This window comes from Trichoplusia ni, chromosome 6, assembly GCF_003590095.1.
Source record: "Trichoplusia ni isolate ovarian cell line Hi5 chromosome 6, tn1, whole genome shotgun sequence".
NCBI classification, from domain to species: domain Eukaryota; kingdom Metazoa; phylum Arthropoda; class Insecta; order Lepidoptera; family Noctuidae; genus Trichoplusia; species Trichoplusia ni.
In genome coordinates this window covers 17,493,091-17,565,179 of record NC_039483.1, presented here as the reverse complement: position 1 = coordinate 17,565,179, position 72,089 = coordinate 17,493,091, and the positions used below count along the sequence as shown (strand labels likewise).

At 37.0% G+C, this 72,089-nt stretch overlaps 1 long non-coding RNA gene and 1 other non-coding gene across 2 annotated transcripts; one reads left to right on the top strand and one right to left on the bottom strand.

Moving 5' to 3' along the window:
• The first annotated feature begins 15,826 nt into the window (after positions 1 to 15,826).
• LOC113495354 lies at positions 15,827 to 51,617 on the top strand. The gene is made up of 3 exons (XR_003400711.1): positions 15,827 to 16,985; positions 31,441 to 31,568; positions 51,396 to 51,617. It is a non-coding gene; the product is annotated as an uncharacterized LOC113495354 (long non-coding RNA).
• Trnam-cau lies at positions 19,092 to 19,163 on the bottom strand. The gene has a single exon. It is a non-coding gene; the product is annotated as a tRNA-Met (tRNA).
• Positions 51,618 to 72,089: the final 20,472 nt, after the last annotated feature.

Genomic DNA, 72,089 nt, shown 5'->3' with positions numbered 1-72,089 from the left:
ATTGAAAAAGTGTTCGTCTGTGAGGACTGCACCAGCACACACCCACACCTGACGCCGAACTATCTCTCCATCTGCGACTATCTCAAAATGACTTCGGTAATTGAGTCCAATTTGGCAAAGTGAGCGGCGGACGTCGACGCGTCCGTTATTAGCGTCATATCTAGTAATGGAGTTGTCAGTGCATCGGCAATCATTTCCAACATTTTATTAGCAACCTTTACAGTTTTTATCGTAATGGTATTTTAGAATATGACAGCTCATTCCGATGGTATTTTTATTGCGTACCACAGTTCGGAGACGGTCCGTTGAACAAATACTTAAGTACGGATTGAATATCGATGCTTGTTTGAAGAGCTACTTAGAGGTATTTATAGGGGTCATCGGGTATCGTAAAAGACACTGATTGTATCGATATCATTTCAATTTTCTAATAAAATAAAAGGGACTTTCTCGTGTTTACTCGGAGCTCATTACGCGTCGAGACGGTTCACACGGCGCGCGCGCACATGCCCCGAAAACATTCAATAACATAACTTATAAGTCGAAAACGAGCCTTCAAATTACACAAAACTGACAGCTTTAATATTTGCCCTGAGCCGTGTATCGTGGGGCAGGACGCCTCATGCTGAGCTTTTAATTTGTTCCATACATCGTTTCACGTGGTTTTTTCTGTGTTTTGTTTGAGAGGAACGGTGATCGATCGTTTGTTCGCTTTTTTACCTTGTTTAATTTTGGAAGGAGCTGGTTGGTTTCGCTAAGTCATTAGTGGTGTGGTGCGGCCGCGCCCGTGCCCGGACGCTCGACGCGTGTTTCTCGCTTTTCAATCTTATTGTTCCTATTTGACAGCCCTTGTTATTGTATAGACAATGTTGTGTGTTACAAACATCATGATGCTGTGTCAGCAAATGTTAACCCTATTGAAACATTTTTTTTAAATATTACAGTGTACTGGTTCTGGTAAGAGTTTCACAAAGCAGTAATCAACGTCAGTAAAACTGCCAGATAAAATTGTTGATAATAAATATATGGATGTAAAATGAGAGAAGCAGTTTATCATTTTTCACTGGGCACACATTGATTGCAAAACTTCCAGACATTGCAGAAAGTGCAGTTATCAATAAGCCCTGCTGACGACTCCCAGCGTTACCGCATGCAACCGTTAACGAAATTGTATTGAAGGGAAAATTGGCATTCATAAATCAAAAATTAATTTGAGCTTAACCTTTTCTCAATCTCCTGCAAAATTTCGACCGATTATCTGATATAATTCATGTTGCTTTCTCGTTCCGATGAATACGTCATCTTTTTACTTGTACATCATGGGGAAATGTCAATGATTTCTGTATTAAAACAATGATTGATTCGCGCTGAAAGTGGGTTGTGGATAAATAGCCTTCTCGGTAATGCGCAGGACGCGTACAAATTGTCGCTGCCGCGGGCGCGCGATGATTTAAGCCGACGAAAGTGCCCCCAACTAAGTGTTTTACTACATAACATGCAATAGCCATCGCTGTTTTGATGTTACTTCTTGATAAATACGGTTTCTTGTCAAAATCCGTGCTCAAGAGACCGCAAAAAGTTGCTTGCACAGTACTGCTTCAATGCTTCCTATACCAATAGAGAAGTCAAATTAAAAGAGGTTTTCCTTCTTCTACTTACTCTTATTTCTTCTTACTTTCAGATCGTTAATAGAGATTTAAGGGAAATGTGTCACAAGCTACAAAACTCAAATGAATTTAATAACCGACAGATAATTGAGTCTTAAGATAAAAATATCTTAAGGATTTGGGTCTCGTTTATCAATATCGCCATTTAACGAGCGATCAATACGCAGGATAACAGTGTTCGATCAAAATAAATACACTTTAACACAAGCAAATTAATACCAGTGAGGAATCCCTTTCGCCTGATTGACTCTGTGACTGCGAATCAATCTTCGAGACAATTTAGGTACTATCAGGTGTTGTGGAGATCAGGGAGTCCACCATGACCTGTTGAAGTGATTTTATTGCAGAAGATGAAGTTAGACAGCGCATTACATGCCGTAAGGCGTGCCTTTCTTTCTCAACACAACATATATTGTATTGCTTCGTGATATGGTAAGTATTCAGGTGAGATTTCGCCCGCGTTGATGTTATTGATAACTAACTGTCCTAACCGTAAAAAACGAGGGTATGAAAATTTTCAAACGTACAGTTATGCTCACAAAATGTCATGTGTATCGGTTGAGCCGTTTTGGAGGAGTTCAATTACGTGCACCGTGAAAAAAAAAATATGGAGGAAGATACATATGTGATTTCTTGTATTGGTGACGTTTGAATATCAGCTATTGATATAAACTTCAGTCACTCAATTTTGAGTTAAGTGCGTGAAAAACATGTACGGGTTTTAAATGGATAGTTCCTATCTAGGTATTACTTTGAACATTTATTATTTTCAACCTTAATAATAAAATGGATTGGGTGTATGTCAATTTGATGCAATATATAAAAGGCAACTCGCACTTTGCTTTACCATGAAATTATCTCAAATTTCCTAGCTATTTAGTTAACCTACTATTTACCTATAGTTACACCTATACCTGTGGGAAAGAGTCATATCACAAATTAAACTATTTAGCCGTAACTTCGTAAATTAAAAAAAGGTCTGGAACATAGTATTAAGTTGGTTACATAAAGGCAGTGTTGCCGAGGTCGGCACTAAGTGTATTAACTTTTAACCACCATGTCAGGCCGTCATCCGTGATGAACTGCCCATAATTGCTGCCTTCCCTCAATGTTAATACGTTAAAACAATAATTTTACGGCTCACTTAACTGCTCTTTGTTTAATACGTGTAAGCTTATAAATATGTCAGTGCATTATGGTATGTTATAGTTTATGTAGCTACCTAACAAAAGCTAACTGTGTATGTTGTCTGCATGCAATATAAAATAATGTGAAGATAATTTTTTATAATATACATATAAAGCTGCTCCAATCGCTAGAATGTATACTACTACTGTAACTACAGGTAAAGTTCGTGGAACGTATTGAAAAGTATTACTATTTCCACAGATTCAATCGTTACATGTGTGGGGAATATGATGTTGTATAACTTGGATAACCCTTTGTCCCTTCCTTAAGATGACATGATAAGGAATCAAATAATTTTGTAACTAATCTTTGGTACATGGAAAATATTATCATAAATATGTGCATTCACTGCCATGCTGCTATCAAAAGGTGTAACATCAGGGAGAGAAAGCAAAAGACAACTGTTTTCTAATACATATCTCCTCAGAAGAGTCAAAACCATTTCTTAAACTTCAATGCAATATTGAGTTCCAAATCTTCTACTCCATAGCCACCTAAATATGATGTTCAGAAATAGTGTTTATTTAGCAAGAGCGATCGATAAGATAGGATAAGGTATAAACGGAGCTCGCCGCGTATAACACGGTAGGCACTAGACACATAAACGGTACAGTCGTGAACAGAGGTGCATATTGCGCGCACTACATCATCGTGACGCGCAAATACTGCTGACAGATATCGTTGTGCGATGGACCGGTGACGAGGGGTTATCGATAGATTTGATATTTATTATAATTTTTGATGGATTCGTTATAGAATTTGGTACTGAAATGTTAACTGTAAGTAAGAATGACAAAAGGAAATGGTGATGCATGGCATGATGATAATACTAAGGTATGAAGTTGTATAAATTTTTCGATTAATTTTGATCTTTAAATTGTTTGAATTTCGACCTAGTATTGCAACCGGAAAAGCTCTGCAAAACCATATTTTATTTTAGTGACAGGCACTCATGTCATTTAACAGTCTTCGATAGTGATATTCACGTTGAGTATAAAATCATCAACTGAATCATGCGTTTAAGAACAAGTAATACAAGAAGAAAATTTGCAGAAATATTTAAATAAATCAACAAAAATATTCTCATAAAATATAATATTGAACATTTGAGTCATTTTCAATTGAACACCACAGTTGCGGCTCAATGATTTATCAATATCAAACAATTATAACAGGCTCGATTCTATTTATAAGTGCGTCCCTTACACGCGAGGTCCGCGCCCGGATTTATCGAGTGTCGACACAACGGCGCAGCACTAGGGGGCCTCACGCGTCGTGATACGTCGCTTGTACCTCGTAATTTAAAATCTCTGATTTATAGTCCAACAGTAGCATTAAATTTGTAATCATATATTGATTTACAGCCGCGATAAGGCGCGCCTGCTGTCTTCGGAGAATACTCGACAGTTCTATCGCTGGACCCTTTGTACGCAATTCGTTTTGTGCTGAAATTGCTTTTCAAACGTGGGCTGCGAAGATATTGCACTGTGACGTACGCAATAATGTTTTGATGATGTTGTATAATCGAATTTGTTTACGACTAGATAAATGTTATTGCCTGCTACATATTTGAAATTCATTGTTTTATTTACAGGCTGATTTGCTGTACGATACGAGGCTCATATGTCGTATTATAAGGAGGAATTGAAGAATAGAATAGAAAATAGCATAGCTAATCAAATTTGAAGACAAAAATTACTTGTAATATTTTATGAGGAGACCTGGCTTTAGATAAATGGCTTTAGTTAGTCCCTCAGAGCGACGAGCGTGATGATACCCATGCAGGCGCATTATACAGTCCGAGACCTTTATGTACCAACAAAGCAATAAAACTGTTCATGTCGCTGGAACAATGGTAAGGGAGGGTATAAATAATAAAATTAGTGGTATGTCCGCGCGTGTGATTCGGTTTGGTCGACACTTCCTGTGCATTGTCGACGTCTCCCACTGCGTGCTGACTTGCGCCGGCGCAACGCACTGATTAATATACGCAGAAATGACAATACATTTATAGTATCGATAAATGACGATGCAGTATAATAAAATGTAGCGTTATTTCTTTTAAGATAAATTCCTCTTTATTTAATCGTCATTAGGTATGATGTAGATGTTTACAACTTTCAAGCACAAATTTAATGTTGTGTCGAAAGTAGCAGTAGTGAAGAACGCCTTTTCCCAGCAAAATATAAATATACTTGGCACCTTGCCTGTTCATCTATTAGCAATTCAACCTTTAGCTACCATCTAGACATATGTGTATGTAAGTACGTTATTTACGCATACTACATAATTATGAGGCTTGCTGCCACTTTCTGCCTACTCTCCCGTTTGCGCCGCCCGCGCCGGGATGTGGGTGTCAGAGTGACGCGCCAACACTATGATTTGCTCCTCGCTCCGCTTGCGCCCAACAAACGATTGACGCCGAATGATTGATGCTAATCTTCTCCATCAAAAACCGCGTGTAATGCCCAAATTAAACGTTTAAAGTTTAACTTTTTGTTGGAAGTTTGTCGCGTCGTTACGGCCATTGTGGGAGACAATTACTGTGGTGCTGCATTATAGAATATTGTACACGTGCTTAGTAATATTGACAATGATTAAATTCAGAAGCTTAAAATAAAATAATTTCTGTTCCCAAAATAACATACATTATGTTCGACTCCTGGTCTTACCCTGTCCATCCGCAGCAAATTTCTACCATGTACAGTTTCTTAAGGCGCGTAGCTTTTGTAGCATTGGATACGTGACTTTCTAGTTCCGAGTCTAGGATTTCAGCGACATAAAAGTGGGAATAAAATCAGAATTTGTAATACAAGAGTAAGCAATTAGTAGACACGTATGTAGGCAGTAAACACGCTTGCGACACCGCGACGTGTTTACGCGACTATTTCAATGCAACGTTTATCGTCTGTAAAGTTGCGGACAAATGAAACTGCACACACGGTGCCAACGCAGATAACTGCTTCTCGGAACAAATGAAAGTATTATCAGTCGGAGTGCGCCGCTAAAGGCGTGAAGTCGTAACCTCTAATAATAAAACATTATATATTCGCGACCACGTGCCACGAATAATGACAAAATGTGCCGCGTAAAGGGAAAACAAAAGTAGGTCTTTTTAGTTGGTCTCTCGTGTATGGTTTTATAAGCTATCGGCACCTCTGTGAGTGGCGCGCGATTGTCCGCGGGTTTAATGTGCCCGCGGTGAACGAGTCGTGAACGGCGACTAGTATCGATGCATACGCAACAACAGCCCGCGTTGCGATTTATTGCATCTTAATATGGACGTGCTGTGCAATGCCTAAATTATCGTAGGCGATGCAGCGATGGACGCTCTTCTCTACTACAAAGTATTTATTTGTCGTAAACGGTAATATCATGAAAACATGCTCACATACCTACTTAATATTTAGTAAGCTCCACTTCCCAAAATCGTGGGAAAAAATAAACAAATTCGATCAATTTTATTCATTTAAACCGTGACAATAAGCAACACCTACCAATAAGGTGACAATTACCGCGTGATCCCGACTTCCTCAATCAAATTAAATTTACCGCATAACGTAATTACTCGATCTAATTTGTGAGCGCGGTGCGTAACAATGATGCGTACGCGCACCCGCGTTAATAACGACATTGTTGCGTGAAGTGTTTTATGTGAAACACGATCATTGATAACACTTCGATGCTTACAAAAGCTTTGTTTGTGTTTTTGATTTTAAAATCAGAATACGGCACTACGGTACTTTATTGATTTCTTTAACTGTTCACATATTCACTTACCCCTAATTCTGAACCAAATTCAAATGTGTCAAAATGACATTTATTTTTTAAAATTAATTATTCATAGATTATAAAGATAAAATTACAATGAAGACAAAAGTATTAAGTATGAATTTTAAAGCTTCTTAAAAAAAAACCAGACTCTATTAAAATTAAGGAGGGTCATCCAAAAATGTAAAAACCACGTCAAAATCATTTAAGCCATAATACTATTCCTTTCGCATTTACTCTCACATCTTTCTCAGCCTATTCACCTAAGTGAGTGAGTCCAAACAACCCGTCAAAGTGATCGGCTCATCCCCCGATAGTCCAGATACGTAGCGAAGCTTCATAAAACGGCTATTGCGTCGTGTGAGTCCTCGAGTGATCTTACGCGTAACTTCTCTAGTGGACTCCGGATCCCTCATTGGAATGAATGACGAAGACCTACGTGTTGCTAGATGTGATCGTTTCACAACATTTTTATGCTGTTCTTTTTTAACTTCTGTTTAAGGAGCTCTACGATGTTGTAGAAGTACATCCAGAAGATGTAAAAGCGAGAGTAAAAGGGAGAGTTTTAGAAAGTAATTTTCTTCGCCTTTATATCTGATCTATGTCGGTACACCTTAATAGTTTTGGGCAATTTAACGATTTCGCTTAAACTTTATCTGATATGAACTAAATCCAATCCGATAATAATAGCTTAACGTGTCTAAAAGATCTTTGATTAAATGAAAATAGAGTTAAAGAAAACGTTCACTTTTCCAGAAAATTCCTAATCTTGGTTCCAAATGAACTCACTCGTTGGGAAAATCTAAGGGACGTAAGTGGGGGCACTTAAACGGCAGTAAACGGCTGAGGAGTCGGCGATGTGTCGCCCGATACGGTCCGCGGCTAAATAGTCTAAATACACTAGGTCTGCTGATCCCAGCCCGACGCGTTAATGGGGAGAGGATTTCGGCAACACTTTTTATTTGTGTTTGACCCTCTACTTTGTTATTCTCTGTACCTTTGTTTGATGTGAAACAGTCAATTAATTACTAATCTTGTTGAAAGACGTAGAGTATCGTTTTTATAATATGTGCCCTATACATATTATACGAGTAAACAAATAGATGATGAAATAAATAATCGTCATTGATATCAATGGTATAAATCTTTACGATTTAGACTTACGTTACTTTTTACTCACATAAACAGACACACATAAAATAGCCTAAAATAAACTTTGCCAACAATATTTAACAAACAATAGATTACTCGATCTTATCGCTAAATGCCAATACTGAACAAAATGTAACAAAACCTGACTAGGGGACGAAGAAATCAACTATAAAAGAAAATGATCGCGCACTGAATGACCTTCTATCGAAAGTTAAAGTGAGGAGATTACATGAGGTCGGTGTCAGAGTCCAGCCTTATCAATCTGAAGTGCTGCGTAACTGCATGACCGACACTGTTTATGATGAGGAAACGAGGGGGACAGCCCAAGATCTGAACTTAATACGATGGGCATGGGTCAGGAAGATTAATAGACAAAAGAATCATAAACTAATTAAGATTCGATATTTTCATTACACTTTTTATGGGCCGACAAAGGAAAACGCATCTGGAGAATATGGGAACATGAAAGGAAATGTTCATGGTCGTGATATTTTGGTCTAATGCTTAAATCTTTTTTTATAATTCTAATCATTGCATGCCAAGCTGAGCGTCAAGTAATAGATCATAAAAAACTCGTGTGTCCGATTAACAGTATATGCAAGGAGTTTGGATATCAACCACCAATATCTGTCACTTTGCACCCCTTGTTCAAACTCTAAGCGCAAATAAAAGAAGTGTATGACAGTGTCGGAGATAACAGGAAGCCGGTGTGAGTCCGGGGCGTTATCAATCTATATTGGAGCAACACTTGACCGACGACATACGCCCCCGATGTAGGGGCGAAACTACCAAGTAATAGGATCCTGATGAACTTTGATACTCTTTCACAATGTCACACTTATCTTTGCTAGTTCGAATCTACTTAACTAAGGATTTGTCTCTTTTGCGTGTAAGCCTTATTGTGTTATACTATTCAAGTGTTACCTGAATGACATTAGTAGACGCTGCATTAGACAAAACTATCTTAAAATGTAAACAAATATGAGATTGATATATTATATTCATGAGTTACGCGTAGGAAACAGGAACTAAAATCATAAAGTCAAGTTATTTTTGACGAGTTTCTTTGTTTTTATACTTTTACTTATTAAGTAGTTTAGATTACTACAAAGATGTACGTCATAAAAACCACCAAATTTAAATAAGCCAGATTCATTTTTATTCCAAGGTGTTTAGAGACGTCATCACGCATTAAGTAATATAAAAAAATGTAGCAGTTTACAAAATACAGGGTTATTAATAAAACAACAGTAAACAAACTATTTTTTCGACAGAATTAAAAAATAAACAACGTCAAGATTCATATAATTAAATAAATAAAATATGACTGTTTTGATGATAATAAAAATTCATGAGCTGTAACGGTTGTAGGTGCAAAAAAAAACATTTATATTAATAACTTAATTAATAGTGTATTCTGTTGGATTTAGTGTGATTGCCAAATAGATTGGCAGATTACAACGATTTTCTCACCAATTATATAGTGTCGGTCATTGCTTACGTCATAAAATAAAACAAAAACACTGTTCCTGCCGACCATGAGTCTTGAATAACAATAATAACTTTATTTCATAACGGTACATTTTAAAATGATTATAAACAAATATAGACTTTGCATACATAAATTATCTAAAATCGGTAAGGAATGCCCATGTAATCAATCGAGGCATCGGTATTGAATTCGTAGACTTACATTAAAAGATTCAAGAAACTGTCTCATATTCACCTTAATATCTGCTATATTTAGAAGTCAGACCTACAAAATCGCTTAATCCATATATAGTAAAGGTTTAAATTATACACTGGTGTATATTCAGGACACTCTCTATGCATATGGTCTGTCTATAACGAAATTTAGTAAGCACTAAATCTATCTTCGACAAACATCCGGCCAGCTCCCAATTAAGCCCACAATTTTCATATTACACTCGAACAATGTCTCCAAAAATGCTTAATTCAGGAATCAAAGCGGCACAATCGACTGGCTCTACGTAGGACATAAATTAAAGAGAACAAGCAAGGGAAGGAAGGGGCCGGCCAGCCGCCGGCTTCCGCCGGACGCACTCGGCCGGTGCCGGTCCGGGCCGCCCCAACAAGTGACCAACCCCCATATGCCCTTCCGTTTCTACGGATCTTGATAACATGGCTTTTGATGTAAGACTTTCGGGTTCAGGTTTGACTGAGACACAATTGACAAAAAGCCTTTGTTTACTTCCTCTGCCTGGTATTTAAAATTTGATACAGAATAAACAGTTGTGTCCCCGAAGTTAACTTGCAAACAGAATCAATGCAACCAAACCATATATAATATGAATTGGGCATGAAACCGTAACCTCAATCATAGTCCACAACTTGGGGTGTAACGAAATTGAAAAACATCTTCTGTAACTAGGTACTCACACATCTCATTAGGTTAGTTTGTGTCATCATTTAACACTTTACATGGTAAACTTAGTCATCTTCATTCACATGGAAATCAACGAGGACTTCCGTTAACGTAAGCTATAACGTCACATATATATTTCTTCAGTACTTATAATTACTAGACAACTCAATATAGTTTACTACAACATGTATTTGATTGGTACGGCAAGCCTAATATCCAACGGTATACAAGTATCAGTTTTAAAACTAGTGTATCAACAATGTCCACTTAGGTAAACGACTACGTAACAAAAGGAAGAAAGAAGAAAATAGTGAGACTCTTTTAGAAAGTCTATCTCACTCTTTTAGTCACTCTACATTCCCATTGTCATACTGCACTCGTCAAATTAGACGTCAGACATTACTTCACATACCCCTAGACTACATAGTGCATATATTTGAGCATTCCCAATAACATGTTCAATACACGTCGGGCTAGCAGCCGATGCACAGCTATGATCTGACACCAGGGTAATACAGCTAGCCAGCTACTGGAACTAGAACTCTACATCGCTTGACAGGTGATTACCTCGTTTTTTGATATGATAAGTGTTTAAAAAACTTCTTATAATCTAATCTTCTAATATATAAAATTCCCGTGTCACGATGTTAGTTACCGTACTCCTTCGAAACGGCTTAGCCGATTTTCACCAAATTTTGTATACATATTGGGTAGGTCTGAGAATAGAACAACATCTATTCATCATCCCTAAGTGATAAGGGTTGATCACACTAAAAAAAAATATTTTATTTTTTGGACGAAATTGCTTGTTTTTATTTTTTTTATAATGTGGCATTAAAATACATACAACTAGAAAAAAAAATTCAGCAAAACAACGTTTGCGGGGCCAGCTAGTATAATATAATCATATTAGTCTGAGCTGTCATCTTAACAAACTTTCCCGAGGTTCAGACAATTTCATAATTAGATACCCGATCAATTAGATAATGATTTTATTGAAGCTGACTCTATCCCATTAGAAAAACATTTTAATTTCCATTTCGAAAAACCAAATCAACTAACTACTTAACGTAGGCTTTACCTTGAGACCAAATATGTTTTAATCTCATCAGGTACCTAGCATGGTATATAGGCACATCCCAATATGTAGCCCGGTACATAAACACGCGTCGAGTCGCTGAAACTAATCGAGTTTTCAGTTCTAAGTTATTCTGTTTGAAGCCCGCGAACAAGTTCCGAGGCGTTTACTGCTCACGACGCGATCCTTAAACCTCATATTTATGTGAATGCTTGCTGTTTATGGAGACAATATATTTACGATTTCACTTTTTAGTGTTATAGGGTTGATTTCGATGTTTTTTTAACGGTTTTCATGTTTTGCTTTGGAAATAAAAGTTTGAAGAACATGTTGAATGGTAAGTTAGTGGGATAAAGTGTTGGAATAACCATAGTATTTTACATAGATAACACTAAATTAGTAGATCCGAGACCCTCTGTTTCGCTAGCATACCTATATGCTGCGGTCAAATCTTAGCGGTAGAGTTAAGAGAAAAATAATTTCTATATGGGTTCAGTTAAAACTATATTCTTATCAAATAACTACCTAAACCAATACTCTCAGTATGTTCAGGTAATTTTATCAACCCATGAGTCAACCTTCCGACTTACCTTAGGTCCTTTAATCTCCCATCTTAATCCATACCTTATCAGAGTCGCATGCTGTAAACACTCCATAACCAACATTCACCGAATGTAAACGCCTTTAACTAAATTCCGTCTATATCATAACAGTAGTTATGTGCGGGTATTAAGGTGGCAGACAGATCCGGGCCAAGGGTATGTATCGACCCGCACAACTTTGATAATCTTCATAATTATTGTAGGACAGAAGTCTAAGTAAACGTATAAATTAATTCCTTTAAAACTGTACACAATAAATCACCTGTAAACATTAAGAAAAGTGTCTGTAATTGTTATTTTTGTTAACTTCTTTTATTTGTTACTTTCAATAGAATATTGGTGATGACGTAGACATAAATTTATGCTAGTTTCGCTCGTTAGATAAAATGCACTTAAATCGGTATATAAATCAGTCACTTGCCATGTTCACGTGTAAAGAAAACACAATAAAGTGAACTCCAAGCACTAGTGATGCGCGTAACTCTGTATCGAGTATCGATAGTCATTGTCCGCTCACGCCCGCGTCTGCTCGCCACGTCGATAAAAAGATTACACATTTGCGTATATGATTCGTGCGTGATGTGAATAATAATGTGGTCTCCCCTCGCACACTAATAGATTTTAATCGGCCGGCCAACGACTTGTGTGTGCGATTTCATTAATTTTTTGGTTTCGTTTCGCGTTTTGTTTTAGGTATTTGTTGATGTGTCATTAAGATTCAGGATGAGAAAGTGAAGGGTTAATGACTTCTCTTTTGAGGGAAGTCTGAGAGCTCATAAAAAGTGATGAAGCGGTCAATGAATAAAAACAAAAGGCTGTCTCTGTCACCTAAAAGTGTTAAGTATCTTGAACTTCAAAAACTATAAGAAGTGTCCAACAAAAATAAGACAAACGTAAATAAATCTTACTCAAATTGATACAGCAAATTCTTGTTCATCTTTCATTGCTGCATTTAAATCCGACACGAGTACCTCGGCGGGTGTTTATTTATCAATGTATATGTAAACACGCGAACATTTGCACTGGAACCATAATCCGTCGCAAGTTCACATCCAAAGTGATTGCTCAACGGCTTTGCTCTCTTGTTTTTTATCTAGTTTATTTTGAAATATTAATGGCGTTAGCATTAAGAGCATTAGTACCCTTTGTTATTGTTGTGTGAGAATTTGCATGGCCTGTGTTTTGCATACGCTGAGCGGAGAGCATGGATGCATTATACGGATTGGACAAATGTATTCGTCAACACGTAAATAAATAATGATAAACAGCGAGATTTGCTGTGGGAATCGAACGGGTTTGGCTACGGTGGGTGGGAGCTGGTAGGCTAGTCCTGTGCCCGATACACACTTAAAACTAAACTGTTGCTGAAATCGTTGTGATTTATGCAACTTGCGTAAGGTCAACGACATCTAAAGTATCATACATGTGAATTTACATCAGAGGTTTGGTTATTGATATTAATTAATTTTGCGTAGACTTCTTCTTCTGACTCTTTTCCTAAGCTAAGTTGGTATTAACCAGTCTTACCATAACGCAAAATGTTAATTATTCCTAAGGCATTACCGATTCCTTGCGAATGAATTATCTTCACATGAAGGCTTATAAGTCATGTAAAGATTACATTTTTTTGTAAATTAGCATGAGATAACAGCCTGCCTAGATCATAAACAACATTTGCCGCATGAGTGGTCACAGCGATGCTCAGGTAGTATTAGCCACTGTTCAATGAGCAAACACAACATTTTAATAAACCAACGGTACAGCCGTATGCGGAACGGTTAAAAGATCAATAAAGAGGCGATATGAGCAAGTCGAGATATCTACGCTCACAACAATATATCTAGCGATAGTGGAGCGATGTCTGCCCATAATATTCTTTGGGGTGCATCTCATTTGGCTTAAGAACCAGCCTTTGTCAACAAAGTTGGGGGCGGACGGAAAAATCGATAGTGGCCACGAACGCAGGCCTCGATCATCGCCGCTTGTCTCCCGTAATACGTGTCTCAATTCAACATTTTAAATTTTACATTATTTTGCATTTGGACGTAATTCCGTCGAACCGGAACCATGGACTGCGAGACACTCAATCCCGGAAAGTTTTCAATTCGGTATGAGGAGTAGAATTCATTAACTGACGAAGAAATATAGTATATTTTTAAAACAATATACCTTCTTCAAAATTTCTCAGTTCCCGCTAAAGTATTGCAAATTTAAAGATGTTTCTTCTTATACCATAAAAGGAAAAACTTCGTGAGACCATTGTTACATGGTCTAATGTTAGTCGTAAACTATATTCAGATAGTTTATAATGACACAGGAATTCCATTGTACAACGTAAGTAGATGTAGGTTAATATGCAAATAAGTGAAACTACAAACACATGCAACTGATAGAACAAACTGTTTCTGTAACACTACTCTGATACAAATTTCACTACACACAAGTTTTTCCGGCACACATTTTAATCATAGGAGCTGAATATTAAGTAAATGACACAGCTTATAGAAGACAAGAACAAATCACAATAAACTAGTTTTTGCTTGTACTTGGCTAAGGTTTAGTCAGGACTGATAATTAGGTTTATACCTACCTATCACTAAAGGAAAATTTAGTTACGGACAGAATGGTAAGCTGACGAGGTAAAACTAGTCGGTTGATGCTAGATAATGTTCACCATGAGTAATTTGGTTAAGCAAGTAAGTAAGGTTTTTAAAGAGCCTGAGATACGGCCTATTTGAAATAAAATATTTTGATTTTGTGAATACGAGAAAAATATTCAAAATGGATGACTTTTACATATGGTGGTTCATCTTAGCACAAGACAACTTTAAACCAGCACAACTTTCTCACCGTACAAGCAAAAATATTAAAATACCACAAAAAGAGAAGAAACAAAAGAGAAACCATTTTCTCGACAATCAGCACCGCGAGAGATCGTTTAGTTTTTCATTGTTTCCAGTAATATCACTTTCAATACAAAAACAGCACTTCGCTATGAATATTGATTGACGCTTAAACCGACGCTGGCGTACTGCCGGTAATGACGCTTAATCACAAGTTACCTGACGTTTGTTTGCATAAATGTGATACGTAAATTATTGATCATTACTTCATTAGACAATCAGACTTGGTAATTTCTAAGTTTATGCGGTAAAGTGATATGCATTGAGTAGCTTTATCTCCTGCCATCTGCATAATAGTGCCCACTTAGATACTTAGTGTTCAGCTTTTTCAATTCACTTACAATTTGTAATAATGATTCTGAATTAACCATATTATTCACCCGTATACTTAGTACCCATTATTCAGAAAAAATGATTTAGTAAATCAATTGAATGGATTAATTATACCCAATATTTAAAGTACCTAATCATTTTTTTCATAGCATTATTTTAACATACACATTGTCATATGGTCACAGAAAATACAACATTAAAACAAACGTGTCTTACTAACTTGACTTAGAATAGACGATTTTATTAGAGACTTAATGAATAATGATATTAATTAAACAATATACTGACACTAATAAGGATCAAGACATCCATTGATTAAGTTAATATTTTATACTTTTTAAACTATGATTAGACATTTACGTTAAGATTATATTAATTATAATATATGCAAAGTTTTCACTAAACGGCGGATCATTTTTCATAGTCACACGTGTGAAACGGTGATTAAGATCGAGCGGCGCACGCGCATGCCAACTGTAAGTGGGTGAGCCCGAAGCGATACTGATAGCGAGAAAGTGTCTTAAACAAAAGCCTTAATAAAAAATAAAATATTTTCTCAGATGTACCTAGATATGTTTTTATATTTGATTTTTATTTATTTCTTTTTGTTTGTTTTATAGTTTTGTTAGACATGATAATAATTGAGGATTAGATCATGTTTTGGCACAACCAACGGTTGCTTTGTTGTATAGAGATTAAAACAGATGGAGAAAAATGTTCTTGTGTAAGTATTTTATATAGATAAGAACTCCATTCCAACCACTGATAAAACACATTTGACGCAAACGCCAATTAACTGGTACATATCGTTTAAATATAATATTATTTCCAGTATTTTCTTTTATATTTTTCCGACTATTAATGTTTACCCGCTAGTCGTCTGCGTTGAGACATCGGCGCATGCGCGTAATGAGCAGCGAAATGCTAATCCACGGCATACATGTTTGTGTAATGAGACTACTTGCTTGCTTAAATAAATATTGAGTGACCGATCAACGCGCTGAGTTAATCAATCTCTCACATACCACTCAAAAAATGGATGTTAAATAATTAGACGTAATGGATTTTAACCGAGTACAGCGAAAGAAAAAGTATCTTTCATTACAATAAATAAATGTGGCGCTAAATGCTTTGCACTATACTGTGACATGTTATTGCTTTTATGTGTTCGTAAATTAATTTAATAATGTCAATTTCATTATAGAATTATGCATTAATTAATAACATATTTCTTTTAAAAAACATATCTTACTAGTCCCTGCAGCAATCATAAGAGAAGGTCCGTCTCCTTAATGGGTTTTTACAGGCCAATGCTTTTGTTAAAAATAACAGTACAATTAAAAAACTCATTCAAAACAAGGAAAAACCCCATTTAAACCACGTTTCGAATTCAAATCAGACACCCGCTTGGTTTATTACGTCGATATGTAAATTTTGTACAGCGTCACTACCCTTATAAAGACCCTGTTTGAATTGAAAATTTAGTTGAACGAGCGAGAGTACGCCGACATTCAGCCAGTGCGGCCACGTCTTTCAGCGAACTCGCTGCTTCCCTAACGTAACACGCAAATAAAACCTTTAAAAATACTAATCATTGACATAAAACCTCCTTATTTACACATGTGACGGTAAATATAATTATCTGTGACTTTTGCAAAAAAAAGCGCGCGAATATAGTTGTTATTGATTATCTGTGACATAACGGATCTGTCAAAAAGCGCGCGTGTATGCAGGGCTACCATTGGCTCGTGCGACTCGGTTGTTATGACGATAAACCGTAACAAGTGACGCATACAGTGACGTGTCACTCGTAATTTCGATCTGTCAAAACGTGAAAGAGATGGAAGATATTTTGGAGCGAGACAGAAGATCGTTTGCTTGCTTCTTGCATGTTACGTTTTACACGTAAGTCAGCAATTAATTGACTTTAATTAAAAAATCATTTGTTTTGTAATTACATACTTGAATACTTTAGTTGAGATTTTTACTTTTAGTTTTTATGCAAAGTAAAACAAAAGGTTTCAATTTCCAGGAAGTTCCAACTTTAACCTAATGGATATTTTTTCAGGGCTTTCGATCATACTTTCTAGAATTAAGAGTTGTATGAAATAGGCATTTTAATAAAGCGAAGGTATGTGTGTTTTAGCGAGAGGCGATAACTCATAGAGAATGACCTCATCACGGCGCGGGAATGGCATTCGGTATGCGTCATTGAGTACGTGCCGCGACGTCGTCCCAGTTTGCGATCCGATATCTTTATTATAACCTAATATCGCACTTATCTGTAGATTTTTTAAATCACATTATAAGCTGGCGTAGGTGGCGCTACTTGCGGTATATTATCGGCAACGGTAATAGGCCGGTTGAGATTTTGGAACAATGAGTACTAAAGAGCTAAGGAGGACGACTGAAATAAGAACTTATGTATATGTTGGACGAAAGTAGAGGAAAATAATTGTAAATATTTGGAAATTTTCTATTTTGGTTCTTTCTTATGGATTAGTAACAAAATCGTCAAAGTTTCTTGTATCAAGCCTAAGTTTTCATTTTATTACAATAGGAGTACAAATTCGTTGATTCCGCACCTGTCACACGTGAGAATTTCTAACGGCCTACTCGAAACCTAACAAGAGCGTTCCAATCCAGAGTTCGTTAAGTCCTCAATCGATGACCACTCCAATATTGAATCCTGCAGCCTGCTGCACCCTCGCTGCTCCTCAGCCTCGGGCCAGCGATTACCATAACAAGACCCCCATTACGCACCTCCGGCTATCCACGTACCACAAGCATTTTGCGGTCCGAAAACCAACACACCCACAGATATACTTCCAGGACTCGCGTAAGCAGCCGCAAAAATAAGTTTGCAATCTTTTGTTACTGTTAAAACTAGAATTTGACAGTCGAACGCTTCGTTTGTCAATTGCTATTGATTACTTACGGCGGAGTAGGCTGCCGGCGGCTAATTTAGGGGCTGTAGTTAGGTATTTTTCGTCGCTAACTAGATAACAAGTGGTTTTAAATTGGAATTTACATAATAATGCGAACGGAGGGTAGTGTAATGAAGTTGTGAGGGTGCGTGCCGCGTCACTCATCGTCTCGTGCGGCGAGGTTATGTGCAGGTTATTTATTACATATTGCAGACAGAGGGCCTCCCAATACGAAACTCCAACTAAGTGTAACTGATAGGTAGATATTTCACGTTTAACAATCATATTCAGATAAGTAGTATTTTTTATTCTTAATGCTAATTTTGTGATGATTGCCAGTCGATTAGAGTCAAGCCGTCGGTGTTATAATTACAAATGCTAAATATTAAAATAATAAATAATATCTACAAAAATAAACTGTTACCTATGTCCTTTTAATAAGGATTTATGACGATTACGTAGATTAACTTTCCCATTCCCATCCCAACCATTCTATTTTATTGAAATCCGTTATTACTTAAAGATGCATAGATACGTAAATACCACTTGGTACAAATAGTTAAAATAACTGCAAAATAATTCAATTTATGTCACTAAAGGTCGCAATCCATCACAATTGTCTAAACACTATAAATATCTCAAGCAAGTGTAAAGTATATTTTGTCATGTCTACCTGTGCCACTAGATGGCGCTGTTACTAAATTAATAATTCACGTTTCACAAAAAGCGTATCCGAGTACGCAGTCGTCCAAACATCAGAAAAACTATGAAACGTATTTACGTTGTTTTAAAAAAATACAAAAGGCTAACAAAACGGTAGCGCCGCTGGCGAACGATTAAAAAAACATTGTCAGTACGGACCGAGGAAAGAACACGTGCTATAAATTATCAATATCCCATGATAAAACAAACGCTCTCGCAGTCGGTTACTGTTTGTGTTTGTCCCTTTGTTTTTTTTCGTAACTTTGTGTTACCGCTTCACTAAATCTAAATAGATGTAAAAGTAACATAACAAGCCTGTAAACTATGGTTAAAATTACAGAAAATGTGAGGAAATTTGTTAAAAACATGCAAAAAGAGATACTAGCAGAGCGTGGTTTCGATCCACGGACCTCTGGGTTATGGGCCCAGCACGCTTCCACTGCGCCACTCTGCTCTTGCTGTAAATTGTCGAAATAGTGTATTAAGTTCTACATACCAATTTTAATGAAAACGTATAACGTAACGTAACGTAACATAATCTTTTTCGAAGCAAATTATAAAAGTACGCATATTTTTCCGTTTTAGATGAATATTGGCTGACCCAGCAAACGTTGTCTTGCCTAATGAATTATTTCTAGTTGTATGTATTTTTAATGCTACATTATAATAAATAACAACAAAAAATTTCCTCCAAGAACTAAAATATTTTTTTTGAGCAACGATTAACACTTAGGGGTATAAAAATAGATGTTAGTCGATTCTCAGACCTACTGAATACGCATATAAAATTTGTTAAAAATCGGTTAGGCCGTTTCGGAGGAGTACAGTACCTAACTAATATCGTGACACGGGAATTTTATAGATTAGATTATTAATGTTCCTGTGCAATTTTGATAATTAAATTTAGTAAAGAAAATATTAAGAGGCGTTTTGGCTAAGTGGCATTAAACATTCAAGTGTTTTAAAACCACTTGAAAATATTTCAATCGAAAGTGATGTATGCTTAACAAACGGGGTGAGCAGTGTGGAGTGGTGTCAGTAGCCGTAGGGCACTTTTATTTAGTTCCAGGGAAATAAACATGAATACCGCATAAATTGTAACGTTGGGCACTTTAGCTTTTGAAATAAATTGTGTAGTACGTACTGTGTAGAGCCCGTATACTACTGGCGATATAATTTGAAAAAGAACTTTTTTACGCGTAATTTTAATTTTATTTTTTTATTAGCTCAATCAATACTAATCAATAGCAAGCTATTTCTAATACCAAATAACTTATTTTTAATATTTTAAAACACCGATTCTTCGCATTGAAATAATTATGTAAGCCGCTAGTTCTTAGAATTGTCAGGCTTACCATACAAAATATTTTTCTTCGAAAGATACGATTTTCGAATCGAATTCGAATTTCTTCGATTTCGAAGTTTTCTCTAATATATCATATATTAGAGAAAACTGTTAGTGATTGTGAAACAGGCGCTAAATATAAGACTTCACAGACCAGTAACGACTAACAAGCATACTCAACTCTAAGTAGCTACAAATGACATGCCCCAATGAGGGAATTAACAAATATATGTAACGTGTACGACGTATCATTTCGAGCGGATAGAGGGTAGGTCCTAATAATCGGAGCCACTTGCAACAATGGAACACCTCGGGGAGTCTGCGGACGCCAATAAAATGGTACAAAGACGCCCCGCGGAGCCTGCATCGCCGTTCTTTATGGCATTAGAAGTATTAGAACAGTTAATCTCGTAGGTTAGGGTCGCTAGGGTGGCGACTTTATTGCTTTTTAGCACTGCCTCGTTCATGCTCATCCCGTTGACGTCTGATTGGTATTGGGTGCTGATATGTTAATTGGTTTCGGCTTATCATTCCGGGTAACCCCGGTTTTTTATTGGAATCCTCTTTATTGTGCTCGGATAAGGTAGAACTTATTCTTTAGCAGAAGTCTAAACACTCTAGAACGCCTCTAATTGTCCAAATTTCAACTAAAATTAAAACTCCCTAGCGAGTCGGAAAGAAAACCTAGGAGTTACATAATAAAACACTTTTAAAAGTTATTTTTTTAACGAAAATCCAAACCACTTACTTTTTTACAAATAACTCTCTTATAAAAGCGACAAATTGACAAGGCATTTTATAAAAATGCAACCAGCCAACGCAAACGCAAAGGGTTGCAACACTAAAGAGGGTAGCGCGTTTCTCTCGAACCATAAACCAAAATTAAAACTTTTCGATACATTACTCTCGCACAATAAAACCATTCCGCTTCTGACTAAATACTCAACATTAAGGTGTCGTTAGTCAAATGACATTGCTTTTCGACACCATAACTCTAACACACTTCATTACCAAAGAAAATCCAACCTTACCAACATACAATAAGGTACGTTTTAGATTTTCTTTAAAGTGTCATGTAAGCCATGTGTGTTGCTAGTACGGATAAAAAAATCTTTATGAATGGGGTCGGCGTGTGACGATGTTGCCCTACTTTAATAAATTATTTCGGCAATTCTGCCAATTGTTTTATGATTTTTTCATAGCGTTACAGCTTAATGGCAATCTGTTAACATGTTGCTATTTGCCACTCAAATAATTTACGACAATTTAGAACTCTTAGTTACAAATGTTAAACATACATATATTCAAGTAAGAGTTTTGAGTAAAAAAAAATTAGCAATAACTGAAGACAGACCATAAGACACAAAAGCTTATGGATAAGCAAACAAGGGGACAGTCTATTTGCTTAAGACTCAAAACTTAAACGAACCAAGAGTTCCTCGGCCATTAAAAACCAAGAGTAATATTCATCAAAACAAAATACAGTATTTAGTCCCCACATCCACCCCAGCATCATTCATAAAATAATAGTGTTCGTCATCAAAAGGGACGTTTAACAAATGATACGACATTCTCCTATTGTTAAATCTTTTGTTGTTTTGTTCGTACTTTCTCGTGCATGATCGTTAAACATCGTAAAGCCATTTGTCAATCGCTCAAATTTGTACTTTGTGCTGTATCCATACAGTGCAATTTTGAGTGCTTGTTTTCGAATACCCTCTATGTTTTATTTTCACATGATTTGTAATACGTACAGCTAATAAGTCACATGTGTATAATTATTATTTTATTGCTCGCGATTTGAATGCAAGTCATGATCGTTCATGTTTGGGTGCAGTGTCTTACTTTTTGCTTTCATTGAGTTTTGATCGGTCCCTCATTGTTTTGCATGAGCGTAGGACGTATTATATTGTCAGTTGTGATTTGTGCTGACTGTTTTATGTCCCCGTTTAACTCTACACCTTATTTTAAAAATATATGCTGTCCTTTTTACTTTATTAATGTTACCCGCTGTCTCTTCAGTATATTTGTAATTGTAATTTTATGGTCCCTACATACCTAATTGTCTCCAAGTTGAGTATCTCAATAATACTTTCAATTTCTTATAGACTTCGTTCCTAATTATTTTTCAAATGTTCATCCCAGAGCAACGTTCTAGGCTTGTACAAATTCACAGCCTATTCAGAATATTCATTTGCAGATAACTACATGGAAAACCAAGAACGTGCTAATCTTACCACATACCAAACCTTTTCTGAAGAATTGATTACGCACCGTTTGGCGTAATGCATTATTTTATTACATTAATTATAAGCCACGCCCACAAACATTAGCATTCACATTAAGCTCAGTCTCACAGTATTCCAATGAGAACCGAATCGCATCCGATCATAATTCATCGGGTAATGTTTTACGCGTCCGTTTTGTTTGGACCGGGATGCCGTCGCCGTCAGCCAGTTCCATACCATTGATAGCGATCGACACGCGTCTATTGTGCGTCTGGTCTCCAGACCCGAGGGTCTGGGCTGGCACGTGCACTTCATTATTTTCGCGCCAAAATGTTCCAACAACGCTTTGTTAAGAGATTAGGCGCGAGGGGAGGTGTGAGATCGCTTTTTGTTTTCATTTAGACGATACGTTTTGTTGAAATGTTTAAATAAATGTCGGTTGTGGTGTCCTCACGTCACATTTATAAACTTATTGTTGGCCTATATTTTGGCATTTTATAATGATTTAAAACAAAATAGTTAAATAGATTTTGTATTTAATCCAATAGAATGCTCAAAGGACATTTTTCTTCAGTGGCACTACTTAAAATTTTCTTGGAATCAAGTGATGCCAACTAAGATTCCTTCAGAAAACCTTGTTAAAACAACCTTTAGGACATTAGGCAGGACCTTAGCTAACATTTCAAGGGAGAGGAAATCGTAAACCATGAATAAAATCCTCCCAAATACGGCCAATTCATCACTAACAATGGATGGAATCATAAAACACAACACAAAGACGGTCGCGGCTATCACCCCAGCGATATCAATAGCGGGTTAGTTTATTTCGCTTTTTCGGCCCCTTCATTAATGGCCCCAATACAAAAATATTGAAACACAGAACCGGTACTATTACGCCGGTGGGCGGTACCAACGCCATATTTATTATTTTTGTCACCATTGTACGCGTTGGGATTATAGCCAGTATTTAGATAAAATTGGGGATAAGGTCCACTAATCTGGGCTTTCGCCCTATTGTGGTAATGTGTTATCGATTTTTTGCTGGTACCAATGTTTGGACCTAACTTAATAAAATGTCCTATGTAAGAGCTACCTCAAGAATAACCTAGATAAAACATCAAACTTGGAGCTACACTTAAAAACATACTGTAATTGACAGAAGAAAAGCAAGTCACAGTAAATGCCGAACCTGCTATTAATTCTAATATTCAATCTGACTATTTGTTGGTTGTAGCCGCTATAGGACATAAACCATCCTACACCAAATAACATAGTTACATACATACATGCAGGCTCGGCATAATCGCAACGACTCACAAAACAGACGTGGGCGCAGGTCTTGCGCCATTTTACGACACACGTTTACTGCTTAAGATAATCGTTCACACAATATTATTATGTTATTGACAATTGCCTTTGTATCTGTCAAGTGTGAATAATACCGTCTGGAGATCATCTCCACCCTCGATCGATGAATTTAAAATAATGTTCAGATAACTTGGTAGTGGACTTTTATGGGCTGAATCATGAATTCATATGTACCTAATACGATTTTTAGAATGGATCACATAAAGTTACGATAGATCCTACTGGGTTATGCGGCAATTCTGTTAAACCCTGATTTTAAATATCGAAATGTACATTAGAAATAACCATTTCTAAGTCAAAAGGTATTTTAATAGGTTTTATATAAAGCTTATTTAATCTGCAATACCAAAACGAAACATTAAAAAGATATTTAGATCAGCATTTCTTTTGACTGCGCTTCGTTCTCAAGGTAATAATATTTCAAAATTGAATTCGAATTGCAATTGGGGCCAATTTATATCAGGATATAATCTCAAAATAGTGGTACTTTGGCAGAGTCCCCAGTCACGTACTACATTAGCACTACACTATGCACTGTCGTATAACCCTTGAAATTCCGCCTCGGGTCAAAGCGACCCCTTCACTTCACAATATCAGATCAAGGAATGTCTTTGAGAAAATTTACAACGACGCTTTAGATGGCGCAACTTTGAATAACTTATTCCATTCCAGCTCTACGTACTCGAGCTTGTACACTACTTACTATGTTTTGTCATTATGACGTCATTTTTGTAACTAGTTTCAAAACACTGCATGACAGACGTTTACGATTGTATGAAGTTGCAGCGTATACTCTACTTTGGTAAACTAAGGTTAAAACAAATATCAACAAAATATAATTCAATAAAAACAATAATCATCAACCATACAGTACCTAAATAATATTTCTGAAGTGCCGAAGACCCGGAGTGTCAGGTCAGAACTAACAATTGAATTATTTGATATCTTATAGCAGCCCGCAGACGAATTCACTCGAGCTATGAATATGAATGACTTTGACCGCAAGCTTCTTGTATTTTTCAAGTATACAAATTACTGCATTAAATTCATCAGAGATCATTACTAAACAGACGTTTTCCTCCGGCCAAAAAATGAAAATGAAATTGAAACATGGTTTTCTAATTTAAGCGAAGATTGTATCCGTATTCCGTACCATTGTTAAAATATTTTTCTATCTAACAATCAAATCTTCGATTACAATCGTCCAATATTATTCAACAAGCAAACTTCCCACTTATCTAAACGGTCTGCAAGCACGTCTTGAACATCAAAAACAAAACTGAGTACGGGAAAAAATCATTACTTGTTCGTATTGTTTTGAAAAAGGCCGCCCTACGAGTGGTGCCGGGCGGGCAGGCTAGGGCGGCAATCAATACACGGCGCTACCCGAGCTGAATACTAAGCGAGCCAGGTACTGCTGACTGCGTCTGCCGCCACGTGCAGTTTCCCTACACATCGATATTCACCAGACGTGTTTTCCTACTAATTTTTAGATTAAGGAATGCAGTGTTAAATGTAATACGTTCGGGGTATTGTACTTTTATGTTGGGAGCTATGTTTGTCTAACTTGAAGGAGATGTTGGACGGAATATAAAACAATGCACACAAGGAAGTAAATCGGCCAAGGACAGACACACATCGAATATAAAATTGAACTGAGGTTGTATCAAATTGATTTTGAAGTTGTGACATTGTGTCAATAAGGGTATTTAGTAGACGTCGACTTGATTTAGGAATACAGCGTAGAAAGATGACTTAGTCAAACAATGAAATCTAAGCGAGATAGAACATCTAAAACACTATGTCGAATCTCGCTGATAACCCGTTCAAGACAAACAATGAAGCACTCATCTCGAGAGCCAATCCAATCATCTCAAACAGTAACTGTCTGAGATAACAATACTCTTACAACCCTTGAGAATACGACCAAATCAACTTAGCGCTACATCCAGCGCCCTTGTTGACTTTTGACGTTTCACTATATTGGCTATGTTATCTTAGTTTACTTAATCAGCGTTGTGCGCAACCGATTCGGCGTGTGGTCTCCGGGGGGCTCTAACCGGTTAACCGGTCCCGCAGCGGCTCTCTCGCACAGAAGGGGTTTTCCTCCATAACAACGCTGTGAAAGGAAAATATTCCTTATCTTTTTAATTATGGCGCAGCGTCGACTGTTCCGCTAGATCATCTGTTTTAATTTTCTCACTGTCCTTAGGGAGAACGATAATATAATATGTGGATAGTCGCCATTAATACCGACATTTACTGGTGTGCTATAGGTATCGAGTAGTCGATTGTTTTCTTAATAGCTCACGTTACTTATAGCAGGTGGGTTATAATATGGTCATTTATATTCAACCATAAATTAAACTGCACAATAACACTAACACAGCGAATTAAAATTCCATAACAATCTAATAAACATATCAATCGACGTAGTTCGTACGTCACCAGGTACAATCGTGCCGTGAATGTAATAATGCTTATAGTGTTTGAAAAGGTAGAAAAACTTGTAACCTGGCACATAATTAGTGAGTAACTATTTTGCCTTGTTATATTACAATATTACGAGTCCGTTCACCGAGTTAGCTTTACTAACTGTAAGTAAATGTACGTGAGCCCTCAAATCTGGTGTCAAACTGCATCCCATCTGTCACTGCTCGGCCGCCATAAAAACTTAATAAGCGATCCGTCACCATAAAATAACCATTAAAAAGCCGTCGGACGCTTTTAAAAATGCATCAAGAAATGAAATTGGTAGTTAATCACCAAGAGAATTCGCGGATCGGATTTCAGTGGGGCCGGCTAGCGGCTGGGGCGCTACTTATCACGCGGAATCCGACAAAATATTATATTCTGCAACCCCATGTTTCATTGTACAACGAGAATACATTTTTTATCACACATGACAAAAATATTTTTTAAGATTTCCGTGTCTTCCTTAATGACAAAATATAAAAATAAAAAAGACATTTCATCAAAAGCCGAACCGTGACGACGAATGAAAACTCATTATTCGCAACGTACTCGTCCGTCCATCAAAACGTTGCGTCAATACAATTCATCTTTATAACCGTCAAACCCTAAACACTCGGGCATTGATATGTATGCAAATATTTACTATCACAGCACATAACAGGTACGCATATACTCCGACCCTGTTCACGAATGAACGCTTGACTGACTCCTAACGAATGATTCGCCCTCCGTGCCGTAGGTATAGCGTAGGATATGAACGGATCTCAATTTGAAATTTGCACGGGTCTGGTGTACCCCGCGTCCAATCCGGGAGGGTTGTGCTAGTGTTAATTGCGTTTCTGACTGTTTATGATTTACGTTCGTACTTTTGTGATTGTTAATTGATTTTTGAGGTTAATTACAACGGTTTGTTTTTGATGTTTAAGTATTATTTTGACTGTTTTGTTACATGATAGAACATTAATAGCTAGCCCGCTGATTGAAGTTCTTTGTTGAACAGTAATTATGCCTATAGATGTGTTTTGCAGAGTGTTTACCTGATAAGGCACATAATAACATGTTCAACAAAAACAAGTTACTTTCAGCAGAACAAATAAAGCCCTCTATAATCACGAACTATTTAAGCGCCAAAAAAGTAAATTAAATTATTCATTTTATTGTGGAACAAGTTTTTTCCCTCCCCACATGGACCCAATCGTAATTTTCATAAAAGTACTTTAACTACAAATTTTAATTCCAAAAAAACTCAATAAACCATCAACTAACAAACTATAAAGGGAAATATAATCGAATACGCATCTCATTATAGGTCGATTTAAATTAAGGGACAAAATTATCCCTTTACATTGACAGTAACAGGCTGGCAACTTCCTTGTTAACCTTCTATGTGTGGGGGACTGGCACACACTTATAGTGTGCCAACTAAAGCAATAACAAACTCTAACTCTGAGACAAACAGTTTAAATTTGCATATCATAAAAAATACTTGAAGATTAATCTGATGCAGTGATAGTGAACTTTATAGACAAGAGGATTTGAGTTGAAATTAGTTTGATGGGGGAATATTGAAAGGTTGTGGTAGTACAAATGTTTTGCGGTAGACCGTCATGAGGCTCGCTCATGGAAGGCGTCAGCTTGTATGATAGGATTTGTGTATGGAAGTATGAACTAATCTCCCTCCGTGGCGTTTGATAACTCAATAACGTCGCATAATGAGGCCGGCCTTTGATGGTCCCTCTTGCCTCTGGGGGAGGTGACGAAATCCTAATTGTAGATAAAAAGATAACTGCGGAGAGGATTACTTTGTATCGCGCGATGCATCCACTGCTTTTAGCGTACATAAGCTTGTTTACCTACGAGACCTCGTTAATGGGATGCTCGTTTTTGGTAACACCGACTTGGTTTACACTGTTACGTATGGAAACACACTTAGGTTTAGGTTTAACTAATAAAAATAATAGAATTATTTTGTTTGTAATGTTCTGCAATAAACAAGTATGACGTAGGCATTTAGAAAGAAACAGCATCTGGTACTTTTTAGTATTTCAATATTTAGAATGATATTAATTTTTTGCGATAAATATAAATACAGTTTATCCAGAAATTGTCATCACAACTATTATCTTACGAGAATCACCCAAACATTCTGTCCGCCACCTCAATTTCACACCCTTGCACAATAGACAACTCTATTCAGCGTTATCTTAAAATAAAATCTACATACGTCACAGCATCCATCTGTCCGTCCGCGAGACACAGGGGTGTCGGCCCAACAAATTGCAAAATTAAAAGTCCCATGATAATATCGCGTTCACGGTACACTGAAGTATGGGGTACTTGTCTAACTAAGGGCTAGTTAAACATACATACGTAATATTATATTCGTCTCGTGGGACTCGCTAGTGCTTCACTTTGACACCTCCTTTGATTGCACTACCAAGCGCACGTGCCGAAACTTTATTTAAAACAGGAATTTAAATTCAACTTGTTGAGTTTAGTGTTGGATCTAAAAGCCATTGCTATTATCTATTTACAGCTATTCTTCAAATGAAAGTTAAAACCCTGTAATTACATTTATCAACAACATCGGAAATGCTCCTTCATACTTAGCACTTCAAGCATTTGAGCTTTGAAAACTTCATTCAACTTCAAGTGACTTCAGACAATCATTCCAAGAAATAGCATATTGTACAAAAATACAAACACCTAAACAACATCTCTTGAGCAAGACACTTCACTCACGCATCACGAGGCAGCTCTCCATTACAGCTGCATCATTATTTAGGTCACATCATAATCCTAGTACATCGTCAGATAACACACGTTCCCGCGGCTTACGATCCTATCAACCGATCATTAATCACGAAAGTCTTCGCCAAAAAACCGACACAGCTAAAGAATATCTAGAAGTGTCCTCCAGCCAAGAGACCAGACATTGCTTACAGGCGCACTTGAGATTCGTTTTGGTAATAAAACACACGCTCGCATGTAAAAAAGCCGCGTCTAGCAGAGTGTTGGCACGGATAATTGGAGAGTGGTCTGCGGTAAATAGGGGATGGATTATGTATTCATATTAAAAGGCGTTTTAGTTTGTAGTTTTCTTTTGTTGAATGTCAGTTTTCTCACGATAATAAAGGAAATGATTAATTACCAGAAATGTTGTATTTTAACGTTTTCTAATTACTACACTAATACATATTTTATATATTTTAGTATCGTATGGGACAATATCACACCATAATTTTCCTCTTGAATTAAGGATTATAAGTTTATTAGTCACCTGTTAAAATACATATGTGATGAAATCACAAATATTTTAATAAACTCGTAACTCTTTTGAACGGTCTATAAATTATTTGGACGTGTTCATGAAACAATTAGTTCATACCGAAAGCCTAATGACGTCACGTCACCAACTAATGTGTTAAATATTTTGTTGATTTTATCGTATTGTACAATTAGCATAAATTATTATAAGCATCTGTTTGTTAACATTTTATAAACCTACTTAGAATAATGAGGGATTTGCTGGGTTTAAATAACTGTATAGGGCTTTCTGAAGGTCAAGAATACACAGAGTATAAGACTGAATACTATCAAATGTAAAACTGTTAACCATCAACTAAGCATGTATGTGCTCAATCGTTATTTTATACCTATAAAGAAAACATAATTTGCCTGATGACATTCAAAGGGTGATATAATTATCAATACATATAATGTCTAAAACAACACCCAAAGAATTAAATAACTAGCATTTCAATCCAGAACAAAATTCATACTCAGACTTACCAAAGTCTCACCTGAAACAGAGAATGGTATACGAAGAGATTTTACTAAACCAAATTCGGTGAAAGACATAAATTGTACTTCACAACTCTCAATTTTATTCAAAAATGAAAACCAATAAATATGTTTATGGTGCTGTGGTTAAAAAATCGTGGCGTGTCGGATATGCCGCTGTGCCAGGGTTCGGCAATCCGTCCCCTGTGCACCATCGCCAAGTTGTAATCTAATGCGTTATTCAAACACGCTCGCGTATCCACGAACTGTGCTCCTGACCCACTGTGCGAAACAAACATAACGAAATTGACGTATTTGTAGCAGAACATTGATAGACATGATTGTCAGTTTAGTGGGAACTCAACTCAACTCATCAAGCTATGTCTCTCTGCAGGCAATAATCAGCAAATATAGATAGCATAATCTGATTTTAGTTTGACATACTATCTCCACCAAGTTAACAATCTTCAGGATTTGAAAAGTAGCAATATGCAATTCTGATTTATTTTAAAGTATGTACAACATCAACGGGCAATCACACCTAGCGTAGGCCATGTAAGCGACGTCAACTCATTACAAAAGCCCGCCCCAACGAATCAGGCACACAATAATTCAAAAAACGAATCTCCGCTAAAAACGTTGGTTTTATTGCGGCGTGTTATCATACGTGTCCCGTCCGGGCCGGCCGCGCAAAAACACGCGGAACAACACGAATCGGGCTCATGTTAATATTTGAGGTATTTTTATTTGAAATTTCCATTTACACGCGGACGCCCCCCTCTCGCCCCCCTCCCGGCGACCCTCCGTCTCCCTCCCTCATACATATTCATCGGATGCACCCACCCTCCGTTACACTTTCTCCGTGCACAGAGTCGTTTACGTAGAGCGATATTTGTGCGATCTGTGTACTGAAACCTCAGCAACTAGCGCCGCTTCATAACCGCTTGATTTATGTATTCATATTTCACATTTTCTTTGAACGTAGTTTGTTGCGGTCCGAAGGTAAATATCGACATCGGGTGTTGTAGCCTAATGATGATCTATTTTCATTTGGAATTCTACTCTGTGGATGTTTGAGAAGTATGTATTGTGGGTATTTATAGATTCATTGTCAGAGTACTACTGTTCTCAGGCTCACAGTTACTGTTTAAAGATAAAATATGTGTAAAAATCGATTTAAATGAGCAAGTTATTAAATATTATTATTTGTGATATATAACTTACCTTCTTGCCAAATAGCATTAGACTCGAAAGGACCGAAAGCACAGTCATTTTAATAGCAATTTTATAAAAAGTTTGAACATTGTTTGCTCATGGGTAAGCTCATAGATTAGACTTATTTATGATAAAATATTGATCTCTGACTCGCTACGTATGAATAATATACATTTAGCAAATATTCTTCCCATGCGTGTCAAACTCATATTACGCATAAGTAGGAAGCCCGTCATTTTAAAAGTGTTTAGTAATACATTACTCATGAAATTAGGTTGTCTTGCGAAAATTCCTGAAACGGAGCATATTATTTACAGCTAGTTGCGGCGGAAGTGCGTAACACGCGCACCGGCTGTGACGTCACGGCCGCCGAGGACACCGGAAGCGGACCGTGGCGCCGCACGCCGGAACCGGACGTCGGAACGCACGATATCGTCTTACCGGGGTAATGACCGATGATATTATTGAACTATTGTACTAACTTAGGTTTCTATCTTCTATGTAGTTATCCAAAGAAAACAAAAAAATAAAAAACTTTAGTCAAACACGACGTTCTCCAAGTAAATAAACGACAGAGCCTTCACGGCATAAAAACAGTACTAAAACGTCTATATTTACTGAAAATCAAAACATTAATAGCAATTCATTAGTCCTTAAGAACACAAGCCATAATGATGTCGAATGAAATTTATTGAATGTTACTTACAGTACATGACCAGCATGTTGCTCGCTACAATTACCTAAGCACGTCCCTAAATATAAATAAACCATCCCTTATGTATCGCGGGCGAAAAAACAGCAATATATTGAAACATATCGAGCGCACACACTTGATCACGTCCCAACTATAACGTAGCTTAATGTCTCAGTCAACAAGCGTAGGCATTCAGCATCCGACGTATATTTCATAGACACAAAAAACAAAAATAAAGAAAAATAAAGCGGTGCAAACTTGTCATAAATATCCACCTCCGAAATCCCCTTTGTCGAGGATGTAATAAAAACCGCCGATATCTCGACAAGACAAGGAAAATCCCCCGGACCTCGCACAATTGTACAAAATGAAAGCAAAACTTAGTGTAATTAATTTCGAGTACCTACTCAACGCTTTTGTAATAAATCGTTTCATCCGCGTATAAATTTTATCCGGAGACGCGTCTGTTCGGCTGAACTTCAGCGCTGCTTCTGTCCCGCTCGCACTCGCCACGCATTTGCATAATATCACGTCACCTGTCCCTTTCGAAAATTTACAAATGATTTCCCAGTTTCCCGCTTTTCGTTAATCACGTGTCTCGAAAGCCTTGTTGTGTTCTTGCCTGAATTAAACTCTATTAATGTGACGTTAAAGTTGAATTCTGTTTGTTGAGTGATTGAGCTCTGCCAGGGGTGTTCAACCGTTAGGTAAAGTCTGTCGAAATAATTTTACTTAGATATTAGGCGTGACGCAGTGCGAGCGAATAGCCGACGAGTCGTCGACTTAGGACAGAGATAAGAGGTAATAATTCTTAATCTCAGCGTAGAGAGAAGTTGGGCCGCGGTCGGAACCGGGACATTGTTTTAGAACAACGATAATTTTCATAGTCTACGAGTTGAAAGAAGTTAGGAATCGTGGACATAAATAATATTAAGTGTGGAAGTGCTTCAGCGCGGCGAGCGTCGCGGCGGGACGCGGCGGCCGAGTCGATGGACCTATCTCTTATTATTGTTTGTTATTGCTGCAAACGTCAAAGTTTATGTATTTATTATAAGGAAGCATAAAGTTACTGCTAAGTTAGGATACCGAAGTTTCCTTTAGTATTCCCAAATCGTTTAGCCCGACTGTATTATAACCAAAACAGTTACGATTCAATAAGCAGTCCTATTAACAGCATATCAAAATAAAGATTACGTCATCGCTTAAAGCATTAGCCCATCACCATAGTGTGAATTACACCTTACCCTGGAGTAACGCAAAATTCCTGAGCTAAGCGCATTCGAAGTTAAGGGTGAGAGCAAATAAATGGGCGCCCTTTGAAGGAGCACCTCTCTGCTGGGTACACAGCAGCGAGCGCGAGTGTTTGCACAAACTGCTTGTATTTAACGACGCAGATGAATTACCTCACTATTTGCTTCTGTTTTAAACGTTTTAACAGGATGTTAATTGTTTACAAAGCATGTTTAAATGCAAAAAATATAGATATGGATATCGTATTACCGGAGTTGTTTGTGGCCATTGAAAGACGAAGCAGTTTTCAATAAATCGGTTATTCAGTTTGGCCGCTGACTTCAACTATCTTATCACGAGAGTCCATTAAAATTTGGTGTAGACTTCAAAGCAAAGAGAATAACAAAATTTTTATTCAGTTCCATTTTGTCCAGGCATTTGATGCTTTCAATATTTTTTTACAAACAGTTGTGGAAACATAAAAAACATTGCAATGCCTACTATCAAACCTGCGAGGCAAAGCAAACATCCCAAACTAAACGACAGCTAACAGTGGCAAAACAAATGATGTTTGTTGAAGAAACAGCGCTGTTCGAGTGTAGCCTTAAATAAACGGGTAGTGGGAACTATTATAGAACACAATTATATTAGACAGGGCTTTTGTAAACTACATTTGTTTTTATTGTTCAAGTGTTGTAGGTGTTTCTTTTGGCTACGCTGTTAGTAGGTTAGGATATTATATATGGAGAGTCTAAGAGCACATAAGAGCTTAGAAGATGTCTAAGTCACTTCTCACGTGTCTTAAGCAAACCATCAAAATATTTGGAAAAGACTGGGTAATCAATGCATTTGTCACTGACATCGACTAGGCCTTTGCCCAGCAGTGGGATCTAAAACAGGCTACATAAAAAAAAATAAAAAAATCGACTAGTCATTTCAGTGAAATTTTGTAAATAAATGTTGTCGCTTTATGAATAATGACAGGTTTATGGGTATATTTCTTCAAAACATCAGCAAATGATGTGCTGTGTAAAACTACGAAATAAACAAACATTAAGAATATAACCCCTGATTCCTGAAACTTCAAAGTCGGCCCAACTCAGGCCATTAACGGGCACCGCGTGAACATTGCTTACCTGTACTTATAGAGCATTTGAATCTCCTGTCGAGCGCTGATCAGATAGAGATGGATAAGTAAGCGAGAGGACGATCTCAGGGGACCACGCTACACAACCGGCAGGTTACAGAAAGGTGTGGAGACGCTACAACTAACTTGTGATTCGACGTCATAAAAAGATCTATTAGGATTTTGTTTTAATTGTCAATCTAAAGGTATGAAGGTTACGTGACTGTCACTTGAGGATAAAAAGTCAAGACACAAGTGCCAACCAGGTCCATTCCAAATTGTATGAAAATCAATCCCGTTTGGGAGTGAAGAAATCAACATCAAAAGTGTTTATTTTGAGTAAGTAACCCGTTTTCCAGGCACTTTTAAAACGATACAATATTAACTCTAGGTGCACGAATTGATATGAAACCTCACTAGCTTCCGCCCTGAAAACATGCTTTCAATATGACTTAGAACCTATAGCTAAAGTATTACTAGCTAAAATACTAGCCCATAAAAAAAGATCACGAATTTCATAATGTAAATCTACCATTATGTCTTACTTTAGAAATTACTTTGAAGTAAACTACACACCGTGATTTTTTAGTCGTCTTACAAAAGCAGCCCAGTTCATGTATCCAATGACTAGAACACGTTCATGATAAAAAAAATAGGTATTTATGAGATTTGAAAAAAAAAATGCAATTTTTATTCAATATTATGATGCAATTCGTAGTTTTTTAGAAACACAGCTCTGTTGCGAGCGCGGTCCGAGCCTTGTAACAATGGTGTGGGGCGCGGGCGCCGGCAATTTTATCATTTTTAAGAGTATATTTCAGATTTCTCTTGTTTAATTTTCTTCGTACTTATTATCTTACTTGATGATAAAAAAATAATAATCGCGCAACTGGGCTGTTTTTGTAAGACGACTAAAAAATCACCGTGTATACCCAGGAAATGAAACCTTCGAGTTTCAATAACTAAGACTAACTCGACTCCATATCATTTATAATCCAAGAGACAACATCAAAGCCTCGCTACTAAATTAGACGTTTTGCAGATACTAAAAGATATTTAGCCGGGCCGTCCCTTACCCCCCCCTCCCCTGCCCTCCTATCTCCCTCTTGGCAGTAAACTATTTAAAAGGGTTGTTTACACCCTAAGATATCACGAGACGTTGTATATAAATAACTATATAAATACGTCTGAAGTACGAGCAAAGGAGAGTTTCATAGTGAGGGAGTGTTTTCTGACTAGCGTAAAAAAGCGTGTTAAAAATGAAGGACCATTTTGTACTGCACGATCAGTTGTAGTGGTCAAAAGTTTGGTAAAATAGCAGTGTTTAAACGGCATTAAACTCTCTTAAAACGGTCGATGGTACCGGTCGAATTGGCAGATGCACTTGGATGTATCACGACAGTCATCGAAACATCACGTGCATATAATCTCTGCGCGTCAATGTGTTTCAAAACAGACAACATTAGCACTCCCTTTTCCACTCACAACATGCATAATGTATGACGGAGAAAAAAATCATTACAAAATTAAAAATACATCCGAGATCGACGAGCGAACATCAAACGTCGATCCCTAAAATATTCCATTTGACAAGTGACACCAACATCGCCTTTGATCTGTCGAGGCGGACGAAATTGCAACCAATCACAGGCCGTTCACATTCTGATTGCTTGAGGGACTCTTAATTACCCGATGACCTTTCGTCCTGCCTCGCAAAGGCGTGTCGCAGGCCCTTAACACTTGGATGAGTGCCAATTTGCTTTGGACCGTTTCGTAGAAATAGGGTGCCAAAGACGTTGGCCCAACATTTGGGACTATTTGCGTGGTTTCAGGACCAGTAATTGGATGGTGTTTAGTTATTTATGCTGATCAGGGTATGAAATTTTGCCCTTTCATATTTCGGCTTGGGAGTAGTCACCACTGCCTACATCCTTTAATCGTTCAGTAAAAGGTCAGAGCTCAGAATATTTACATAATTATATGTTCAATACGTTTTGACAGCACTCAAACCATTTGCAGAATGTTTCCCTGATGAGTGCGTAAAATAACAATTCCTTTACTTACCTATTTCCTTTACTGTCAATGAAGTTCCAAGAATATCTGAATTGAAATTAAATACTAATCAATTCTCATCCAAGAATGTATTTCATCCCACTAATTCCCACAATTCCCCTTAAACGTCCACCACAGCCAGCTTCACCTCGTGACTCATTATATATAAAACATTAATACGTGTTTCCAATCACATGAGGTTGATTGCTCTGGGAGGTCTCTCGGTTGCACACTGACCTTTCGTAAGCGGTGCCCTACAGGCCGTCCGGGAGCTCTTCAAATAGATGTCCGATACATTATGTACTATTAATACACCTTGGAGTAACGTTAGAAGTTGTGAAAATTTGTAGGTTGTGCTTTAGAAACACGTGATCGTGTGTTTGACATTTCATAAGTATTTTCTATTTCGAATTTAATTATTTATCGTTTTCATTTAGATCTAAAACGTTGACCAACACTTTGATTTCCTCTACAAAGTCCACGAAGGTTCGTGTGGAATTTCAAATTAAAATACCCCTTAAGACGACGCTATATTTTCAAATTCAATTTCTTTAGAGAACGACACAGTTTTGTTTTATGTTCGATTGCATCTATGGAAGCTAAGACAAGAATTTGTGATTCACACAAACTTATCCTCAGTCTAAGAATGTAGTCTGAATTGCAAACAGGCGACAATTTACTATGAGTTTGCTACAATAAAGAGATGTATTCGACTAGTGACTAGTGTTGTTAGATATAGTGTAGAGTTATCAGTAACACACATAGTTGCAGTGCCCCAGCGAGCTGGTACGGAACCCGCAGCAGTCACATCAGACTGTCCAACGACAGGATGTGTTAGTTATGTGCCTCTGATACCATTAAGCTGACTGGCTCGCGTGATCCCGCACTCTAATACAGGGTGTTTGTTGGCCTCATATAATAAAACCGACTGCTTATTCAGGACAGTAAAGTATCACCAGAACAATTAGCGAGAAAAAGGCAGGAGACTAGAAAGTCCCTATGAACCTCATTACGCTTTACATAAGAAGATAAAATAAAGATCATGTAAACCTAAATGGAATACCGAAAATGGATAGTCGTCTCGTGTACTATTGTTCAATACAAAATTCGGATTTTACAAACCGAATGTAATATCTTCTTTACTGGCCAAGTGAATAGTATAATCTTATATACTCGGAGAAAACGTATATCGTCCATAACGTTCACAAATTCAGAGTTAAATGTAATTCAGTAGCCACCCTGTAGCGTCGCCGAGACGCAGAAACAGACAGTTGATGTCTGAGATCAATCCTCGCTACCGGCGCGACTGGTCCGTGCGCTGCCCGCACTCCTACATATACCACGATACACTCCCTTTTATTTATTTGCAGTACGACTCAATAAATTCCTAACTCCGAACCGATTGTTCGATGCACTGAAAAAAAGTCAACCGTCTCGTGATACCAGTCAATTTTTTTCTTCTCATACTAAATTAGATTGAAGTTTTTCGTGACAAAGCCAGCTGAATATAAATTGCAACTAATAGCTATTTCTTGGATTCATATTGGATTTTTTGGTATCAGATCCTGTGATGTGTCGTTTGTCGTGGAATGATGGCTAATGTTGATTTATTGGTCGTCCGCCAAACAAATTTTGGAATTTTTGGTTATTTATAGGACTGTTATAAAAGTCTTTTTTTGCCGTCATTCTTACACTGTGCATTAAAACATAAACATTTTTAGTTTTAAATTGAATGAAGACGAGCCAAGTCATAACTTTGATAAACTAAATTATGTTTTGTAACCTACATAGTGTAACTGGATTTCTATTAGTCTAAAGTTAAAATACTTTTAAATGCATTTAATTGGATGAAACTCAGGATACAATGCAAGCCTTCTCATTACCAAAACATTACGGACCGAAATCTTGGTATAAAATAAAGCCATCCGCATCCGTACAATACTAAATCTTCGGCTAACATTTCCAAAACTCATTAACGAAATAATATAATTAATTGAAATTCCTTAGATTACGCCAACATCTCACACTAAAAGCAACTCGGTGTAGTTGCGCGGGCGCCGGCGGGCGGTGCAGGGAGGGTGGAGGGGGGCGCCACTGCGCTGTGATTAACGCGCCGGCGCGCGCGCATGTTTCAGTTAATTAGCCCACAGACATGCGGTGTTCACACCCCCCTCCCTAAAAAGGAGATCTCAGTTAGCCTTAAGTAGACGACAGTGTTCCGACCGTTCGTTTTGTTGGTACCATGTTGGTATTTTATGTAGCTCACACCGCGCAGTATTGTTTACACGCGCGTTAAATGTGTAATTAAACTTTGTTCGGTGTAACTCCTTATTTATGTGTGTGGCTCCAAGAAATAGGTAAGAGAATAACATTCGCCGTGTTCCGTACGCGTACCATTTCAGCGAGCGTAACTTTCCCCTGGACTTCGATGCAAGCAGACCAATGATACCCTTTTACGGATATAGTATTTCATAATGAAGCGTTATAATACTTTGTTAAGGACATAAATAGGACAACATAAAATGTTTATGTGCTACAAATTCATCCGACCGTTACCGAAATACCTCTTTTGAAACGGGTCACAAACGCAGGAAACTTTACATCTGACGACTTAATCTCTTAACACATAATGGTATCGAGCAAGTGATCGTCAAATCGCCCCAATACTGAACAAGAACACTAACAAATATGACAAATTATCTCACATCCGCCGTTTCAATCATACCAACTCAAATTGGAACGCAGAAATAATTACATACACATTCAAGATCATATCACATGGCTCGGGTTACATAACACACATAGAATAAAACCTGCTGTACTGCAAAAACTTGACGTGGCATTGAGGAAAAATAAAAAAAGAGACACAAATACACAATACCGAGGAGTCTTGGGTAGTATTACTCCATTCCGTTCGAAGCTTCTGTACGGCATCGAGCATGCGAACAAAAACTATAAGAACGTTGCAATGCGGCCAACGGTAGCGAAATAATAAGATCGCACAACAAAATAAAGAAATGCCCTCGAAACAAAAGGAAGGCTAGTGAAATAAGGCGAAGAGGTTTACGGAGTGACGCGGTGTGGGCCCGCGCTCATTGTCTTGTGAACACATCCAGCCGTGCGCTCCAGATGCGGCACTGCTGCCCATAACCACAGCAAACCTCTTGTCAACGAAACCTTCAATATTTTACAGCTCTTGCCTGGAAGTACTAGCTTAATAATATTTTGAATCATATTAAAATTATCAATTTAAAGAACCAACGAAGACTACAGTGTTTCATAAATTCAGTGCCAGAACCTGTGACTTAAAACTTAGTTATTTCTTCTCTTATTATGTACTGCATTGTGACATAATACGCAAGAAGTTTTTCATCATGTTCTTACGTTGACCAGAAATTGAAATAAAATATTTCATAATAAAACAATTATAAAAATATCCTTTCTTTTGACTACGGTTTCCATAGAAAACTTTAAAATGTATTTTTTGCTTTTGTAAAAATGAAATCTAAATAAAGAGAAAATATGAATTGGACAATAACAACAATGATGACCGAGTTCGTGATTTAAGAAGGGCAGTCAAAAAGATTGTTAATAAAAATAAATAAAGTACCTTCTCCAAATTTTGTACATCCATGTAAGCCTCAGAGGATACTGGATAAAAAAACCCCTCGCAATCGGACTGGTTGAGGTACATCATTGTTGGCTGCGATACCTGTCTGCGACTGCGTTGTACCAACACGACACTTTGCCGACATCCCAATACAACCCTTATACCGCTACAAATAGCAACTAATATCGTGTGAAACGAATAGTCGTGATTTAGCTAGACATTGATAGTTCGTTATTATTCGTCGATCGAATTGAGGATTAATTAGTCGAGTCTGAAATCGTGTCAAGCGACTAATGTGGCCAAAAAAATGTTTTAATAAAGTATTGTGAACTATAGTTTGCATTCCTGCGAAAGTTCTAGATGTGCCTTACTTTATTACTTTGCAACCAGATGGTATATCAAGTAGCTACCTTGGTACATCTACATTAAACAGTTTTTGATGTAAGTAAGACATACAGATCTACAAATTAATAATAGATATAGAATAAGATAATTCAGAAAATCTTGTCAGTGTAAAGTTGAAATCGAATACAAATTTAATAGTACAATGTATTTGCTGAGATGTAGGACAAAGCTAGCAATTAACTTTCTTTGGATGATATACAATTTATTTAAACGTTTTCTTACAGATATAAAAGGCTCACAAAATCAAATACTTTCTAAATCAGTACCTTTAATAACATCAAAAAGTTCTCGTAATCCGAATACTTTATTTTTCATCTAATATTCCTATGATTCAAGGCGCAAGTGTATAATATAACCGATGGGTCTCTACCAACTCCATTAATTATAATCCTCTTTTGTTTAAAACGTTAAAATCCATTCTCGCAAAACCGCGACAGGCGCACTTGAAACACGACATTATCTCTAAGCAGCATACATCACACCGTAAACGTGAACGTAAAAGTAAACGTGACGTGTGCTACGTGACGTCACCAGCGACTCGAGTTAGTTCAGAATCCGGTCCCGGTTTTACATTACAATTGTCGCTCCAACCTGCGCTGGAATATGATAAATCAGTCGATGTGTGTACTGGTGGCCACACAAGTATTAGACTTTTACAGTAATTGATTTTTAAAAAGATCTCGCTGTTTCAGCTTTGTTCAGTAATGAGTGTTTTTACAAATGTCTTTACGGTCTTTAGCAATAAAGAGCCCAATGAACTTCGATCGACTTTTCAAAATATTAATCAAAAAAATACAGCAAACCGTACCAAAATAAATTCAGCAGCTTTAAAGTGACAGTTCTATTTTATTCAGTCAATGTAAACTTCAAAGTTTTGGGAACAATTTATGGGCAACGAAAACAGACAGTATGAGTTTCGTGAGCGACAGTACCAGGTGGAGATTTACACAGGCGGCAGGTACAGAGCTCATATCTGTAGGAATCCAGTAAGTTTAACACACGCCCTGTAGCTAGTCTGCAGCTCTACGTACAGGGTGTTCTCGTACTTCATGTGTAGTGACGATACAATATTATTGATACTTCGAGAGGTTGGTATGTAAGAGCCTGTGGTCGATATTTATGATCTGTTAGCTGAAATTTTAACTATTTTAGTAAAATTAAATAGTGTAAGTTTTTTCTTTAATACCATTTTGAGTGAAATAATATTTTCGTAAATATTTAAATTTTCGTATAAATAGTACTTTTTTTATTGTAAATGTTTTGTTGTGTGTGTTCACTATCTCTTGTGTTTATTTTCCTATCAGTTTCCCCGCTCTACACAAGACTCATAAAAGCTCGCGTCTGTAACAAACGCTCGGCAGCTCAGTAATCTATTTATTTTATTGTATGGCAACAAAACCGCGTGCTACAGGCGCGGCGCAGGCGCAGCCTTCGGGGAAGGCGCCTAATGAAGATCTTAATTGGGTGGCGCGCGTGTGTCCCGGCCTTATCGCCACGCTCCATACTGCGGGATTTATATGATTGGAGAAATACCTTGTCATTTGTACATGTTTTACTATTGTGTCTCTTATAGAACACGGTTAAGAATTGTGAAGCTCTTTACATTCCCTGAGGTGAAGATTCCTTAAATGTGACAACATACAAAGAGTTAAGGTGAACTTCGTAGGTAACTCTTAAGTCGGATGAAAAAATCAACAAAACAAAATATAACAAACAAAAAGTCAAAAAAGCTCACGCGATACCACCATTACAAAATAACTCGGTCGTGTAGCCAGTGATTCGATTTAACCGAACGCAAATGTGAGATGCGACCGACATAAAATCAATCGGCGGGCACGCAAAGCTTAACACCGAAATAATGTAAATTATTGCTCGTAAAAGTGTCATTTTCGACGTACACGTGACGTCACCGGCACGACGTAACGCCGCACGTACGAAGAGCTCTCCGATCGAAAGCAAACTCTAATCATATCTGAGTAAAACCTACAGTCCCGCGACACTACGCGCTTAGTCAGACTAAACGTATTTGAAAATTGTTTATGCTCAAACTGCCCCCGCTTTGTTATCTTTGTCATCAGTTAGTGAGCATTTGCATGTCTGCCGTATTCCTCCACTAGGACTGTGCACTACCACTGTTTACAATATCAACATCGGTTCACGTAAATAACAAAGAAAAGACCAATGGATCTATGAAGGACGACAGGACGCATCCAATCCGAAATACGTATTTAAAATAGGACAAAAGCTGTCAGGGCAGTAAACCTCAAACATCGAGTTATCGGTGTGTTGCTGGTGGCGTGTTGTTATAGGCTTTCGCACACATAACCGATGAGACGTTCATTTACATACGGCGGGGAGGCGGGGGCCGGAGCCGCCCCGGCCCTGGGGACCGCCGCGACGCCCTGGATGCCGCGCGCTAGACAGAGACCACTATATTATTATCCTGAGCTAAAAAAACGAAAAGTGGGCGGGGGATTACATTATAGTAGCGAAAGTAATCGATATTCTGTTTTAGTACGAGGTTGTTAGAGCTGCACCGCTGCAGCCTAAATACGTAAGGCAGTTAGGTCACGGAGGGCAGCCAGGTGGAGTGCGCTTTATTTTTATGCGGAGCCGCTAAGAGGATTGCGGTCATGAAAGGGGTGGCAGCCGTTACGGAGGCTCCTGAAGCCTTCAAATATATCATAAACACGGATGGCTTTTATCATTTACGGACCGTAGGACGCGTCGTGCCTTTAATGACTTGAGTGCCGTATTGAGGGTCGCGTTTGATTTTCAGCGGATTCTGAATATTTTAAGCTTATCTATGCAAATTATAGTTTCTTTCAGCGTTGAGAGAAAGTTTGTTTTCATTTTGTTCCTGAAGATTAGTACTCCAAGTTTAACGTTTTGTTTTGGACATTTACGTCTCAAACTGGCTTTTAAAGTTTGATATTTAAGTTTGGTTCCTTGAACTTGCTCTTTCACTTTTATGTAAATTTCACAAATCTCTCAATGTTTTTTTTTTATGTGAACATAATATCTGCATCAATATTTCAAATTTGATGCATTATAAGTTATTTACTGGCATCGATTCTCAGAACAAGCTTCTTGACTTTCTGAAGGACCAAGCTTACAAGATATTACCGTTATCCCAATTTAGTGTTTTGAGTGGAATCACTAAAATTCTTTGCCAAAAATATTCGAAGATTCTGGGAGGGTATTATTAACACAATTTGGTTGGGCCCTTACATCAAAGATGCAACGTTTAGACCAAATGAGCCGTGGGCCATTCGCGCATAATTTAGCCTCGGAGCTGTAAAGCGGTGACCGGACCTTCGTATCAACCGTTTTGGCTTTATGGTTCCGGTGTTGGTTTTCTATTGACTGGTCAACGCTCTAGTTCATCAATATTATTTTAGATGGTTTCAATCTGGCCGATGTCAGAGTGACTTTTGTAAGCTTTTTGCATGTTTGTGTTTACATGTCGTCTTGTATTGTTCAGTTAATTTACAAAGGCTGAATTATACTTTTGATTTTTAGATGAAATGATATCACGAACATATCCATTCTTGTTATATCCTAATGAGTCGAGAGGTACAAGCAGCAAAGTATAACGGCAACAATTTTTAAAACCTGTGACTAAAAACTTACCAAAGTTTACAGTACCCACAAAAGTGGTAACCTTGTGCATTAAATACGCGGAAAGTTCACCCTTTTTACGCATATAACCCAAACAAACGCTACATAAAAAACAAAGTTATAGTAAAAATCACGTAGTATCAACATACTTATAGGAAAATCCACGGTGACGCGACATAGCTTAGCGTCGTAACGTACAGATAGGGGATATTTATATAGTGATAAAATCCATTTACGACGAGCCCGGTACAATGCGGAGCGAACAAACTTTATTTCCATTGCTTTCATATCTAGGGAACGTAGGGATGGGAAAATGTCGATGTTTTATGAGTCGTAGCCGTACCTACGCTTTTCATTCAATCATTTGAATTGAAAATGCTGTGGAGAAACTGGGTCAGTATCTATCGGTAAAATCTATTAATCCAAATAATTAAAGTATGTTAAACTTAGACAAATCTATTTCCTGTCACTTCAGTATTAGCGACACCAACTCATTTTCAACCTATTCCCGTATGTTTGTGATTAAAGCTTGAAACTAGCAAGCATAGATTATCAAGCAAAAAAAACTCAAATGCCTTTTCACCTGAAAAAAAAAACATTTTAAATTCAATTATTAGATATAATTTAATAACTAACTAACATTTGGGAACTAACCCAAGAAGTCGACTTTTGGCCAACACTAGTAGAGCCACCCTCAGTTTTTCCTTCAATTTTCCTTTTGCTACGATCTCCACTTAATTGACGAAGAATTTTGATTGGTCCGTACCTACGCCATATTCTATGCATTCGTCGCGGCGGGAATTTTCTTTTTTTTATTCTTTTTTTTTTAATTTCAGCACAGCTTCATTTATTATTCCGCCTCTTATTTTAATGGCTAGCTTCGTTATTGTCCGTCGTCGAGTTCTCGATATTATTTTCGATTTTAATTGCTGGCTGGTTCTCTTCTGTTTTTGTGGGGCCTTGTTGATTGAAGTGTTTCCAGTGTTTTTGTTCAGCTTGTATATTCAACCGTTTGTTATAAACGGTAGGTATTCTCATTATACATTTTAATTCTTACTGTCCGTGCTGTCACGTGCTTAATGTGCTTAATATGTCCAATAGCATTAAGCTGTCAATTTAACACTTGGACCTTTTTTACATTTTCTTTGTATTAATTTTGAAAGACACAAATATAGGCAAAGCGGTTACCATATAGATTTAATAACAGCTGAAAAAACATTAAACTTATAAATATGCATCGTAATAAATAAAAAAAGCAATCAAATACGCATAAGCTACAAACGAAGCTAAAAATATTAGCGAGTCAATAGCAAATCTCAACACATAAAAATCACAGCAATACACAGAAATAACATTTCAATCGGTGGAAGCAATTACTCGTCAAAGGCGGTACAGTTGAATGCAGAACTGATTAAACGGTACAATCGCGGACAGTATTGACAAAACTGTGCGCGCGTCGATGCGCCGGCGTCGAGTATTGAACAAATTTCCAGTTCGGCCGCCCATTGAAACGTCACCGGCCACGCATTGTATGCTCATCTTCTGCGATAGTTGGGAGAATAGAATAATCGGTATTATTGGGATTTTTAAGCGTTTTTAAGAGGAGACAACTAGCCTCGTTTGTTAATCGGTGGCTCGTGGAGTCGTGTAGCTCGCCTGTCACCGACCAAATTGATTTGGTCTTAAAACTGTTTTTGTTCGTCTTTTACCAGGTTAATGTGCCCATGGAATGTATTTCTTGCAGCTGGTTTAATTGGTAGCAACATTTTACGAAATTTGATACATTACACATTTTTTCTTAACACGCATTATTAAATAACAAATTGAGAATTCGACACAGTCGATAGAAACTGACATAATGTAGCTTTAGACTCTCTTAAAAAATGTCTGGCCCGGTTATAACTACACTCTTATACCTACAACAACAGATTAAAGTAGAGCGTATGTCTTATCACTTTAAAACGACACTTGGAAAACTGACCTTAAGCCCATTTCCTAGGATCCGCACCGGAACATTGTTCCTTTGCAGCGGGGAAGTGAACCTGGTGCGTCGATTAGCGCACATTTAGACTGACGGAGATTCTTCCACACAATGTCTGATTAATGGGCATTAAGATTCAGCCCGCGCGCGCTCTGGCGCCGGACGCACAACCAGGATCACTAAATGTGCACCCCATTTCATTCTCCAAGTATCATATTGTTTTGATGCCACAACAGGCAAACACGAGTTGGTTAAAGATATGTATATTAAATACTTTTTAAGCATTTAAATGTTCCAAAAGTTTTTTCTGCATATTTTTTTTTGACTTTTTGAAATAACATCATTCGTTGTCAAAAGGTAAAGTCAAAATGATTCCGTCAGTTGTCAAAATAGATAGAGAAAGTTTGAAATAAGTTGATACCATGCAGTTTTTTTTTTGTTTTCGAAAGAACTAACTTGAGAAAAGATTACACAAGTAATCTTTAAATTTTCTTGCTCCTCGTGTTCCACAACTCGTGTACCGCGGAGTAGTTTTGCTGCAATTTTTCCTATTCGGCTTAGACACATTTATAGGTCATTTTGAAATTTAGGAGAGGTTTTATTGACTCTGTGTTATGTTAATTGGATTACCATCGATACCTTACGAAAAATATGTCAATTCATAATTGGAAACGTAACTCAAGCTTGACATTAGAGTTTCTAATTTAACTAAGTATAATGACACCTTGATTAGTTTTATGAATGTTCTTGATTTATGTTCATATCTTTTTAAATGTGTACTTTTGAAATCAGAAAGTTGTATATAATAAAGAGAAAATACATACTCATAGTACCGCTCTCCGCTACCCAAAAACGACAATAGCTCAAAAATCCTTCGGCGGTCCGAACCCCGCGAGTCAGCTTTCATTTCAGCGCTGAACTAATATTATTGCGAATTGTCCGCCGACTTGCATCCCTGCGGGTTCATTAACCGCACCGCCCCCCCCTTACGGTGCCGGCCCCGCACCCCCGCCCCTCACATCTAGCTACCCCGAGGAACTAGTATGACTAGATTATTAAATGGGAGATTCATGTATGAAATAAATAGGGGTTGTCTATGTCTTGTTGCGGTCAGACTGCAGTTGCTTTATGTAAAAATAGATACCAGCCACCCGCCATTTACTGGACAGCTCACAGCGTCCGTTAAATTAAAACTAGCTTGCTTTTAGCAAGTTATCTACTTGAATAAGTCTAGAAGTCTAAGAAAAGTTATATGATAAGTTTTGAACTTTTGCGACAAAAGCTTGCATTTTTCGTAATGCTATGGAACTTTTACTTTTCTGTATTAACACAATACATACAAACATTTTAAGAACGATATCACAGATTCGAATTAAAAAACTAAACAAATCCCCGATTTTCGAGGGCACATACAAAAATATTTAAATTATGCTAACAGCCCTTGACGCGGCGCCTACTTCAAGACTTCATTACAGAGTAAAAACAATACCCAACAGGAGGGCGACGTAATGTATGCGGTTACGAAACAACGAAAAATATAACTTTGTTGACATTGTGGAGGATACGGATCAGACAGAAGAGAGTGTCAGAAAACTTCTTATCCGATCACAATTCTTGCATTCCTTAAGTGAATTATAATTGATGTGTTAGGAATCCAACATAAAGAACTCTTGCCTGATTTATCTTAAAATAAAATTCTTCATGTCTAATTATTATTCACTAAACATTGATATGATAGAGTGCCCATTGAATGGATGATTTTTAACCAAATATGGAAAAGAATTTGAAGTTGCTACTCGGTTAGAGACTAAACAAATATCAAGAGCTGAAAATGTCAGTGTAAGTTGAAAATCTGTATCTAGATCCAAATCATTTAGATCCCTATCAGCCTTACTTTCAACAATTACTAAATAAGATTGACTCCCGAAATACTCTAAGGCAATCAGAGCAAATTTCCACCTCGTTGTTATTTTTTCAGCAGAAGACATTCATCGTCCCAAGTTAATACATTGAAATATCTCCGTACGTAGTCACCAATCTTAATTTCCCGTCGCTGGCACTCCTCCAGATCGTTTGTCTCAACTAAGTGACGCTCGGACAATGCCACTACATATGTATTGTGTTATATACACAGCTAAAAGGTACTGACAAACAATCTTACTCTATTGCAGTGCCAGACATGTTTTTCTTCTTAGGATTAGTAAGTGAAAATTGTTTTGGAAACAAAGTCGAAGGTAAAAAAAAAACTAACTTTAGTAAGGCAAAAAATACTAGTAGGCATGCAAAAAATCATCATGAAAGCTCAAAATCTTTAAATTCAATGTTTTATGTATTTGGAAAACTGGACAATTCTTGTAAGAAGTCTTTAGTAAACTTACCTATCAGTATCACTATCCTTCCTAACCTACGAATATTAAGTTGAATCGCTTGATCCTGCTTTTTTGGACATCGATGGAAAACTCTGAAATACAGTAGAGCTAAGAAAATCCTTTCGAATAATATCGACATCCTGAAGAATCTACATTCCTTGCCTTACTTTTCACTTGACAACAAACTTCCATTACATAATTCATGGACGATACCTTGCACGCATCTACACGCACACATCCAAACAACGAGTGACATGTGTTTACAAACAACTAATTAGAACGAGTCCGGTGTAGTGTGCGTGTTTTTGTTTTGCTGACAATGGGTGTGAGTATGTGTGCGTGTGCAGCTGTGTGTATAGCCGCGCGGCTGTGTGAAGGCTAAGGTAAGGGGCCTCATGGCTGGCACAGCTCATGTAAAATGCATAAGATACGCTTTCATACAGGCTCGGGTCGCGTCTCGCGTTTGTCTCAGTACGCACAGATGTTCGGTGAAAGCCGCTTTTTGCGTGGCCGTGAAACTAAGCTGAAAGTAACGAAAATATCTTTGCGACAATTACTGTAGGTCGTGCCTTCGGGATTTGTTGGCAATCTGTTCTCATATTTGTTAAAAATAGATGTTTTAAAACTTCTTTCGAATGGAAAGATAAAGCTGAAAACAAATGAAAATCGAGCGTGATTTGTTATAGCTATTAGTCTCTGATCTTTATCTGTCCGTGATGTAAGGTTTTAGGACTCTGTACAGATTTTCTATCATTAAACTGTTCTTTGGTTAGAATGCACTGGTTCTGAACACCTACACACAAAGTACTGCAATTAAGCGGAAAAGATTTATCGCTACATTGACGCCAGAATCCGTTCACCTACAGACTTCACACTTCACAAAATGCTAGTTAAATCTTGGCACTAGGATTGTAGGACGGTAATTTATTATCTAAGGTTACATTTTAGACCATGTTCAATAAATCAACTAGCTTGCCACTCCGTCATGCCCTAATTTTGGACTAGACGGCTTAAGCCCTGACAAGTACGCCTTAGGTAATTTCTAAAGTTATTAGTCAATGCCTTTGGTAATTAATGTATTAGAAATTATTATTCAGACGCGTTCCTAAAGGGCCTTGAACACCAATCATATGTTCCAGCTAACCCATATATCCTGGAGACGAAATAGCGTGACCTTATTCAGGCAGCGACAAAAGTATAGCGCGTGTTGCGCATTGCAATAGCAAGGTCGACGTCCCGGCGAGGGGTGCGGGGTGCAGGGCGGCGAGGGGGGGAGTGACTGAACCTCCCCCTCCCCCCACCCCCAGTATTGTTCTCACCTCAGACACAACACTGCTTCTGAAAATATAAGAATTAAAGTTCAGATGGTGCGAAATTGTTTTGGCCAGAGGTTTGAGGTTAGCTCGACTCACGTGAACAAAATTGCTGTTGTTTTGAAACAGATAAGTATTGCTGCAGTAGAGTTATTTTGGTAAGTTCTGAGATCCGCAGAGAAATTCTCATCGTCTTATAAGGAATAATTTTTTTGAATAGAACAATAAGAATGTTCCTCTGATACACTTGAACGAAACTGTCTTTGACTAGTTTTGCTAGCGCCACCTAGACGATAACTTTGTGATTTACTATATTTTATTTATTATTTTGTTCACAGAATAAATGCCCAGAAAAACTTAAAAACAAATTTTTAAAAATATCTTCGGAATTCAGGCAAATTATCCAAAACTTGCATTCAAGATGGTAGCCGTTTTAATCCTCGGTAATAGCGGGAGGCTAACGGTTGGCGGCTAAAAAGGCAATATCAGGAGATAACATCGATAGCCGTCGGAACAGTTCGGCACGTAAGTAGGCTGTGAAAATGGCCGCCCGTAACGCTGTGCGTGTGCATACTACGGACGCTAATTGTAACCAAGAGTCAGCCGGGTCTCTCAAAATAGAACTGATTTTATTCAAACAATTGACTATTCTATACTGTGCGAAGCAAAACTTGGCAATCAATAGCAACTTGAATAAACAACACCTTCTTATGCAGCATTACTCACCTAAAAATCCAAGTAACCAAACAATAAGGAAACAACAATGTTCAGAGTTTCGATAAATTTTAGAACGTCTCTCTCATGTTGTAAACAAAACAAAAACATACAAATAATAATGAAATTTCCATCACAAAATGGAAGAACCAACTGGGAAATGAGTCATTACGAGTTTCTTAGTCTTACGAGCTTTGTCTTGAGCTGGCTTTCAAGCCACGCATTATCGCTCCAACCAAACACTATTAACAAACTTGGTGTAGATTCCATTCAAAACATTTGTTGCCTCGTAAACCCTACCTACTTAAATTTCTTCGCCGAACAAGTAATCAGTCCCTTCGTCTTAGTGTTGAAAGTGCCGCTTTGCAAACGCTTTTCAGCACCTGTGTTTGTTCGGAACATGTGAATTGTTACTGTACCCGCGCCTGTGGGGAATTCAACACTATGTAACTCACACAACAGAAAGACTTTTTGCATTTGATGTTTTTGATAAATACATATCTAGCCGTAGTCTTCAAGGACAGGCGTGGGTCGTCGTGACGGCGTGGGTCGATGCAATTTTACACGAACTGTCCGAAACAATTGAACACAAAATGATTTGCCGTCATTTTCAATAACTAAACAAGTTATCAAGATGTTGCTAACTTAAATCATTTTAATATAATTTAACTCTTTCGAAGCTAACGAAATTTGAAACGCTCGTTTGACAATTACGCCAATTTTAATTGCAACATTATATGCTAAACACAGCTGAATCATTTCTTAAGACGCCTTGAACATCCGACAGCTTATTTATTTTTACGATGAAGTGAAGACCGGTTGAAAGCCCTGCTTAAAAATAACGGGCGCCCGTCAGTTAGGTCTTGCGAAAATGTTCATATTATCAGGAGCTAGACATAAAAAAGCTTTTAGAGAATAATGTGACACGGCGGTACCTGACAGCGTACACTCACTAATGTTTGGACGGGTGTGTGCAGGACATCTGCTTATGTGTGACATCGCTGGAATAGTAATAGGCCTCTTGTGACAATCGTTCGACTTTCCATCCACATTACGTATTCGACGGATGCCTCAGGACCCTACAATAACCCGCTTCGCACCGGACACGCCGATTGTCTCCCGGTTTTTTATTAAATGCTGTATTTTTTTATTTCCAGGTTGTGGTCTTATGCTAATGCGGAAAGGACCGAATATTCAAGATCTACTGTTTGTGAAGAAATTGATTTTCAACACATCAAGAAAATAAACATCTGAAAAGACAAAAAATTCAATCCATTGAACCATAATCTCTGGAGCGAAGAACCCGAAGAAAATACTAAAGACAAGTGGTTTCTTAGGTTTACGCGAATGTTAGACATTGAAATGAAACGACTTTTAGATTTTTAGATATCACCTACTTGGGACCCAATAATACAAAAACTTAAGGCTAAACCCAAGAGCAGCGCTGCAAGACATCACGACACAGTGAGCTCATACTGCGTAGGTCGGACCATAAATAATTAATTAAAAATATGAAGGTAGAACGAGCAACATCTTCTGTCAAGACGAACACCATCTCAGTCTGCCCGTGACCATGATACCTGCAAAGGTGTCGAAACGTCGGGAACTAAAACCAAAAATTAAACCGCGATAAAATCCGTAAAAGTCGTTTCATTTCAATACTAAAGACAACTTTGTATAAAACTAGACATGAACTTTTACAGTTACAGAATTGTGTTTGATTTGTCAGAAAAGCTATTATAGTTAGTACTATAAATAATACTTACACGCCAGTGCAAAATACATTCAAACTTCTGAATTGCTGAATATAATTGATTTAATCGATTAAATAATAAAGCAATTTGTCTGCACTCACCGTCAGGTGCCCAGTGTCTATCACTGGCTATGAGCCATTGAATAAATTACTTTTGGTCTAAAGCCGAGCTAATTTCATGAATTGCAGTAGAAGCTGCTTTGACATTTATTTAATAAATTTGAATTTTAAGAAAGGACGAAACTGCAATAGTGTTTATTTTAATAAGTAATTATAATCTGTAGTGTTATTAATCGTTATCAACATCAGTCACCGCCAAACTTTAAGCACAATTCGTCACTCCCGCTTCTTCCTCGCCACGCTGTCGCTCCTCACCAGCCTGACTGATGTCAGTCACAACAGTTCACAGCTCCAGTTCTGCGAAGTCAACTCACACCAATACAGTCCTGAAACAAAATCGCTAAAACTTAAGGGGACGACGACACCGCGGCCCGAACTGCGCCGCTCCAAATGTATTCAAATATATGCGCGATTAATTCAGGCTGCATAGCCAACGGGACGGTGTTAGTAGTGGCAGCCAGTCTCACTTTCTACGCCGGATCGATGGGGCCGTGACCTTCAGAGCCTCTTATTTGGTTCCTGAATCGATTTTTTGCAGAACTCTTTGGGAACTGGATCGATTTTTTTAGGAAGCACCGAGCGCTGCGGATTCTAAGACTGTAGTCGCGACTGAGTTCAGTGTTCCGAGGTTTCGGATGGCCCTGACCTTCAAATCTTCTTGTTTATTTCCTGGATAAGGACGAGGAAACCATCAGAGACGTGATAGATTTTACAAAAGAGTTTGTCGATGCGCTGACAACACTAGGTGTCAGTGATTTCATATAGAGTAGTCTGTGTCCCTGACCTTCACCACCTGCCGTTCCTAAACACGAGCTTCAAAGGCGGGTTCAATGGTCGCTGTTTAAGAAATAAGTCGTACACCAGACTTGAGGGTACTGAATAAACTGACGGAGAACGTAGATTGTGTCTTGAATAATATGTATTAGGGAATCTTTTTGCACCCAAGCTGAAACTGATAAAGACGAAAATGTAAGTGCCGAGAATTTAACATGGAAACAGTAACTATCAATATCTATTGAAAACGTAGCTTTAATGACCTGATTTATTTAAGAATAAATAGGATAATTATACATAGAAAAAAAAAACAATATTCTTGGGCATATAATAAATTGTATCGTCAATTTATCAGCAACTCCGTATCAAGCGATAAAGGATAACGACTACATGTCATGCTTTTGACATTTAAATTTCAAATCCTATCAGGTTATAGTCTGTCCTCTATTTCTGGCAGTTTCCGTGACATAAAGATTACGGACCCGATAGCCTTCGTATCTGCATACCTAGTTTATCTAAGACCATTTGTATCTTAAGTAAACAACTATTCATAGCACCTGCCGAATATTGAAAGGCTCTATTTTGAATAATAGGACCAGGTTTCCCGGAGACTCGGTCAAGGCTGTTCTACCTTACATCAGACCTAATGACTATCGCACATAAAATATTCAAGCAAAAATCTTTCCGCCAATAGCAGACACTCAGGCTTAAGTGGACACTTACGATGTATACCAACTATAGGGATGTTTTTTATCTTTACGATTACTGTGTCCCGCGAGATGGCAACTACAAAGGAACCACTAACTATCAATACATCCCTTTATAACGGTTAAGAGCTCCCGTTTTACAGCCAAAGGTTCGCGTTCAAAAGAAAAAGGCGCCCTTGTAAAATTCCTTTTCAGGTCTCGAAGGAGTTTTCGAGTAGCAGTAAAGAGTGTTGGAAGTACAAACATAGTTGTAGATATAGTAGTGCGGGGCGTAGAGCCGGCGCGCCTGTGTGCGTGCGACGTGACACACGCACACGCGCGCGCCCGCTGTGTGCGTGGAATGCGGTACACGCGACTACGGGCGGCATGATGCGTTCGCGATAAAATGAAAAGCGGGTGACGTCACAGGATGTTTACGAAATGTGCTTAGAATTAGTTTCCTATGTAAGTATTACTTAAATTGGTAAGTATTAAGGGAACTTTACATTGTTTCTAATAAAGTTAAAGGATATCTAGCTGTAACCTAAAAGGAATTTATTTATATGAATATGGAAATTTTCATAGAAGCTCCTAAATTAATCTCAGACAAGAACCCGCTAAATATAAAAGCTCAAACTGTCACTTATGTGCACAGACTTGTGTCAAAACTTATGAACAACTAAAGCCTTTACCAGGAACATCCATAATAAGTGAACTGACAAAATCAAATATAGAAATTCTACTTGTTTAGCTATTATTAAATACGAGCCGTCGCTACGAATATGTCGGTACAGCGGGCACGCACACATGCGCGCGTACGTGCCGTCGTCTTGGCAACGGGACGCATGCGCGGCGCCGCCCACCGCCCCCCCCCCCCTCCCGCGCCCCGCAGGCCAGACTTAGCACTACTAAGTGTATGGAAGTGAATTTATTCTGTATGATTGGTCATTGAAGATAAGTCGTTTCGCGTTGAACACAGTTTGTGATGTTTTCTTTAATAGGTGTCGCTAAGTATGGGCTCCCCGGCAGTGTTATGTCTCATTCTGTTGCGGCTTGATTGCTGTTGAGTAATCAGACGCTCGTGAATGGCTACACTACGGCCGGTGTCTGTTCAGTATTGTTATAATTATAATGATACACCATTGTGTTGGATGTCGAAAACTTTGTAACACTGTCAAGTTTTGTCTGGCAATATTCGTAAGACATAGAGAAATTAATATTGAAATGAACATTTAATTATAGAGTTCAGTGAGAAAAATCAATTTACACATTCAGGGTCAATTATGCCGAATGAAAAAAAAAACACCCTGGTACTGAAAAAAAAGAAAAGTTTTCCTTAATGGTTCTGAATACTAGTAACACACTAGATAATAGGCTCAAGAATAAATGAATATTATAATATCTCCTCACTGAATACCAACATACTTATCAACGTCGACAGTGAGAATGAAACGATGATAAATGTCCAATTAACTGATCACACATTGATATTTAATGACCATAATTGATCAACTGTTGTTTATGTATAAACTATTGATCAATTCAATTTTGTCATAATTGTAGTTTATCACTGAAATCGTTATTGGATGGATTAAATTAATAAATTAAAGTTATTAATTAATTTGCATGATACAAAAACTGATATGATTGTCGGGTAAATATTTATTTTGATTCTTTTTTAATACATTTGATAGATTTTTTTAATATTTTGATTATAATTCTAATTGGATTCTTCTTTGAAAAGTCCTATTATCTAATCACTTCAAGATGGCCTTAATCATTCATTGCTGATATTATAATCCAATTAATTGCCATTACAAAATCAACGCCAGTATAGATTCCATGTACAATCAATAAAACTGCGTCACACCAGCCAATCATTTAGAACTACGTAAATCAGATACAAGTAATAAATATTTACAAAAAGCAAACACTAAACATACAATAATGGACCGGCGAACACGGGACAACATAACTATAGCAGCAGACAGAGATGAGCCTATACGACGAACAGAGAAGGGAAACCACGCACACTGCGGAAACTCCAATACTGTAGACTAGTGTAGGGATGGGAAATTGCACACATACGCTTTGTCACTGTGTGCATGTAGCTATGTGTACGTGAGTGATGTGTGTGTGCGTTACGGGAAATGCTCGTAGCATGAATGTAGGTACCCGCTTGATAGCGTTTGTCATGCAAGATATGAATCCACTGTCTTGCTAAGGGCTGTTAATATTTTATTTTTAAACGACAGAATTTCGTTTTAAGATTGCGAAGAAAACAGTCTGGAGGGCGATTTCCTTTTGATGTACGAGTTATGAGGGAAATTTGGTGTTTTCGGTGAGTTGTTCAAGAAATTAGGTGGTAAGTCGTAAAGTTTCTATTTTAAAGCTCTTCCTGAGGTATAAACAAACAACAAACTTCACCGTGTTTTAGTGCCTGTTATCGGTTTATTTATAAAAACTTACTTTGAGTTTGGCTTTGACAAGCAGTAAAGCATTTTTTATAAGTTTCCATCAAGAGATTTATATTAAAAAAGTTAATAGAATATTTTGTAGGTACAGGACGGATAGTTTGAAATGGTGTTTATGTATAGTTTGGAGTTTTTTCCCGTATAGAGACTGGCAATAATCTAAAAGTGTCTGAAACAGGACTACCGGCTGTTCTTCAAAAATATAAGTAGGTAAGTATTGCATTTTGAATTTAACGACCTCAACATAGTTGGTAGCCGACCCCAACATAGTTGGGAAAAGGCTAGGCCGATGATGATATTGCATTTGAATTTACTACTTATTCAGAAATTTAAAACGGTGTAATTTAGTGATATCTGAATAAAAATAAAAATAAAGTTTTAATACAGGCTGCTGAAATCATTGGAAAACTGAAGAAATGAAAATATATCTCAGAATTTATTAATAACTTGCGGCTGTTAAAATCAGCATTTTGGTCAATAGAAAACATTTCTTAAGATCATATATGTATTCTTTAAGCCACATTAAAATGACTGTACAGAAGTTCACTGAACATAAATAAAGTAATTACGAGACAGTTTCATAATTTCCCTTACTTATAACATTCAGATATTGTTTTGTCAGTTTTAATAGATTGCTCAAAGGAAACCATCTCAAAAAACATTTTGTAGGACAGAGACGCCGCTCTGCATCATACACCACCATCTTCCTATAATAAATGCACCTCTCTTTCTTACAAAAGTGTTATAATTTCCCAAGATCTTGAGACTATGGAGTTATTTCACGGCTCGCCACCACTCTTATTGTACCCATTATAATTAAATATGATGCGTAATTAAAATAACTACAGCATAAACTATTTTAGAAAATTATAAGTGAGAAGAAAACTGCATTAATTATTGTGTACAATGTGATGTATTGAGTCTTCAGTCGGTGTAGTTTTTCTTCTTCCGTTGTTTTTTATTTAAAGTTTACTCTATTCATCATTAACTGAAAAACTCCGTTCATATATTTTTACAGGCATCAACTTATAAAATAAATGTTTTAATGGTAAAAAGTGTATTTTTTATTTACATTGTTTCTGCATCATAGACTACTTTCATGTGCTCATCGCTAATATACCTATATATAAAACATTATTAGTCGAAAATTTCAAGTTACCAGCTAGAGCGCAAAAATATAACTTGTTACTTATAATAACTGTGTTTGAATGTATAAAAGAAAACTTGTAACAGCCAACAACAATGGCAGTGTTAAAGAATCAGTTTATCCTCACAATAAAAATACAGCGTATAAGTGAATGAATACTAAATCTAAATTAAGATGTCTGCATAATCCGGTCGTAACTCTAAAATGGTACAACGAACTAATTCTACATGAATACGCTTATTAAAATATTATGACGTTCCACGTGTCAAAGTGTGAATAAAACCTAAAAAGAGAACTCAAAACCATTCTACAGAACATTACAAGTTTACGACAAAATAATCGATCGTAATATGCGACGACACCCAAATAAACATCAAACCCGTCTTGCGAACAATCCCGTGCCGATTCATTCACAATAAAGAATGCATTATAATAATTATTTAAATTTAAAACTGTTGTAAGTCTGCCCGCCAGACAAGCGCCGGCCTAAAATAAACACGAAACAAACTTTTATTAAAACGTCTACGAGTCGCTTTACGTGTTTCGCGTAAAAACGAGCTCAAAACTTCCTGATTCAAACTTTGAAACTACTAACGCCATCTTGTATCGAGTAGCGGAACTGCAGTGGTTCGTATCAAAGTCGAGTGCATGCGATAACTGTAAAAACGTAAATAAATAATTTTATTAAATAAACCACGTTACAACAATTACGTAACAATGTTAGTGTGAAAGCGTACGTCTGCATTACCGAAGGAAATGAATTCAAATGACCTTGGTTCATTAATGCGGAGTGCCATAAATAATACATGAGGCACATTATCATTGTTTGAAGTTTTAACAGCTTTTTCATTGGTGCTAGCGGTGATGTTCCCACAGTTGCATGTTCAGCCTTTCATTCATACACAGTAATTATTCTAAATGGATGATTAGTATCGTTTATCATGATGATAGACTGATATACAACAAATTACTTGACGCAAGACTTTTTGTTTAACTATTTATTTATTCATACTTTGTTTGCGTTGAATTGAATAATTGGAATATTATTATCGTTACTATCACCTTTATAACTTTGGAATGTAATGGATCATTTAGACGGAGTGCCTTATACACAAACTGGTAGCTTTTGATTTAATTTACGAGCTCTAGAAACAAACCTGTTGGTTTTCAATTCAACAAGGTTTGTAAAGCTCCATAAAAGTCGATATTTTTTATAAAGCCTTATAAAAGTTCGACAGAGTTTTCACAGAATTATTTCTTCCCGTTTTATACTTTAATACCGTACATTTTTTTAAAAAAAAAAACGCTCAATTACAAAGAAGATACTTGGACACGAATTAATATGACAAACATATTGACAACGTTATAGACTAAATGATCACACACGTTGAGATACATAAAATCTTTAGAAAAACTCTTCTCGAAGTTAGTCTCACTCATATGTAAGTGGCGTCGTAAATTCTCCTTAGAGCGAGTGATCCGAGCGGGCGCGGGGCGGCGCGCTTACTTAAACACAACTTTACTTACTTATTTTACTTGAGCTCTGAAACTCCACCTGCCGACTCCCGGGAAGATATATATCTAAGCTCATCTGCAAGAACTATACATTTATATTGTTTTTTTTTTGTCATCTAGTCGCTAAATACCTTTTTATGTTTTTAGCATTCTAGTTTATCCTAAGTTGTAATAGAAAAAAAGGAAGGCCTATTCCCAGCTTTGGCGCCGTGCCGGTTAATTAGATATAAGCTGATATTAAATAAAATAGTTATTTGAAATAAAACTTCTTTACGGATTTTATCGGCAGGCAGTCTACCTGTGTCTAGATACCTACAAAAGTGTCGAAACGTCGGGAACTAAAATCTAAAATTAAACCGCCATAAAATCCGTAAAAGTAATTTTATTTCAACGTCTAATATTTGTGTAAACTTAAAAAACCACTATGATGTACTTAAGTAAACATTACAGTTCAAAGTAGCATAGAGTTTTGCGAAGGGATTTGGAAGAGGCATTTGTTCAGCTGTGGGATAGTTTGGGCTAAGAAGGATAATATGTCCAGTGAATCTATGTTAGTCAAGTTTCTGGTTATGGAAGTTATATTTACTAAAAAGACTTCATTTAATTAATATAAAATTTATAAAATATTGGACGATTCGATAGTGAAATATAAATGTGTTTAAAATCAACAAATGTGTTTTATTTTCATGTACCCAAATAATTATATAAAATGTATAATTTTAACAATACTTCTTACATATATTTTATCAAAATTGCAATTATTATTTATTTCATTTAATAATCATACATTCAGTACAATTGTCATGACTGACAAGACTTTCCAAATAAATGATTGATTTTTTATTTGGTGTCTGAATGTTACCGTTTTCCGTCGGTATCAATATCGGATAAGGTAATAATATAGGTATAAGATACTTAGTTGTAATTTGATAATTATTTGCTAATAATCATAAATAATGGTATTTAAAAAATATGCTTCAATTCGGATACAAATTATTTCAAATATTTAAATAATATTAAATTGATAGTGTCACTGTCGTCGGGATGTATCTCGTGAACCGTGATAGTAAAAATAAATATATTTCGCTTGAGCCGATTAGTACGGAATCCTCTGTGTCGCAAGTCGAAAGATAATATACATACATTCAATAAAGTAAAAAAGAACCTGATTTTATTTTCTTGTATGGCATCTATTTTATGATTAAATAAAAAAAAAGTAAAACATGAAAATGTCTACCCGACATATAATTTAGTAACAGTTCTAATTTAAGTGGTCTCTGTTAAATAACTTTATAAATAAGGTACATATTAGTGTGATTACACACATGTGAAGGCCGGCATTGTTCACATCGATTTGCAGGAGTCGCGATGCGTGAAATGAACGAAAATAACCACCCATACGCACACCGCGCACCGGGTACCAAGCGGTAAATACACCGTGTACTTATGTACACTGTGTAACTATGTACCTGGGGGTAAATAAGGCCCACATAGAGGTGCGACACCAATGCAGGCCTTTTTTAACGCGCTGGTGATGAGTGTCGTGTTTGCTTATGTTAAATCGCAGAGTAATGAGAAAAAGGTATTTTAGTAGCGCTTTTTTTATTTTTAATATAAAGTGTAGAGTCTGAGTTTTGTCTTTTATTTAACCAGGTTAACAGACATACATAGGTGTTATGTTAAACAGAAGTGAACATCCATACAGTTCAGGAAGGTCGTTGACAATATTTTTCCGGAATTTAATTTTTCAGAAAAATAAACTTCACCTTTCACCTCACCTATTTTGCGCCTTCATAGGCATACCAAGAACAAGACAAATCTATCTTTACCAAAGATTACAAAATCAAGACCAGACAATTCATAACACAGCCTAAGCAAATCATCTGCCAACTGTACAGAACGGATACTCATTACGACATAACCAAATGACCTCATAAGACAGAAGTGTTCCACAAGACATGAGTGTGTGCATCAGGCATCAAACTGCAGCGTCGTTTGTCGGTAAGTCGATGCGTGAAATGAAATGTCGGCGACTTGCCGCGCCCGCCGCTGCCGTCTGACACACGGACTTTGGTTGGTATGTCTAGTTATTTAGTGCAAACATTCTGTTGGTGGTATTTAAGGCTTTTAGATTCCATTGCAATCTGTAACTTGCCTGTACAAAAATCAATTCCCTACAGGCTTGTACAGTCTGATATTTTCTAAAATTAATCTTAAGATCTATGTTACTTCGTCTAATGGATTTAGTAGATTAAAGAGGGGATTCAAAAAAGTCGCTTTATAAAAATTCTTTGTTAAGCTGATTTCGGTAAAACTGGAAACTATCCTCGACTGGTCAACGGTATTTCAGATTCACTAACAAAGAAATAATGTACATTTTATTCAACACAACAGCACTTTGTAGATACACAAATATGGGTAACAAACCACAAAGAACTAACCTAAATACCGACCAAAACAATGCAAATCAATCCTTTAGTTTAAAACAGTCATTTCCATTATTTCAAGCTATACATAATATAAGTATGACAGTAATAAATCCGGGTGTTTCGGGGAATACAATTAAAACGATCCTGGCAATCCGTGCTGCATCGGCGGGCGAAATTATAAATTCCGTGGGAACGTCGGCAGGTGGCGTCGTAATCGCATGAAGCCTCCCGAATCATACCAAACCGACCTGCGCCAACTATACGTAGAGACCAGCTAGCCCGCAGACGGGACAGAGAATTTGTCTAGTGTAATTAATTAAAATACTGTCATTTACACTTGCTCTTTTCCTATCAATGATTATCATGTTATTTATGAGACAGATCAATTGCTCTTTTAGGCACATGTTTCGTGGGACCCGATTTTAAACTGATGGTCTTTGCTAGGAAAATATAATCTTCCAGCAAGGACTTGCGATATTCTATGACTTGGATAAAGTCCTGTATATCTGATATAAATTTCTCTAATTAGGATGTCTTTTTCTTCCAAAACAGCAACTTGAAACTTTTTGCCACATCCCAGATAGATTGGGGATCCTAGGGTTTGGGTGGTTGTAGTCAGTATCTCTTTGCTCCCCATTTCATTTTCCTCCTCTACATTTGTCCTCTTCCTGCCTATCTCCACACCTACATGCTCGCTCTCTCGTATGAGTAAGTATAATAGCGGTGAGGCGACTATTTGCACAGCGCGCGCCGTGAAATAACACGCCGCTGATAACGCGACCCGACACATAGTTACTATTGTTTTTGTTACCTTACTATTATTGTATGATTGTAGATGTTCAATTCTCTGCTATATCTGTAGGTTTGTCTATCAAGGATTTTCCTGATTCTGTTCATTTTCTGTTCTTCCGTCACTAAAGTTACATTTAGTATTTGGGTAGAATCGTCGTGCTTGGGGTAAAATTAATCTGCCATATTAAAGCTTATGTTTAGGTTTGGCTTCTTTGTGGGTTTTGAACTAAAGTGGTGTAAATTAAATTACATTACCACCATCCCTAATAAACTAATACATTATGTATCGTCCAATTAAGTGGTGAAGTATATATAGAAGTATAAATATAATTATAGCAAAACGCGTGTCATAGAGCAATAATAATAACAGCAATTTGTAAAAAAAATATCGTCGACCAGCGCTTTTCCAATTAAATAGAACAAAACAAATTTTGCCGTCAATTTGCCACCGGGGATCGGCGGCATACTTCTTTGATCGCTAGCGGTCCCATAACGTTATAACGTCCTATTTAATTAACAAAAATACTTTTGTCCTAATTGCCTAAATCACTTACTAGCGGAGCATATCGTTCCACCCCTAGGGGTCACAATCAGATCGTGACACCACCCTGGTCGTGGGTTCCGGTGGCGCGGCCGCTGATTGGCCGCCGCGGTGACGTCACATCCTGTCATACTCGCGGGGTATAGTTATGACGCCGGTAATAGGTTCGATATTTTCGTGGACACGCTTATTTGACGGTCGTTTAGGGGATTGGGTACATTTGACCGTGTGAAGTTTAACTAGCGTTGTTTGAACGTAATTTTTATTTCACGGTAGCTTGAAAAGAATTGTACTTATGTATAATACACAGGAAACGCAAAACTTAAAACGACGAATCGTCCATATAAGACCTCCAACGACGAAAATCTTGCTACCCGAACTAAAAACCAACAATAAATAGAACAGCACATAACTCTGGTTAGTAACAATGTTACACAAAAACAAGAATACATTACAACAACAAGAATACATCTAGAATTTCATCGGCTGACTTGGCATTACACAAGAACTGAACTCAGTACCCAACTATCGAGTAATGCTGTTCTCAAAACCACTGCGCATGACACATTAGATACCTACTGTATAAACAACTGTTTTTTAGAACACCCTCGTTTCACGTTTGCATAATTGAAACGCGTGAAGATGTAACTGTACTCTAATTAAATTACAATCGATGATGTGTGATCTAAAGTTTGATACAGCTTCATGCAAACGCACTTCAATTTCGTTATGGTGGTGATTTGTTTGGAGTGCGTCCTGCTTTAACGGAAATTGCCCGGAAAGTGATCACAATGATATATGTTGCTATAATTTGTCGACGATCTTTGATTTTATTTTTATTATTATCACAGAACCCATGCATTGCTGGCTTCTGTGATAATAATGACAGATTATTTGTGGCAATATTTGTGGCAAATTTTTCTAGTCAGTATCTATGAATTTTACTATGCTTAATTATGATTTTATTAGAGAGAGCATTTTAGTACTGTTTGCGTAAAATTATGATTGTTGGCTGGACTTATAGCAGATAAGATAACCGCAAATAATACTGGAATTGTCTTCCAATAATAATTTTAATTCGGCAAAAGTTTTCAAAAAGCATTGCCACTCATTCTGTTTTAATATGGCAGTGCTAAAGCTTGCTCTTTCAGCGTTTATAAATTACATTAACTCAGAGGTATGTTATACACCTTCCTGGATAAACGGCCATGAGATGCCCACTCTCAAAACGCATTAGCGATTCAAGTTAATCAGTGAGGCGAAAACAACAACAAAAACTGCAATAGACGAATAATTTCCAATACTTTAGCTCGATCATCAATATTAATAGATGTACTAATGTTACAAAAACGTTTGTTTTACGACACAAATCAAGGTAGTGAACGGTAATGAGACAGGTTACTGACGCGCCGTTACACAAAACACCTTCCTTTTGATTTGCCAATTGTTCGTAGGTTTAATGTATTTCCTTTAGCCCTCATGCTTTAGTTATTAGCATTATTGTAAGGCTTCAACAAAAGTAAGTACAATTAACAAAGTTATTTGGGGCTGGCGATGTTAGTACAAGAAATTTGTCAGAAACTAATAAACAACAAATTTGAACACGGTTTTCATTAATAATATGTATATTTAAAACAAGAAATTTGACAGAAAGTAATAAAAGATAAATTGAAACCCATAGTCTTTCCTAATTTATTTGGAAGTTTAAGACTGATTGTTAGTGTTTCCATACATGAATCTTGTGTCAAATTTTCTGTGCCAACTACATACATTTACGTAGGTTCAGAGTTTTAAAATTCATGTCCCGAAAGTATTTCCCAACAAAATCTTTCAGAACGATAAGAAAAGATATAACTCCATATTCAGCTCTACCCATCTTTATGGTCGAAAACAACAAAGTGACACAATTAAATGTTCTTCAAACGGTAAAAAGCAAATGAGCCCACATACTTAGTTGATAATACATTCTGGGCATGTTGTCCTGAGAACGACACGGACATCACACGCCGACGCAGCCCTGGACTCGAATGTTAAATATTTATGACCATTTTCTCCGAATATAACTTACTGTTGTCGCTTCGTCGCGTCGTCAAGCCACGCTTGGAGTTAGGCAAGTTTGAAGTAGTGTCAAAAACCCCACGACTAAATAGTTGCAAGAGACGTTTTGAAGACTTCTGGGTCTCAAATGAGGATATACAAACAAGAATTATTTTATTAATACTTTCCAGTAATTCTGGCAACTATTGTAGTCTGTATAAATACATCTTCTTAATGTCAGATGAACCCTATTTTGAATGCTCAAAAGTTTTCAAAAGTCGTACTAGAATACGTCTCGCCTTGGGCAGTGGCGACACTAGGACGTGAAGAATCAACTGGTAATTACTTGGACGAGGAAGTCATGGCATATAACGATGATCCGATGCTGAATATCGATAAGGTATCTTATCACATCGATCTATATCAAGCAATTAACCGTTTCCCGTACTACTCCTACCCATACATTCTCACAGTTAAAATTCTTTTCTGCAATTACTCCACGGCTAACCCTTATAACCGTTTCGAAAGACAGTCGGTTAAAAATATCAAAAAGTGTGGGCGCTTAGCTGGTATTTATGTAAATGTGATGCAAATGCATGTATCAGCGGATCGCGGGGGACTCACTTCCTTCCGAGGTAATTATGCGTACGCGCCGCGATGTGACGCCTGTCGTGACGATAAACCAACCTACTGACACTAGTATAACGATATTTTTATCTATAACAAATATGCGCCTTAAAACAAAAAAAGATACAAAACGGTTCTGAACAGTGTTTGCCATAAGGTTTAGCAGTGACCATGGATTTAAATGATTTCTGATTTGATCAATAAATATTCATTACGTTTAAACCTCTTGGTAGATAGGCTATAGCCTAGTTGCATCTTGATTGAAGATTTACTGCTAAATAACAAGCCTACTTGTGTATTCAATCATTTGACTGGGTTTTAGGATCGATATTATAATTCCTTTTGCGAGAGTTATTGCTGAATTATTTTTTAGCTCTATATTTTTCTTTTCTTTGTCTTCTATCGGACAGACATGAACTTGGTCTAAACTTTCACCAATACCAATCATTCCTGAGCCTAATCCTTGATAGCCTCCTATAAGACAACGACATCAAATAGAAGTCTCCCGTCCCCTCTAGATTCGTATCACGTCCCTACTTAATATACATGGAACTAATTACGAACAAAATACATGCCATAAAACTATATGCGCCTGCAGATAACAGATATATGGATCGCGATCTGATAGCGAAAGCCATCGATGGCACTTACATTACTTTGACTCCAATACTTGGCGACGGAATGATTCCAAGTAATACTTAGCATAAGATAATATTGGAAACTAACTTCAAAAACTTTTTCTAATATAACAGTAGGTTGCTAATAGCATATCGAACTGTTTTGATTATTATAAAAAAAGACAAAAACGCTTTGAACAATTATCGAACCTCCTAACCATTTCAACCATAAATTTAGAGTTCAATACGTATTCACAGCATTAGTTTTCGGTGGGTGTAAAATATAGTGTGAAGTGAACGCTAAATCTATCAGCTTATTGCGAACATAAATCAATAGGTACACAGCATCGATAATCATGGCACTACCTACACTGTATATCAATTTATATGAAGCACGTAAACGCCAATTATAATGATGTTGAAACCAAACGAGCTTCCACTTTCTCTCAAACATCTTAAACGGGAAGACCACTTTTCTAATACTTTTAGCTATCTAGATTTGCATATAAATAAACTATCTGTTCGCTATTTACCAGGTATCAGGCACGTTATTTATAACTAAACCGCGACAGATGACAAGTGGTCTGTAAGTGGAAAACCAGTGGGTTTTCAACCAGTTTCAAACTCGTTCAAGTGTTTATTCACGGAGTGATTTGTGTTATATGAATGCCGTTTGAATATTTACCTCGGCATGAATTGTTGATGTTGTAAAGATAGATAATGGGTGTTACGGTGTATCGATAACGGCTACTGTGCTGCTGCGGACTTGTCAAGTGTCACTTCCAACAAATATAATTATGATGCTGTTTTGTAAGGGAGGTTGGTTATTTTCTTTAAATTATTATGATGGTTTTTCGTGTACAAATATACTACATTTAATATCTCGTTCCTTTTAATTGTCTGCTTGACTGTCGTTCATTTCGTTCGTTTTTTTGTTAATCCGGATTATACCTTCACCCTGAGTCCACTTAAATTTCGTTATTCATACCCTGTGCCAAATAGTAAGTAAGTAATTATGCTAAACTATTTCCAGCCATATAATTTAAAAAATAATACACTTAATTCGAACACTATATTAACATATAATACAGTTACCGTACCGCGGCGCTTATTAACAAAAACAACATAATTTCACTTCGGCACGGAAACTGTCGTCCGATATTAAGTTTAATAGCCCAGTCAAAGTGGGAACCATACCGTACCATAAAACATTAGCTGAATTTGTTAGCTGCGTGATAAACGGTTTTTCAATTATTTGTTGTGTGTTCTGATTGAAGGGCTTTTTTGGATGGAGGATATTCATGTTACTGATCAATTATAAATCAATTGAGAGATATCTTTGCTCCTCTGACTTTATTGTTCACGTAAAGTAAAATTATTACCTTAAAATTTTATGATAAGTTTGGTAGATATCAAGCAATTTTTTTTTCCTAGCAATGGAAAAAAGCAAAAGGAAATACTACTTAACCTAGAATGATGTTTTCAGCTATTGTACTTCTTCGCGTAGGTACCAGGCGCACAGATCTTTGAACAAGCTATAAACAATATTTTCGGTCATCGGCTGGTGTCCCAGTTAGAACAAAAGCTTGTAATTAAGCGGCGTGACGGCGGACCATGAATGCGTTACTCCTATTATACCGTAATGGTGTATAATAACTGGTGTTCGCTGCCACACTGTGCTTTATGGGTCACCCATGACGTCACTAGCTTGGTACTTTTCAGCTTTTCCAATACCGAAAACAAATCCATGAAGACTTTTTAACACTAGAACATTCTTACATCTTTTTATTACTGAGTCTGTCCGTCCGTTTGTCAGAAGGCTGTATCATATATATCGTGGTAAGAAGATAGTTAGAAATTTTCACGGATGATGTATTTCTGTAGATACCGTATCAAAAAATAATTAAAAAAAAACTAATTTAAGCCAAGGTGTACGGTATTTTGTAATATTTTAGTTTCTATACGAAATCCTCAGTGTTCCAAGTTTGTCCTGTTTATTATTTTTAATTAATAACTTTAAGGGAACGTCACCTGTGATTTAAAACGCAAAATAATGAGTTACGCATCAGCTCTATTCAGACCTAGAAAAAATATCCATGTATTCTCCCGTCAGCCATCACAAAATACTTTAATAAACTTTGACATTAGACTGGAGGAAACAGGATCAGAGGTGGTTCTAACAATGAGGTTCATCACGTTGGATCTGGTAACAAAACATTTGACGATCACTATCTCATGATCTATTGACACACATCCCTCAAGGTCTTCTTTTTCACTCAGTTTTGCCTATTTGTCTAGGAATCTGATAGTTGTCACCTTATGACCTTCCGCTATTGTTCGATAGACGTGCATCATTTTGTTGTATTTTCTTTAAAAGATGTCAAGAGGTTAGTACAGCCACACTCAGGGCTTTGGAAACCTGACTGATACAATAGCCAGGTTTTGGTACCTGTATTTGTTTCATGAATCAGTGTTACAAACTTAAAACCGGTCAATGTACAGTCAGAGCTTCTACACGTAAGGTACGCTAAAACAATTGGACTCCCATATTAAAAGAAAAACTATCCAGCAATCATGGTTCACGAATACAGCCTGGTAACAGATGGACAGAAACGGACAGAAAGTGGAGCCTTAACAATTAAGTACTTAATAGTTTTTGCCCGTCTGTTACGGTATCCTATAAAACTAAACAATTTTGACGAATGTGTGGAAAATGGATTTAAAAATTTTCAACTAATCCCTTACATTAGGCATTATTTCAGACTAGGTACCAGGCTATCATAATCCTGCGATACATAAAGTTTGCCTACTTAGGCGTCTGGAACTAATCTCGCGAGCAATAACCAATTTCCATTGTTTAATTTGCATACAAGTTACAACGGGGCTTGTGTCGTTCTATTGTTATATTTTCGGCATATCCAATCAAGTCACAGATACAATAGATACAGCTTATTAAATCATTGTTCATGAGACTGATCTACATCAACAAATAATTTAATCAAAAAGTGCTTGTTGACAGCTCTTTTTCCCGTTTTTTATAACGAAAATTTTAGTTTACCAAATGACTTATAGAAAAGTCTCGTTTATTTTCGTCCCTGTAACGCTTTTTGAGACCTATTTTTCATATTAAGCAATTTAAGTCCCAAAACTAAGTTTTCATTTTACTCCAATTCATGATGAGAAGAAGAGAAACAGAACACCGAAATCCGAAAACCACAAATACACGCATCAAAGTCCACAGTCCAGGACGTCAAAATGAACCAGTCGAAGATATCCTGACATACCAACCGAAAGATCGCAATCACAACAGCGGCATCGATAACGTATCAACAAAAGCTAACGTTAGTTCGTTTGTCCGTTCGTTACTCAGTTATTGCGAGGGGTCGCTGCTATAAATATGCATGAGGGAACGGAGAGCCCATATGCTGGCCGCTGATGGGAACTGTTGTGACGATGACTGGATACTTCTGGACTACCGATCTGTTAAGTGGATTACTTTAAGTAATGATTGTCGAAGTCGTTTTGGGATTGCTGACTTGCTGCTGGTTTTGGGTGTTCTTAGTGCACGTCGGAAACTGCCGGATTTCTGAGATTGAAGGTGAAAATCTTCAAAAATTTGCTAACAAGTTTGTTACGTGTGTCCGCAGTTAAAAAAAAAATCTTATACACATAAATATATATATTTATTTTTCTATTAAGAACTTGGTCTTGTCGACTTTCACATTGGAGTTTTGAATTTTCGAACTGAAATACAAAGCTATGATATTATATTTATTAGGAATAAAATAATACAAATAAGATAAAACATTAAGAAAGGAAAAGAAAATCTTAATCCTAAAGGCTTTTCAATTTATTGAGTTTTATTTGCCGTCCAATTTTTTTTCGTGTCAGTCACATCATATCATTAAGTCACTTCTGCATTAATGCAACACCAAACAGAAACCTGTGAATGAAAACCTCTGAATGTTAGAAGGAAACATTGAAAGGAATTCTCTGAACAAATGTGTGTACAATGTACATAACAGCAGTAACAGAATCGAAGCCTGAACCGCAATACCGAAGCTCAACAATCGCAGCGTATAAGAATTTCTCAAGATTAATTATTCATAGGTTGTGGCGTACTATGACGAATAAATTTGCTTCCATTAGCACACGGCGAGTGTTAAACATTGTGTTTGTAGTATTTGTTTAAAGACACGCGATTGTTGCTATTGTGACGTCATTAGCAAGCTTTATAGTTGCTCCTCAGGAATGCTGGCTGTGAGAAAAATTGACAGATTAGCGTGCTTTGTTGTAGTTTTATGTAATACGATCAAGGAGATAACGTTTTGTCTTTCTAATGATGCCAGGAATTATGTTTCTTTTTTATATTTCTTTAATGATAAACTTATAATTATGTCTATATGAATTTATGAACTAGTTTTTTGCCATGGAATTAATTATTAGGACTAAGAAGGAAACTCATTCACATAGGCCTAATGATGGTATATGTTTAACTAAATAGTAAGAAAAATCTTTAGTTCAGTAACGTGTTCCTTCTATTCCGAAGCTGAAATACCTTAATGAAGATTCTAATTGATGGTAATACATATTTGTAATGATTCATATAACTTTCAATTATGATAATTAGTTGATATTAGCGCCATCTATCGTCGAATAGCGGCAACGCACAATCACTTGATGCGTATTACAGTTTAACGATCAAGCTTAACCGATTCAATTGACTAAAATTAAAATAATATCTTATAACTAAATAATTATTTAACCTAAAATCGGCCTTCACATGTGAAGCACAACAGACCGTTGAAAAACGAAACAGATACGAAAATAAAAGTAAAAACAAGGGTTTTAAAAAAGCTCGCCATGTGCGTCTAATTTTATTCCCCTGTTCACTGGTTATGAAATCATATGCAAATGTATGCGGCGCGCGAACGGCCTGTGTGAGCCGGTGCGGGGACCGTGTGGGACCAGCCTTCGATTGACAATTGAATGTTATGATGAAAAAAAAACGGTAAAATTAAGTAGGCCTAATTAGTAGAAATACTTTTTAATATTTTACCGAGAAGTCAGAATAGCTAGCTGGTTGGTGGCTTTAAAACACCGTTTAGTTAAAATAAATAAATTTTGAATACTATCAATTTAACAAAATGTAATAAAAAATTAAAACGTCATAATATCTTTCAGAATCTGAAGGCGTAAAGCAAAGATTTTTATCGGCAATCCTAGGCTATTACCAAATGCCGTCGGCTCCGTGTATTCTAGCCTTGTCCTGTAACATATTTCATCTTCTTTGGTTTTCCATTTTGAAATTACTAAATCTGTTACAAAAAATAAAATATTATTTAGGAAAATATATTGATAGGAACTATTTTAAACCGTAAAACTCCAAAATTAAGATTTTTGAATCACAGGACAAAATACGCAAAAACAATTTAACTTGATTTAACAACAGTTTAAATTTCAATGCATCTGGAACTAGACTCAATTAAATTAATGCAAATCAGTACAGGGAAATGAAACGAGTGAAAATAAAAAAAGGTGGAAAACAATTGTAAGAAGGATTTCGCAACTTTTTTTCATTGGCGCCTGAGACAATAGCCACGTATAAATACTATGTAATGTCCAGGTATCAAAATATCAGCTGTTCAAATCTGATGTTGGAGTCGCAAGACGTGAAGACGTAAATCCATCAGAGCGTGTCAACAGTAACGGACCGCCGAAACCTTCTGCTTTATATTCACGCCGAGTCCGACCACTAAACTGGATGGCCATAACCGTAGATTAAGAATACTTCACCGTTTACTGTGCAATCGGGACCATTGTCTCAAATTCCTGCGTTTGTGTCCAGAATGACGGCAATTAGTTCACTTTGTATGTTACTCTATGTGTGATTGTTTCTTGTCTTTCTCCTATTAGTTTAAGTATGGCTTTTGTAAGTGAAACCAAAATGCTGTAGGTAAGACGAGAGTGCTTTTTCATTTGTTAAATAAAATAAAGAATGTATAACCATTTTTTGCATTTTTATCGAAGGTAATTAAATTTTTGGCTGCTTAAATATTAAGAACATATAAAGACGTACTTGAATAGCAATGACAAGTCGAAATGTAACTTGAAAGACTAATACTTATAGCGATTCAACATATAAAAGACTTTGATTAAAAGTTTTATGAATCTCTCGTTAAAGTTTGCGACAGTTATTTTTCCAGAAAGTGTGTTTTAATACATCTTGAGAGCACAACATTAGTCAAACTCCGCCTCGGCTGTCGGCCGCAGCTACTCATCACAGTATTTTCCTAATTTCTCGAATATATTAAAGTAATTTTTAAAAACTTTCTGTTT